Source organism: Enoplosus armatus, chromosome 6 (assembly GCF_043641665.1).
Source record: "Enoplosus armatus isolate fEnoArm2 chromosome 6, fEnoArm2.hap1, whole genome shotgun sequence".
Classification (NCBI taxonomy): domain Eukaryota; kingdom Metazoa; phylum Chordata; class Actinopteri; order Centrarchiformes; family Enoplosidae; genus Enoplosus; species Enoplosus armatus.
In genome coordinates, this window is record NC_092185.1 from 1,332,853 (window position 1) to 1,403,590 (window position 70,738).

General features: G+C 43.9%; 4 protein-coding genes across 6 annotated transcripts in view; 3 read left to right on the top strand and 1 right to left on the bottom strand.

Moving 5' to 3' along the window:
* Nucleotides 1–4,196: 4,196 nt before the first annotated feature.
* On the bottom strand, nt 4,197–21,847 carry snx33 (sorting nexin 33). Of its 2 annotated transcripts, XM_070906823.1 has the most exons (3): nt 19,877–21,847; nt 19,612–19,669; nt 4,197–7,267 (listed from the first exon to the last, which is right to left on the bottom strand). In XM_070906823.1, the coding sequence occupies exons 1-3, from the start codon at nt 21,050–21,052 to the stop codon at nt 7,014–7,016; spliced, it is 1,488 nt and encodes a 495-aa protein (XP_070762924.1). In that variant the 5' UTR covers nt 21,053–21,847; the 3' UTR covers nt 4,197–7,013. The 2 variants fall into 2 exon arrangements, with proteins under 2 accessions (XP_070762924.1, XP_070762923.1); XM_070906822.1 differs by having other exon boundaries at nt 19,612–21,847.
* On the top strand, nt 21,722–30,785 carry snupn (snurportin 1). Its single transcript, XM_070906825.1, has 9 exons — nt 21,722–22,101; nt 23,925–24,089; nt 24,954–25,140; nt 25,379–25,483; nt 28,008–28,104; nt 28,740–28,837; nt 29,003–29,080; nt 29,572–29,652; nt 29,815–30,785. The coding sequence occupies exons 1-9, from the start codon at nt 22,061–22,063 to the stop codon at nt 30,133–30,135; spliced, it is 1,173 nt and encodes a 390-aa protein (XP_070762926.1). The 5' UTR covers nt 21,722–22,060; the 3' UTR covers nt 30,136–30,785.
* Nucleotides 30,786–35,657: 4,872 nt separating this feature from the next.
* On the top strand, nt 35,658–55,212 carry ptpn9a (protein tyrosine phosphatase non-receptor type 9a). 2 transcript variants are annotated; one of them, XM_070907016.1, is made up of 13 exons: nt 35,658–36,104; nt 42,130–42,273; nt 46,499–46,588; nt 48,433–48,557; nt 48,882–48,987; nt 49,686–49,796; nt 50,234–50,550; nt 50,826–50,913; nt 51,140–51,209; nt 51,665–51,743; nt 51,866–52,016; nt 52,503–52,710; nt 52,987–55,212. In XM_070907016.1, the coding sequence occupies exons 1-13, from the start codon at nt 36,024–36,026 to the stop codon at nt 53,175–53,177; spliced, it is 1,761 nt and encodes a 586-aa protein (XP_070763117.1). In that variant the 5' UTR covers nt 35,658–36,023; the 3' UTR covers nt 53,178–55,212. The 2 variants fall into 2 exon arrangements, with proteins under 2 accessions (XP_070763117.1, XP_070763118.1); XM_070907017.1 differs by lacking the exon at nt 49,686–49,796.
* Nucleotides 55,213–60,345: 5,133 nt separating this feature from the next.
* sin3aa (SIN3 transcription regulator family member Aa) overlaps nt 60,346–70,738 on the top strand; it is a 13,575-nt gene continuing 3,182 nt past the window's right edge. The window contains exons 1-18 of the mRNA XM_070906733.1: nt 60,346–60,411; nt 61,967–62,183; nt 62,477–62,659; nt 63,025–63,131; nt 63,878–64,172; nt 64,316–64,564; nt 64,959–65,111; nt 65,439–65,594; nt 65,694–65,783; nt 66,161–66,279; nt 66,382–66,592; nt 66,961–67,077; nt 67,370–67,608; nt 68,022–68,205; nt 68,370–68,946; nt 69,392–69,561; nt 69,639–69,812; nt 70,489–70,581. Of these exons, the coding sequence (XP_070762834.1) occupies nt 61,998–62,183; nt 62,477–62,659; nt 63,025–63,131; nt 63,878–64,172; nt 64,316–64,564; nt 64,959–65,111; nt 65,439–65,594; nt 65,694–65,783; nt 66,161–66,279; nt 66,382–66,592; nt 66,961–67,077; nt 67,370–67,608; nt 68,022–68,205; nt 68,370–68,946; nt 69,392–69,561; nt 69,639–69,812; nt 70,489–70,581 (3,303 nt within the window). The 5' untranslated portion in view covers nt 60,346–60,411; nt 61,967–61,997. The remainder of the gene's footprint in view (nt 60,412–61,966; nt 62,184–62,476; nt 62,660–63,024; nt 63,132–63,877; nt 64,173–64,315; nt 64,565–64,958; nt 65,112–65,438; nt 65,595–65,693; nt 65,784–66,160; nt 66,280–66,381; nt 66,593–66,960; nt 67,078–67,369; nt 67,609–68,021; nt 68,206–68,369; nt 68,947–69,391; nt 69,562–69,638; nt 69,813–70,488; nt 70,582–70,738) is intronic.

Consider the following 70,738-nt stretch of genomic DNA (forward strand, 5'->3'; position numbering starts at 1 on the left):
CCACGAAGACGTTTATCGGTTTGTTATAATGGAAGTAAATCAAGATTGAAAGTTTTGTTGAGCTTCATTAACACAAAGCCAATTTATCGGCTTTCCTTTGTTTGCGAACAAACATTTTGTTCGAGCAGCTGAGATTTTTAGCCACGCAGCCCATTCATTTCCTCTAGCGCCACCATGAGGTTGACGTGGTCCTGAGTGAAATGTCTCATCAATCGGTCGCCATGAAGTTTAGCACAAACGTTTATGCTGACGTTCACATTTAGTTCAAAGCACAACTGCAGTGTTATTCACTGTTAACTGTTTCTAATCATTCTTTCCTTTTCTTTAACAGGAACTGGGTTAGTTAAAAATCAAAGTGTTTCAAAAATAATTTCCATATGTGTTAAAAACCCCTCTCAGCTCCACAGTGGTCGTGTTTTCACTAGCTGACATGTCAAACACTGAGTGAATGTAGGCAACACGAGTTCCACTGACTACATCTGTTTAGTGCTTTGATTCAGGATGAAGAATGAATGTTCAAGTTAAGAAGAAACATGACTCATCATTTTGTGAGAGCCTTGGTTCCCGCGCACACGTGTCAGTTTATAACAGTTTATAAATGAATGTTCGCATTTCCTGGAGCAGTTTCAAATTAGCTTGTTAGTGTTTTACAGGAGTTTCTTGTTTGATACTGAGATCCACAGTAGCTGTACGACCCCCGAGGGCCCCAATTTATGCTTGAGGGGTCACAACATGATTAAAGGGATAAAATGAAGCTTTACTTTGTATAAAATCGAACAATTTTTGTTTTGTTTTTTTCTTGTGAAATATTTTTACATCTTCAGGCCTTCAAAAATCCTTCAAATGGAACGGACATCAAATAGAAAAAACTGTTCACAACTCATGTCCTCACTGAAAGGCCACTGGGTTTAAAGGTCACAAGTAGATATTGCTTCATTCAACAGGGTCAAAAGCTAAAAAAAGGTGGGAACCACTGCAGTAAGGAGGTATCTGGATAATCCCATGTGTTTCTGCATAAAACTGAATGAGAAAACACTGATCATGACTCCTCCGGAAAGGTCAAAATAAGACTTTTCCATGATTGCGCATATCGGTAATCACCCCCAAAGACTTGCAGTGCCAGGATTCCTCAACCAAACTAACTCAATGGAGCCACAAATCTGGTTTGAATGTTGGCTTTTGGCCCTGCTGTGACGTTGGCCCCTGCAGCAAGCAGCAGCAGCAGGAGGAGGAGGGATTACCGAACCCATGTGTGTTGACTCGACCATCTGTTGCCTTTGTTTCCTTCAGATGCTCGGGGAGGAGGACGCTGTAATCCTCTGCAGGTCAAGTCCATGTCACTCCGGTCACTCCGGTCAGTCCGGGAGTGAGACAACAATCCTGTCTGGTCATCCATGAAAGTGACAGCAACCACAAATTCACAATTCAAGCATCCCTTTTATTGCTATACACACAGACCACATACTTCAGGGGAGACTGGGAAATCTGAGATTTAAAACTTGGAATCTTGTCTGCAGTCTAACTGTTGATGCAGACAGCTGTAATGCTGCTGGGACCTAAACACATTCGCTGCTGTGCTCTGAAGCTCACACTGATTTTTCATTAAGGGAAACAAATGAGGACTCTGAGTACGTCGTGTCCTCTGAGGCATCCTGTCGAGGGGCTGGAGGTGCAGTTTTCCTCCCCAGACTAAGCAGACATGAAACTGCTCCTTTCCTTCACTCAGCATCTTGTTTTTTCTTTTTTTTTTTTCTTTTATAGACATCTGCTGGCACTTTGGCCCATAACGCTTTTACCATGTGCCCCTGCAGCAGCACTGCAGACCTGAGAGAAATCCACGCTTTCCCCTTTAGACGAGCCAAGTTGCTTTGGAAGTTTAGAGCGTGAAAAGAAGTTAAGAATGTGCTAAGTAATGTAAATGTGTCTTGCAACACGACACTCAAGCATGACCAGACCGGTAGCAACAGGTACATTACAGTCTGATAACTGAAATGATGCTCTGCTTCCAGATATTTTCAGTTTTTTACGGTACACCTTCAATTTTCACACCGCGCTGGAGCCGTTTCAATAACTGCTCCCTTCTCCTGGAAAAGAGGTAGTTAGCTCATCCAGGCTTCAGCTGTGTCTGATGGAAAAAGCCTAAAAGAAGGCAAAGTTAACCGGTTTTCATCTCCCCCACTTCCTCGCTCACACAAATTGGGTTGCTGTGGAGAAGTGCACTGTTAGCATTACTTTGGCAATACCTCAAGGTTTTGGAACTTTTTCCAAGGTGTCATTTTACTGCCATTGAGGCCTTTTTGCCTCACTAATACTCTGTGGTGTACATCATAGAAGTGTGTGGCAGACAAACTTAATCAGTCTGAAAATACCTCCTAAATTTGCTTTCACCACTCTAATTAGTTTGGTGATTTATGCTTCAAATTTAGATTTTCATTCCTCTGTCAGTGTTGGGTTTCTAAGTGAACTTGATGATGTCTCCTCCTGGCGCATATCATGAAGGTGACATCATGCCGCCGCTCCAGTTGCATACCAAAACCTGAGAGAGCCCCAAACATTACCATCAGACCCAGGCTTTGGGTTCAAATAGAAACATCTGGACTTTCTTTTTAAGTTGCAAGTCATCAAGTGCATCTGTAACGTACACGGACACTTTGTTCTTGACAGACACTGGAGCAACTGCGATCCTTTAGATCACTACATGCCAACACAAAGGAACTGTTAATATTAAGGTGCAAGCCGGTACTGTTAAGACAGCTGCTGTCAGGGTGAAGCAGAAGAAAGAGGGAGCTCAATATTCATCAGGTCTATGCCAACACCTCTTTCACTTTAACAACAGAGCTGTTGATTTGAGACACCCAAATGAAATGTTTGCTTCCGAAACATCTGGAACACATTAAAGAGAAACGCCTGGGTTTCACTTTAACATATTGCACTAGGCTATAGTTTGGCATCTGTCGGCTGTCTCCACGAATGAACCCAGCAGGAGAGCCTCACTCATATGAGGAAACTTTCAATGAAATGTTAATATCAGAATGGGTGCAAACTTCAAAAGAGCCCTTTATAGAACAACTGTTTCTCTGAGGGGTTTTCCTCCAGATCCATTCAGCTAAAGAGCAGGTCTCCAAAGTTCAAATAACCACACTAAAACAAGAATAAACATGAAAGAAGACCAAGAGTCTACAGCTATGCTCACAGCTCTGCGAGGCTGTGTTAGGCACAGGGGTGCTTTGAGCTAAAAGCTAATTAGCACTAAGCTGAGAGAATATCGCTAGTTTTGCAGGTACTTAAACATAAGTCATAAACCATTGGAAGTATTGGACAAATTAAATGTTCGGCCCGATGGTGTTAGATGAAACATTAAGGGTTCACAAAGGTTAGTAGAATTCATCCTCTGGGGAACTTCAATATCTGCAGCAAATTTCACTGATGTCCATCCAGAAATTGTCTAGATGTTTCACTCAAAACCAAAACTGTCAACCTCAACGGTGTCGCTGGGGGAAAAGGTCAGGGGGTCACAAACCTTCATCTTGTGGGGCATCTTGTGGGGAACGTAAATGTCTGTATAAAATCCCATAGCAACCCCTCCAGTAGCTGTGGAGATAATTCAGTCTGCACCGACAGCGTTACCATGGCTGAAAACACAGGCACACGTGCTTTCTGGTCAAAGCATGATAGACCTAACAGACCGCCTGCTCCATTTGACGTTAACCATTCGGCTCTCTTCAGACTTCTGGCCAGTTCTGTGCATATTTTTCTGTGTCTCATTTATTTTGGTAAAACGTCACCGTGTCAGTATGTTTACATGTGCGCAGAAATTTGGATACAGCTTCTGGCTGTCCTTGTTTTGGTTATATTCAGGACAAACTGTTGGTGTGTGTCATCACATCCTGCTCACAAATATCGTGACGAGAGTTTGGATAGAAAAAACGGTGAGAATTTGACTTGAAAACAAAGGTGGCTGCATGCTCCAGTGTCCCAGTGTTTCAGCAGTGTTTCCTGGGTTATAATCATGTGTGTTTTCTACACTCGAGGTAGCGGTTATATGGGTTATTGTAAATAAAATATGATGCTCACACGTTCCAACTGTAAAACAGAATATTTGAATAGTCTAGATATAATGTGCACAATGCTGCTATAGTATCAAGTGTTAATGATTACTGATTGACAAATCCACAAAGAGGAAGAAAGACAGGAAGTGATCACCATCATTACTTTTATTAAGATTTTTAGGTCCCCTTCCCTTAAATCAAGTGACAGATTGCTTTCTGAAAATCACCATCTGTTATTTCAGAGACTGAAACTAAAACATAGAGCTCCTGCAACTCACCAGCTCACACATCCATGTTAAGAAACAGTCACTTGTGTGAAATGTCTGGCATTGAACTCATCGTGCAGCTTTGAAACATGAGAGGAAAGTGTCATTACGGAACCTGATTGGGGCTGCGCTTCTTTCAATGGTTTTTCACTCCTTCTTTTGCACCTTGAATGTCTTTTCTTTTGCCCAAAATCTGTCTCTGCCTTTGGTGTCCTTTGCCGTGTCTTTGTGGAATGTTTCTTTACTTTTTCCAAATGCTCTCCTCACATTTTCCTCAGAACAGATTCAATTACAAAACCAGAGAGCACATTCAATTTCACTACAACCAAACAGAGTAAAAAAAGGAAGCCCAGTAGAAAATGACTTCTTTGGTCTTTGAGAAACTGCGATGAGTGAAAATATCGACAGAAATTAAAAAGAAAAAAATGCTGAAGTAAGAAAGGCAAAAGTTTGTTCAAAAACAAACAAACAGCACATTTAGACAGCAAAGGGTTAAAGGCTGCAGCTGTGGACTGAACAGTACCAGTAACAGATACAACACTCAGATCTGAGTCACACACACTCACACACACAGGGAGCATTTGTTTACTGAGGAACCTGCACTCTGAATCAGCACTTCTTTGTTATGTGAGAACCACAAAAAGGTTCTAACTTCAAATCATGAAACTCACAAACACAGATGTCACAAAATAATGTTCCGTTCACTTTTCATACACACCCAAACGCACCACTGAGAGATCGAGCCCTCTTCCATCACAGTGAAGACTCAGTGTCTCACACATGAACACTGCAAACTGCTTGAGGAGGAAGCGTGTGAAGCTCACAAAAACATTCCCTACACTTCTTGAGGTAATGCTTATAATTGCAACGCAGACTCCAAATAAACCCGGAAGGTTAACACGACGCTAAAGATAGTCTCGTCAGACCACAAGTCCTGTTAAACAGGATGAGTAACGCTACTGGAACAACTCTTATTTAGAAAAACACTCAAACAGTAAAGAGTGGGGCCTCATAGCCACTCAAATCTCCTTCTGTGGAAAAATGAGTACGTTAAATATGAACACTTCACTGTGACCACAGCTGGAATGAATATGTATTATTATTATTATTATTATTATTATTATTTAATGAACAGTTTTGGGAAATATGCGTATTGACTTTCTTGCCGAGAGTTAGGTGAGGAGGTTGATGGCACTCTTGTGTCTGCAGGAGGAATTTAAGGCTCTAGCCAGCAGCTGGTTAGCTTAGCTTAGCATAAAGAGTGGCAACAGGGTGAAACAGCTAGCCTGGCTCAGCCCAAAGGTAACACAATCTGCCTACCAGCACCAGCTCACTAATTAGCACGTTGTGTTTCGTTTGCTTAATCCTTATAAAGCAGTGTGAGAACACGCGGTGGTTGTGTTAGAGGGGGGGGGTCTGTGCTGGACTATTTCATGAGTGGGTGCAGTGTCCTAACCCCTGTGAAACCACAAAATTATGTTTTTACACTTTGGCTTTTGTACAGATTCAACAATTGAAATATAACATTTTTAATTATTGAGTTTTAAACAAGCTGGTAGGCTGATTTTTTTTACGTTTGCATAGAGCCAGGCTAGCTGTTTCCCCCCGTTTCCAGTCTTTATGCTAAGCTAAGCGTAGCTTCTGCTAGCAGAAAGAAAGTAAACAAGCATATTTCCCAAAATGTCGAACTACTTCTTCAAGTTATTATACAGTATAGAGATAATCTGAATGATATAATGTGGTATTAGATGTTGTCTTAAAATACTTGATATGAACATTTATATAGGAAGAATTTGGTCTTGTGTCAACTTCAATTTAATACAAATATTCTGCCTCACATCACCTGTCTGACTGCTTTTCACACTAGTTGACCAGATAAACCTGCTGCTACATACAAAACATCATTCATTGTCTCACTGTCTTCCACTGTGGAAAAGGGACTTGATCAGCAGAGTAGTTGCCTCACCCACACACAGACACCCCCCCACACACTATGGCCCACTGTATATCAAAACATGTGCAAACTTGTTTCCAATCACAACTCATTCCAAAAATGCCCCCCCCCTATAAAACACAAGGCATGCTACAGACAAATGGTCCATTTAAACATATTTTCACTCCATCAGAATGCCTCAGATCCTTAAAGGCACTTGCTGCATGAAAAAAGTAAGAAAATGACGTGAAATAAACTGAATGACATGGTGTCAGTGAGTCGTCCGCACGGTGCAAAGACAGACATTTGTGACTTGTACTAAGAGACATTAGAGAAAGAGACATGAATGAATGTCGTGATGTTGGAGAGAAGGGGACAATTTCTAAACAGAACCCGTTTCATGGCGTGTTACACTATAGAAAACTCATCTATAGATTCTCTATGAATTTGAAACCTATATTCTTATTTTAACGTAACAAACACCTTAAATTATGTAAAATAAACAATATGCTGTGACACTGCCTATGTGATGTGTATTTCAGAAATAAAACGGTACAGTAGGTCTTTAAAAAAAACAAACGATGTGACTTTGAATCCATCAGAGTGACAGACTGTCACTACGGCTTCATTTCTCCGCCAGTTTTGTCAAACCGAACCAAACACGACCGACACAAAACGCCCTGAAAAAAGAGTCAAGACTTGGACCTTCCTTTCCTTCTCTTCGGGGTTTTTTGGCATCTTGAACTGGACAGCAGTTCGGTGTCTTTACAGACAGTCGTACATGCGCAGGGTGCGCTCCAGTTGCTGGACAACACGTTGGTAAAAGGCTATCTGCTCCTTGAGGTAGGCCTGCATCATGTCTTTGAAGTCCACCTCTCGCTGCTGATGGAAGTGGCTCATCTCTGCCTGGAGGGCAAACCCAACAGTCCGGCAGCGTTTCCTAATGCCGTCGGCTTCGTCTTGGTCCATCTTCCCTTCGTCACTCATCCGCTGGCTCTCCTTCACCTTAGCAAAGGCACCTGAGTTAAGACAAAAGATATATCATTTCAAAAACAGAAGGCTGGTTCGAGGCCAAACAGAACACCACAAGTTAAAGGGTCAGTTCACCCAAAGGACAAAGAAACAAAACCAGTTTTAGAGATATCCATCTCTGAGCGTTCTGCCTCCACCCAAATACAACAAACATATTTGATCATTTACGCATAGGTGTATCTAGCCATGCAGACAGTTTGGGTTTCATTTCTTAGGGTTTCTTCTCTTAAGATTGAAAAACTAGATTTAAAAATGTAACAGCAGCATGTTTTTATGGAAACATTATGTACTGGTTGCTCTGGATAATCCACAGAACACAACCGTGTCCATATACGGACTATTTCCTGTCAAAATATAGTTATAGTTGTTCCAGAGAAGTGAGAGAAGCTGATTCATGATGCTGACTGCTGTAGAAGTGTTCATTTTTTATGCTTTGAACACCACAAACAGATTTGGGGTGAAGGCACAAAACTTAAAAAGACAGACAAACTGTAAGTAAGAAATTATATCTGTTTGTATTTGGGTGGACTGACCTTTTATGTCACTATCACCTAAATATATACTTGTTTCAGACAATGTAAAATCTGCTACGTCCCTGTAAGATGTCAGCGATGATCAGCTGATTTACAGAGACAAAAAAGGATAACCATGAAACAGAAGTTGTAATAAAAGTTAAATACAGTCAAAAAAGATTAGTTTTGCTCTTTGGGACCCTTTTACTGTACATTGTGATATATATATATATATATATAAAGAGCTACAGTAATGTTGTGCCAATATCTCAGCAGTGAAGACCAACATCGTAACTTTCCCCCCAGAACTTAACTAGTGCAAAGCTGAGCCCTTTATAGGTAGAGCAGGGAACACACCACACAATTACTTTCTGTTTCCCTGCATACCAAGGACAAGTTACAACCACATTCACCCAGACTGCCATGACGTCACTTTCCAAGTGAAGAACACGGCAGCCCGATGGCATGTCGCCACGCCGCATTTCCCATCAGGTTAGTGAGTCCGTCTCAATCTCAAACAAGCTGAGCTCGAAACCTGGAGGCCGATCTTCCTCAGACGTCATGTCGATAAGCCGGCCAGCAGGACTAGTTCAGACGTGCTAGTGTGCAGGTTTTATCCATTAACTCTATCTGTGAGTTCATGCCGCCCTGGATTTTGTATGGAATTCCTGGCAGAAGTCTGGGAAAGCATGAACAGCACTTCCAGTCTGTTCCAGCGAGGAGGCGTGTGGACTACAGTCTGTGGTGCTGACCTACATTCATGTATTCTGTTTTCCACATGAGAGGAGAATGTGCATCACCAGATAGCATGTCAGTGGGACATAAAGGAAAGCCGCTCATGTGTGTGTGTGTGGAGTGAGGAATAATGGGGGGCTGAATCAACATTTTTGGATCGGCTAATGTAAAATCTCATCACAAAGAAAGCCTCGCAGCTAAATCTGCACTCTAACTTCATGCAAAACTATATCATCAAAGCCGCAAAACACAAGCTACCGAAAGAAAAACTGTGACAGAATAAAAGGCCAAGCTGTGTAGGTTTCCAACTATTCTAAAAAGCAATCCCTCTTCCCCACTACAGGCTAGCTGCCTCTTTTCTTTCTTTTTTCCTGGTTCACAAATGCTCTATGATACACTGCCAGTGGTCTGGAAAGGCACCAGATTTGTTTATCTTGCCCAACCAGACCGGCTACCGCTTGTTTTATGGCTGTGGCCAAAGAGAACTGAAGAACTTCACATGTGACAGCTTCATGGGTCTGTGCTGGGTAGATACGAGGACTCTGTAGGGGGTTAAGGAGCGGGGGGGGGGGGGGGGGGGGGAGAGGAGAGGAGAGGAGAGGAGAGGGGGGAGGAGAGGAGAGGAGAGAGGAGGAGGAGGAGGAGAGGAGAGGAGGAGGAGGAGAGAGGAGAGGAGAGGAGGAGAGGAGAGAAGAGGAGAAAGGAGGAGAGGAGGAGGGGGGAGGAGGAGAGGAGACGGGAGAGAGGAGGAGGAGAGGAGAGGAGGAGAGGAGAGGAGAGGGAGAGAGGAGGAGGAGAGGGGGAGGAGAGGAGGAGAAAGGAGGAGAGGAGGAGAGAAGAGGAGAAAGGAGGAGAGGAGAGGAGAGGAGGAGAGGAGGAGAAAGGAGGAGAGGAGGAGAGAAGAGGAGAGGAGAAAGGAGGAGAGGAGGAGAGAAGAGGAGAAAGGAGGAGAGGAGGAGAGGAGGAGAGGAGAGGAGAGAGGAGAGAGGAGGAGAGGAGAGGAGAGAGGAGGAGGGGGGAGGAGGAGAGGAAAAGGACAACGGCTAACAGAGGAGCTAAAAACACATTGAAGGGTTCCTGCAGGTTCAAGTTAAATTGAACTCTTTAATAAAAAGTATGCAGACTTTATGGCCAATAATTATTTCTTCTTATATCAACAGTTTCAATTGTTCCAAGTATATAAAAATAGTTCCTAATGATATAATTCAGTCAGTCATTGCGACCTGGACCCACATGAGTGGCAGAGAAATGATCGGTCCGGCTGCAGCCGTAGTGACGGCGTTAGCCAACAATCCCACCTTGGGTTTTTTTTAGGGAACTGAAATCTGTGTTTTTCTCAGATTGTTCCGGACCTGCAGATGCCGGCCTGGTTTAATCAGTCATACAGGGTCCGAGTGTGAGACAGAGAGACAAAGAGTGAGGACAGTCGAGATTAACTATGACCACAACCCTCTGGGCCACTAAACTCAGGCATCTGCTAAATTCCCCATTCCCACAGGCCTCACAGGGCGCGAGGTCACTGCAGGACGGAGTCAGGAAGTGCAGCACTTCTTCTCTACGCCTGCATCCATCTTGTGTCCCTTTGACACAAACTTTGAGAACGGAAGTCGCTCTTTAGGCTGTTTGTATTTGTTTGGAGCACGGGGAGCTTGTGCGCTTGTAGTTATGCATCAGTGGGGATACAGTTCCCAGTTCCCTATAACTGAGTTCCTTTTCAGCAAAGCCAGCATTATTTTTCTCCACAGACTGCAGATTCTTTTAAGAACATTAGAACACAGCAGTTTTAAGACAAGCGTGTCTAATTTTAACTTGTCCTCCTGTGGGACCATGATTTCCAGTCACGGCTAATAACACCTGATTCATCATGAAGTGGAGCCTCTTTCGTTAGTATGAATCAGCCGACCCCTGTAATGTGTGTGTAATTGATCAACACAACGTGGGCTGATAGGTGTGCTAGTGTCACCTTTTTGACAAGAGATGGGCGTCTTTAGGGAGCCATATGTAGCATGACTTAATTCATCAGAGCAGCTGGTGAGCTGAAGAAACACTCAAAATGATTTTTCATATTCAGAATCCAACTTGCCTCCTACAGTATTACAGTATTACAGGTTGAGCTGTGCTGTGAACAGAGTATCTTTCGTACAAAGTCACTGACTTTCTTTCACTTCCTCTGGCGATGATGATTCTATTTCCAAAACAAAGACATTAGGAAACTGTTATTCGGGATGAACTGAAATGACCCCATCATTACAAACCAACATGTGCTCCTTCAAAACTCCTACTTTCCCTTTAGAAGTTGAAAACTATCTCTTCTTATGAAAAACACTGCTTATTGCTTCACAATCCTCTGGAGGTGTGTGAGCTTGTGTGGGTGTGAGGAGTGAAACAGTGTTGGGCTAATATGTGAAGGCATAGCCGCTAGTATGTAGTGACTTCACTGCTGCCATGCAAACCACAAAACACCCCCGTTTTTCTTTTAAGACTTGGAACTGGGCTAAATTTCTCTCTTGCAAAGTAAAAGGAAAAGATATTTGGCAGGTAGCGGCATGACGTTTTCAAATCCAAGATAATGTGCTCTGGTTTGGTGAACCAAGTGACTGAAGCAGCCATTACTCATGCTCATTATAATGCTAATATACTGTAGGTCTGAACTCTTAAACTGCTCTAATGTCCAAATATTGACAAGACAGACTATCAGAATGACTCAACAGAGCACTGTAAAATAAACTCATCTGTGAATTCGGTTCAAACACAGGAAGGACTAACGTGACTGAGTAAGATTAGTGGATGTTATTCACATCGGACAGTCAAGTAAACAGAGACATTTTTCAACTGAGGACAAATGAGGCTTGTCACCACAAAACACTGACCATTAGTAAAGGGCTCTGAGAGTGTGTGTGTGTGTGTGTGTGTGTGTGTGTGTGTGTGTGGAGGCTGACGTCTGTGTCAAGCACCACAGTGAACTGATGAGATGTTTGTTCTCTGTTGATCTCAAAAAAATGTGAATGAAAACAGAACAGAGAAAAGACTTCTTACTGATGTGACTCTTAGCTGAAGTCTCAAGGCCACCAGGAAGTGGCTCGGAGTCTCTGTGAAACGGGCCATAGTAGAGGTGAGCTGGTGAGCCAACAGCTGACACGCCAACACGCTAACAAGTCCAAAACATGCTAGAGCTCAATCTTCTGTCATTTCATATATTATTCCAGCACTTTTCCTGATGTTTGAGGTTTTTGCCGCGGCATCATTTCCAAATCACTATCGAGATATTTAGGCAGGTGTCATATCGAAGTCATAACTTTGACAGAGGTACGCTAAATAAAAGTGGCTGGAGCAACACAGATAACAAGCTGCGATAGCTTCCTCCATTTTGGACTCTGGACAGATCAAAGTAAATACTGACATTTAATTTTGATGGAGGAGAGGAGGGGAGGGGAGGGGAGAGAAGGAAAGGAAAAAGACAGGACAGAGGAACAACATGTGCAGAGGAGCTGAAAACAGAGAGGAAAGAAGAAAAACTGAGACACAGCTTCAAGAATGCATGACAGGGTCAAAAGGACTCTGCAGTATCTGCCAGTGTTTAAAGTGGGTCTTAAAAGCCCAGAGGATACACAAAGATGAAAAAACCCACTGCTGAGTAAGCTAACAGTAACAGTGTTTACAGCAGCCAATCAGATACGCAGATAAAAACAGGGCTGGAGTTTATGTCCTGAGCTGGAATGAGCACAACCGATTTCAGCCACCTCACGTATCCTTTGTCCGCTGATCCTCGAGGCTCGTTTTTATTCTGGAGAGGAGCCACGGGATACTGAGACAAATATTTCCAATTCTTCGATTTTTTATTACTTCAGGGACGAGGAATGTTCAGAACAGAACCACCCTCTCGAGCCTGCACGGGGAATTAGTTACCAGAAATGTTTAATCTGCGAGCGGGCTTCTTCTTCTGCACGCTCCACATTACTGACCAAGACTGCAGAAATAAGACATGAAGCTTCCAAAGCTCCAAAGCTCAAACTGAAGTTCTTAATTAAAGCCATGCAAAAAGATGTTTGACAGATGTTTCTTTTTTTTTGATATGAGAGAATCTGATATAAAACTATTATATACTTCACTTTCACACAGACGGTGTTATAAATCCGTCCTCATGTCAGACATGTTCCTATCCAGATGTATTTGTTTACTAGAAGGGAAGTATGATTCCTCTCCACTGCTAATAGCCCCACTGATCTGGAAATGGATTTATTTCATCCTTTGTCACCTCAGGTTTCTCATATTTGCGTGAAAAAAGGGTGTAGTCACAGTGAAATCAAAGGTTGGACTGAATATGGATACAAATATCTGGGATTTCCAGCAATCATGTGCAACTAAACGACCAGCTTTATGCTGAGTTTTGAACGTAGGCTTTTCAAACTCATTGAAAGAGTCCGTTATGTCATCACACATCAAATAAAATAAAACACGAACTGTGACATCATTATTACTTTGTGTGAGTCATTATTAAATCCCTCCGGGTCTTCAGCCTCACCGTTCTGTTTCTGATTGTGACATTTAAATGAATTTATAGATTCAGCTCTTTTGTTGTGGAACAGATGTATTATTTCCTCCGTGTGTTTGCCCTCTAACTGTTATCTACTGAGTGCTGCAATGGCTTGGGAGAGGCAGAACAAATGAAAGATAGTTGTCCTTAAATTCATCCCTTCAATGTGGATGTCCAACCTCCTCCGACACGTGCCACCAAATGAAATACTGGACCAGGTGACGAGGGTTTTCCTTTGTCCTAACGTTTATGATCGCTTGCTCACGCAACATCATGACACAAGAAATGAGCAGAGAATGCGAACAATTCTCTCCTCAGAAGGACAGCGTCTCCATGCCAACCACAAGCACCGTGTCGGCGTTACCATGACTGCAGATGTTACATTGGCAGACGCGCAGCATCTCTCTGACAGTTAAAGCTTCATTCGTGTCGGCGGAGGGAGACGATCGGGAGGCGATTGGGAGACTGATGCCTTTCAACTTAACACTAAGAAGATGAAGTTTCAGTTCTGGGCTACTTCAGCTGTACTTTAGCTGCACTGGGGGACTCGATGGGCAGAGCCAGAAAAACAATTAATCTGTGAGCTAACTGGTGAACGTGATGCCAAAGAATGAATTGATCAAAACATGAACAAATACAGATGGCAATGACTTCTATTTTCCATCTATTCATGGCACTGCAAGCACTCGGAGAGTCGGCCTCCGAAACCACTTTGCCTGTTAAGAGTCGACGGGGAGTGAAGCCTTTCCCAGCATGCACTGAGAAAGAGGCTGGGTTCACCCTGTCTGTCACAAGGCTATAGAGACAGACACTCACATCTGCAGGCACCTTCAAGTCTTCCAGTTAACCCAACCTACATTTCTTTGGGCCTGAGGAAACCCATGCAATCCCCCCACAGGAAGCCTCCAGCTGTGAGGCGTTAGTGCTAACCACGAAGCAACCATGTCGTACTTAGCACTGCGTTTAAGCAACATTAATTAATGTTTGGCCACTTGGGGGCAGTGGAACATGCTGGAAACACAACATCTGACATATATCACCTTATAAAACAGCTAACAGCTGCCTATTCACTCCCCCAGCAGACAACGAGGCAACACTAGCATGCATTTGGAGTTGAGGTCTCTTCTTCTTCTTGAGCAAAGCATCTGGCTCTTTCACTGCTCTGTGCTCCACTATTTTCACCAGCTAACTTTGTTCATCATTTGGTGCTGGACAGGCAGCATTCAGAAGGTTTATCACAGCTTTTTGTTAACTAAACATCGTTACCAGCGTCATCTGGAAACAGGGATAATGAGCGAATGAACTGTAGAATTGCGGGTTGTAAAATCAAAATAATGAGCTGCAGGACACTAAAATGCCCCCAATCTTACCAGGAATGAGCGCTTACATGCACTTTATCGGCTAATGCGGCGTGAATTACGTCGCAAGACGTTGAGGCAAACTTTGAGCGAGGTTCAACTTGGCACAACCCCGATGCCAATACAGTCTAATGCCACTTAACCACAAAATGTGTGGATCTTTGAGAGGAGGGGGGAGGCGGCGGCGGCGGTAAAGAGCGAGCTCTCGAGACATCTGTAATCTCCTTCAGTGTGAAACAACAGCTCACTGGGCCAACGCAGACAGGAATGCAGCAGCATGTGGATAGACAGCGTGTGTGAAGACGAGAGCCGAGCCTTTGTCGAGATTTATGAGTACGCAAACAGGAGAGAGAAAACATTTGCTCTCCATAGTCACCACAGTCAGCAGAGGGGACTGTAGCCAACAAAATAACACGATCAACATTCATACGGTGCTGTAACTGGGCCACCGCACGCTCCTGAAACCCAAACCTGGTTTCACAGATTGAGGCTTGTCTTGCTGCTGACGGTGCAGTATTTTCGAGTGTGTTGTAAGCAGCGTATGGAATGTTAATCTGTAACATGTTTGTCAGACGATATCAACACGCCATGAGCTCCCGGTCAGCACTTTAAACATTAAACTTTAAACATTAAACAATAGTGAGAACTGACAAAACACACCAAGACGCTCGGATGCGAGACGACCCTCTGTTACCGCCGCAGATCGAGGGGGCGCACACATTTCCTCAGAACTGGCAGCAAAATAAATGTCATCCAAACTGATGAAGCCTGCATGTGGTTTGTAATGTGTTGCCATATGGAGGACAACTAACCTCTTGTCCAGATTAAAAGTCTGGCTGGCGTCCCAGGGGAGCCGGCTCATTCTCAGCCTGAATAATGGTCTGCTCTGGTGTGGATCACAGACGGCTTGATCCCACTATCAGCAATAGCTGAAGGGGGCAGAGACAAACACCACACTTTCTAGACTTTAGAACAATCTAACTGTCCAAAACAATGAGTCAAGATAAAAGGAGGACAGCTAAAGTCTGGTGCGTTTTATTTTGAAAAATGCACTGCAGTGTACCACAGCACATTTGTCATGGCGTTGGCTTTGGTTTTATGTAATTTATAACGTTGAACTTTTTAAACAGTTTTCTAGATAACTCACAACTTGGGGTTCATTTGAATGTAGAAAAGACTTTAACAGTAACTGCTGCCTTATTTTCCACAACACGTCATTCTCTGGACTCAGGTGATGCAGGTCCAGACCTCATGCAGAGCTGCAAGGCTTCAGATTTCATCTCACATAACATGTGATCAGATTGGACTGATACCCACACAGCAGGGCGGGTCGGTTTCACTCTATTGTGTACCCTTTTTGTTTGTTTCAGATTAGTGCATCATCAGTTGTCAGGTACACAATCTACAGAACATGATATCTGCTTTACTCTCACGAACACGTTACAATTACGGTCGATGTAACCTCATTTCCACAGAACACACATGAAATATTTAGGACCAGATTGATACCAGACCTGCATTGCTCACTTTATGATTATGTATAATCATACAGTGATTAACTCAAGGCAAGTAATAACTCAAAATAAGTACTGCTAATTTAACAGGAAGCAGCACAATAAACGTCAGAGACCAGGATTGACAATAAACAAGTAATTGCAACAGGAGGTGCGGTTGAAGAAGCAGTGCTAACGTTGGCCTCTCACACAAACGCCTCAGAGGCCCTTTATTCTACAGCAATGCAATGTAATTAACCCTTCAGGTCAAGATTTCAATTGTATTCAAACCAGATCAAGGTCTTACTGTGGGATTCGTTTTGGCAGAGGCTCAAAGTACAGCAGAGTCCACGCCTTTGGACCAGACTACATTTACTTTCTCCATTATTGAAACCAGGGCAGCTGCCCAGACTGACAATTCTAAAACGTTGTCTTTAGGGGGAAACAGGAGGGAAGAGGATGAAAAGAAGAGGAAGGCAGATGTGACAGACTGACTAGCAGACTGAGCGGCAGCAGAAACCAAAAGAGAAGAGACTCAGAGATCTGCTGAGAAAAAGCCAAAACAGGACAGAGAGAACGGGAGAACGACATGTACGGAGCACACCCTGACATTTTTCTGACATTACCCAAAACTTTGTCCTCCCTGGATCCATTTTATCAAGGCCACATGCAGTCGCTGCCCAACACCACATCTCAAAGACAGTTAACATTCCTGCAGTTCACATGCTCACCAGGATCACAGTTAAAAACCAGCTCCTATAGACCCCAGCGGAGGGGAAAGGCAGGCAGGAAAGAAGCAATGGGGAGATGAAGAGGAGGAGGAGTGCGCCGGAAAAGGTTGACCTCAGTTCTGTGTGTTGTGAGTGTTGCCACAGCTGTATCTGGTTCAGCAGAACACAAGTCACATCGAGGGGAATACTCAGCGGAGGGAAAAGGTCTCTGCCTGCACAAACACACTGCTGCTCAACCTCCTCGTGTACACAGTGTGTTGTCTCTTGGCTATTCCATTCTACTGCGAATAAGTGAGTTTTAGTACCATTAACAAAACTACACTTTTGTTTCCATACGTTAGGGAGTCTCCGCTGGTTACCTGGCAACCTGACAATGACAAGACTCCAGGAAGTTACTGCATGCGGCCGAACAATAGTCACAGGCGCGTAACAAGTGAGCTTTAGAGGTGATGGTAGCTGTTTCCCCCTGTTTCCAGTATTTATGCTAAGCTAACTGTCGCCTGGCTCCAGTGGTATCAGTCGTCTCATCTCGGGAAAAAAAGTGAATAAGCAAAACTTCTAAAATGTTAAATATTGCTTAAACATAAACTTTACAAGAACTTTACCCAAATAAAATAAATAAATACAAATCTGACCACTTTCTGTACACACACACACACACACACACACACCATATAATCCACCATTCTACAAAATAAAGTGATTCTAAAAATAATTCTAATATCACATCATCCTTTGTTAATGCATCCATGGTGCTTTACTCAGTGGTGCTTCAGGCACTGAATAAATGACATTTCAGATCTTTGACATGTGAAAGTGAAACTATCTGCACGGCCTGACACCACCAGGGTTCAATAATAAAGTTAAGCACTTGTGATTCTGGTGGACTGACCCTTTAAGTGCAATGCAACTAGCTGAATCGTATCATAATGACCTCCGTGATAATGAGCGCCAGCTGTTTGAAGGAGATTATAACATTTACCGACAGCATTATTCCTCACTGGTAGCAGCCCTTTCCTTCCTCCTGATCTAACTCCAATCAGCTGATATGGTTCTTTGTTTGGGAGCTGACACTGAATGTTGACGTCAGCGCAGGCTAATATTTCACCGCGGGGTTTGTCATCAGCCATCACAAACACAACTGTGACAGAGTATTCAAATCATTCAAACCACAGGAAAGTGCTTTATGAGTTCAGGCCTGTACGGTTACTGATTAAACACCGTTACGCTCATACATGAGAGTAAAATAAGCCATTGATGGCAGTGGTGGCACGACAGTTTTCAACAAATGTCAGCAGTGAATTTCCAACATTAGCTGCTTCAAGCATGACGTGTCACTCTGGGTATTTATGTTGTCCCCTTCTTGAAAAGAAATGCCCTGAAGGAGCATCATCCGACTCCGAGGTTTGAGCCTTACAGTAGGTGGTGACTGCAGGACCCAGAGTGACCTGAGCTGAACTTTGTCTCAGCTCATAGAAACGTTTGCATCTGCTGACAAGAACATGTTTGGAGTTGATAAAAGATAAAATGGGTAGCATTGATTCACAGTATACGTTGATGATACAACCGCTGGAAGAAGGATAAAGATGTCAACAAGCTGTCGCCAAATTAAAAGACCACAGGAAGTAAAATAAAGGTTTACAAGGATTACAGCTTTATATCCTGTTTAACGTCGATTCATCGCTCCAGAAGATAGACAGAGGAAGGCCACGGTCACAAAGGTTTAGATAACCAAATAACATATCACGTATTCTGACAGCCCAGTCCGTAGACCACATCCCTGCCTGAGTGACTCGGGTGTCCTCGTCACATGATGGTTGTAATGTTACACAACAACGAAGCTCTGACTATTTGTCTCATCAAACTTTTAACAGAACCCAGAGGAATCTAAGGTGAACCTCCACAACAGAAACATAAATTAAACATAATATGAATGGTAGTTTTGTTGTTTCACTCGTTAGGTAAATAGTTGGATTATTTTCAGCCTCTAATGACAGATGTTGTAGACACACTTCGTATAACATGTTAACAGTAATATGTAATTAGATATTAAAAAGTAAGCTCCTTGACACATACACAGTTTGGGTTGTGTACACTTAAGAGATATTGACTATTACAAGTGTGGTATGGTTTTCTTTTGTAATTATTCTGTTATTAAATCTGTTATTTTGTAATGTACTTTATAACATGATCAGTATTAGGGCTGCAACGAACGATATCTTTCATTATCGATTAATCTGCCGATCATTTTCTCCATTAATCTTTTAGTCTATAAAATGTAAAATATGCCATTTACAATTTCTCCCAGCCCTCGATGGCGTCTTCACTTAGCTTGTCTCGTGTGACCAACAGTCAGAGACCTAAACATGTTCAATTTACTGTGACATCAGCAGCAAATCCTCACGAGCTAAAACCAGAGAATGTTTGGCATTTTTGCTTGAAAATGACTGAAATAATTAATCGATTATCAAATCAAATCACATATGTGTGTGTGTGTGTGTGTGTGTGTGTGTGTGTGTGTGTGTCGAGGGGAGATGCTGGAGGCCAAACCTGAATTAATGTGTCATCCATAACTAAATAAATAGCACAGACTGAGAAACAACACAGAACAACATAGTCTGTTCCCAGTCTCAGACTCTTACAGAGTGAAGCTTCTGAAACACTTCCCCAGTGCAGCTGCTGCAGGAGAAGCTGGTACAGAGTTATTATTGGTGGTTAAATCAGAGTATTTAGGTTCATTAATCATCTGCTACAACCTTAAAGAGCCGTCTCCCTTCATATCCTGTTATGTCGTTCTGTAATTTGAAATAGGGAGCTGACCTTGAACCTTCAGTTAAAATGTGAATGAAGCTGCAGGAATACAAACATCTGTGTTGATTGAGGATGTAATCATCATTAATATTCTTGTTACATTTGTAATTCCCAGAGAAATCTGTCACACACTGAAACTACTCCCGGCCGGTTTTACCTTTCTGTAGATGAATGATGTCGGGGAAGTTGGCGAGCAGGCCTTGGTAGAGCGACAGCTTGTCCAGCATATGGAAGAGGTCATACTTAGGTTGCTCTGCAAACATCTCTCCAATGTTCTCATAGGTGCGGCCTGTATGGGAAATGGCGTTGTTGAAGGTGTCTGAGCTGTGGGGAGGGTCCAGCATGAACGCCTGGCTGATGGACTGGAAGGCATTTCCCAGCCGCTGGAACTCCTTCCTGAACCCACCCAGGTGTTTACGCACCAGCTCCGAGGCAACGTGCGTGAGCTGCATCACGCTGTCATCCATTTTCTTTGCAAAGGACTTGAAGGAGTCGATCCGCTCCTCTACGTCCTGAAGGTCCTGGTGCTCGTTAGGGATCTGGAGGGTCAGCATGAAATGGGCACCCACCATCTCGTCCTTCTCCGCCCGTCTCTTGCCCAGTTTCCACTGCTTGTCATCAGCGCACATCAGAAAGTGCTCAAAGCCTTCATACTGGGAGAGGACTGGGTGACTGGTCATGTGGTTCATCCACAGTATCAGTCGTCTCTTACGCTTCTCGATGAAGTCTTCCTCAAATCGCCCCGTGGCCTGTTTCTCAGGCAGGTGAGGCACGGAGATCACAGTGAACTTGTGCAGTAAGCGGTTGTACAGCCAGTCAAAGTGTTTGTAGCGCCTGTAGACGGGATGCCCCGTGTGGCTCGGCGTGACCCGGTACGAAATGTACGTCTTGATGCCCTTGAACTTCGTCTGTTTTGTGGGGTCTTCAATGGAGCAGGAGAAAGGCTGCGGGCTCTCCTTCCACCGGGGCCCCAAGGGACCCATATCGATGGTGTACGACTCAGCTATCTTTGCCATCATGGGTACATCCCCCAACACAAACGCTTCTACCCCTGAGCGGACAAAGCTGGAGAACCTGTTCAAGTTCCTGCCCACCATGCTGCCTTTCCTGGAGCTGGAGATGCTGTCCTGCCTCTCCATGTGTGGTTTGGCCCGGTAGTGCACGTTGGGGTTGTTGGACAGCGGGCTCTGATTGGCGTGTCCATTGGCCCCAGGGCTCCTAGAGTGGTCGCCATCGTCCACCACTGTCGATCTGTCGTCCCAGTCGTCCCAGTCGTCGTCGTCGTCGTCGTCATAGTAACTCTGCTGCAAAGGCAGAGGGGCGTTTGGGGTTGAGGGGAAAAAGGAGGAGTCATTTCCTAGAGATCCCGCCGGGCTAATGGAGCAGTCAGTCACGTTAGAGTTTGAGCGAGTGCGAATAATTTCCACATAGGATGCAGGGAAGAGACCCCTCTCCCCTCGGCTGTTCTCCCCCTGAAACCAGCCGTCCACCGAGTTCTCGTCAAAGATAACCAGTTCCTCGTTCTCCTGGATGCTGATCTCCTCTTTGTTTTCACTTAGAAAAGTGTAGATTGCTTTGGCTTTCACTGACACTGACATCTTGATACTCCAGTGGGTCCTAAAGCAACAGATTCTGGTGCCTAGATTGTATTGATGCTACTGTCTTGATGCATGCTGAGTAGGAAACATCTGACACCAGCTCACTGTAATATTTAAACGCGTCTCAAGTTACATGGCAGCTGTTGGATGGAGTGTGCAGCAGCACAGGGTGACGTTTGTAAACTGAATGATCTGACACACAAGTCAACAGTTACGTAAAACTATGACTTCTATCCGCCAAAAAGAGGCTAAAATATGCCGCCTGTGACCAGCAGCATCCTCGGCCCATCGAGGCTATGGCTCTATTGTCTTATCATCTATGATGCCTGAAGGTCTCACGACAAAGGCTCTATTTAATCTCCCTCATAACAGACGCTCTGCCTCCTCACACATCGCACACACAACAGGTTCAAAAACAAAACTGGTTTCACCAAAGAGCTCCTCCAAAAGCACCGGGGGGGGGTTTAACCCTCCGAAACTGGACTGCAACCTCGCGCTCTTCACTCCTCGGACACTTGTTTCTCATTACGGAGCCTGAAAATGATCCTTGGTGAAAATATTTCCAAGACAAAGTGGCCTGGCGTGAAGAAGCACGCAGCGATGAGTAATGGTACCCCTGTGCAGTTTGAGCCTGGTCCGCATTCCCTCAGACTCAAACTTGCTGCGTTTTCCTTGTAAACAGGTCCCTGCGCATCTTCCTCGATCCTTTAAACACAACAAAAAGGCAGAACGAGCGACCGAACGAGCTCCTCCCGCAGAGCAGCCACGCACATCACGGATCACGGCGGTTTCTCGGGGTCGGTTCCTGTGCGCGCTGCAACAAAGTAACTCTTTCCATGACGTTAGACTCGGACAATTGAAGGCAACTTCGCCTTTTTTTCATCAGCTCCTTTATATTCTGAGAAGGAGGAGAAACTGGCTCAACACCGCCCCCAACAGGAGGAGCGCGGTACTGCATCCAGCACACATTACAACACCCAAGGGGCATTTCATGCCGTCCGGTTTCAGATGATGATGATGATGATGATGACGATTGAGTACGCAGAAAGGTAATAATCGTAATAATTATTATGATAACTATTATCAATATTATTAGTAGCAGTAGTATTCTTACATACATTTGCATGTTATAGCATTAATCAAACTGTGACTTATTTAGTTAAAGCCACCACTATAATGCCAGTATAAAGTTTTATATATATATATATATATATATATATATATATACTTATATACTATGTTCATATTCGAAACATTTATTTCTACACCATAAGATGTTCAAATTCAACTTCAGATGCAGTTTTTATGCCACCATTTCATATAAAAGCAGTTCAAAGTGCTGCACAGGGTAAATACAATCAGAATCAGAGGAAAAGTTAATATACATCATTTTATAATGTACGTTTGATGCTACTTTATACCTTTAGAGGGAAATATAGCACTTTATACTCCAATATATTTATTCAAGAGTTCCAGTTAAAGTTAGTTAGATTTTTTTTACATACAAACCATATGGTCAGTTTATAATAATGAATATTACAGCTAATAATTGTATGTATTGTTATGGAGGACAGTTTATAAAGTAGTTAAAATGAGCTCCACCTCGACCAACTACATTACAGTACTGCTTATATTAATTCATCAATAATAATGCTTTTATAATGTAATAATGAAACACTTAGAGGGGCCATTCCGCGTAATGAGTACTTTTACTTTCGATACTTCGTTGATCATTTTTGTTGATAATAACGATGTAGTAGTTACAGAGAGTCCGCGTGTCCGCTGCTGGGAGAAACTCCGGGTTAGTTTGCGGTATTTAGTCGGCCAACTAAAAGTCGCCGCTGGTGGAAAGATGACAGCGTGACGTTTCAGCAGCAGCAGCCTCCCCGAGTGTCCATCCAAGGTACGTTGTGTTTCCAGCTGAAGTTACTCTCTGACCAAACCCCCCCGTCCAGGTGTTCCGTCGGGCCTGATAAATATGTGAAGCTACACCTGAAGCAGAAGGTCTCGTAGTAGAATCGGTGTTGTTAACGGCTGGCTGCTCCACGGTATGCTAGCAGGCTGAGCACGATGCTAACATTAGCTGCTAAGATAGCTGCCTGGCTAGATGTAGCAGTCCGTGATACAAGTGTCCCCGGGCTTTTTCATGGACCCCCCCCCCCTCCCTCCCCCCGCCAGATGAGGGTTTATCCCCCGTTTGAGAAGTCGTCTGTCGTCTGTGTGGGTTACAGTGATGAGGCTGAAACGTCCTGTCAAACAGTCAACTTGACGTTTAGTCGTAAAAGCAGATCTGTGTTCAACTTGTGTAGCACTGAAACGGACTAACCGAGTGAAAGCCTCTTTACTTCCTCTGAGAGCAGCCGGGACATTATGTGTTTACATGGTTACTATGGAACCGTCGAGATGTAGTCAACGACCCCCCCACAGACCCCAGCGATCAAGAGAAAATACATTTCCAACTATCATCAAGTCATCATTTCAGTCATTCATCAAGCGGAAGTGCCAAACGCTCTGAGTGTCTCATTCACTCACACATTCACACACCGATGGCGACCGAGCTGCCATGCAAGGTGCTGAGCAACTTTAGGGTTCAGTGTCTTGCTCAAGCCGGGAATCAAACCCCCAACCCTGCCCTGCTCTGCCTCCCGTGGGACAGCAGTTAACCACTGCACCACCATGCTGCAGTTGAGATAAATCCCTGTGTGAACCAAAGCACACAGTCTGAGTCACACACAAACAGCCACATGAACATGTGTGCCATTATACAGATGTTAACTAGCAAAATGTCTGTAGGAAGTGATGGATGCAGCTTTGCCGTAGAATGTCCTTACAATATGGAGTGGTCAATAACCTCTGGCATATTGATTTACAGAGTCCCCATGGATGACCTGACCAAAGCCCTCTCGGCCAGCTTTGCTGTGTCCAAGGAACCCAACAGTACGGCCGCCCCCCACCCTCGACTGGCCCAGTACAAGAGCAAGTTCAGCGTGCTGGAGCAGAGCGAGCGACGGCGGCGCTTCCTTGACCTGCAGAAAAGGTAAATGTCCGTACATTTCATATTTGACTCTGGAGTTTGGTCTGGAGTCTATAGATAACACTGGGGAACAATTTGAAAAAAAATTTCTGTTGAGTTAGATTTTTATGCTGATTAAAACTAAAATTGGCATGCTGATTCCAAAATTGCAGTCAGTTTTTTTCTAGCACGTCAAGTGTTTTCTCCACAGCTTACCCTCCAGATAAGCAAAATTCCACTGATTAGCTGTAGTAAGACTTGCCAGCTGATTACGATTGGACTCATCTACAGCTACGTGGCAACTTGTTTGTGCAGTCACAATTGAGACAGTGCGGTGAGAGGTGTGTGCAGCTCCCAATAGGTCAGTACTATCACACACATATCTGTTAAGTACAGTATTTTTCATATTTTTTAAGAAATCGGGGATCCTATAGTTCAAAAACTTGACGTGATAGAGAAGAACTGAGATCAGTTTTGGATTCTGCACCCAAAAATTAGTTAAAAACAGCTGTCAGACCTAACTCAACAATTCGATTCTGAAGATAATGTTTTTTACCAGTGAGGGCTCCTTACTTCTAAGTGGTGAAAGGTAACCTGGAGACCTTCTTCCATTCTCCTCTGCTTTGGTCTGTTTCCAGCTGCATGCTTACGACTGCAGTGACAGTTGTCAGCTACATCTCAGCCACGATAATGCTCAGTTCTAGAAAGCCCTTAAAGGTGGCGTCCTTCCAGCCTGACAGAACTGATCTGAAGAATGCAGATTCACTGACGTCAGTTCAGGCTGCGATTTAAATGCGTGTTTCTTGTGATTACTACGTCTTGTGTACGGGTACGTAGATGCTTTCACAGTATCTCAATGAGCCTTTTCTTTTTCATCACTGATCGCAGTAAAAGGTTAAACTACGTCAACCATGCGCGGCGTCTGGCTGATGGGGACTGGACGGGGGCAGACAGCGATGGAGAGGAGGACATGGAGAAGCCAGAGGAGGGGGAACGGGAGCAAGATGGCAACACAGAGGAAGAGGAGGGGATGGAGATTGAGAGGAGGAAGCTGCCAAAACATTATGCAAACCAGGTCAGTGCTTGATGTGTTGTTATTCTCACTCATGTGTGAAGGACGGCACATTACGCCGTGTGATTTTCAGCTGCATTCTTCATCTTGGCCAACAGAGGGCGCCTGAGCTTTTGGAATGACGGCCCAACAAGCTTGTTGCCTGCCAACAGATTTGACATCATCATTTTTGGACTTGTGAATACAGTGTTGATGAAGATGAACTGCTGGGTTTGTTAACAGAGTTCCCCTTCCTCCTCAGCTCATGCTGTCAGAGTGGCTGGTGGATGTGCCATCAGAACTGGACACTGATTGGCTGATGGTGGTCTGTCCCGTGGGCAAAAGATCTCTCATTGTCGCCTCCAAGGTAAGAACCTGTTATCCCTCTTCTGTTGTTTCACACGATCTGTCGCTGCAGCCTCTGAGTTTTAGAATTCAGGGAGGAAGGAGGTTAATATTTCAAGGCACCTCATAGATAATTCACCACATATGAACTGCCAATCAAATACAGTTGATTCTTAATTCAACTCAATATTATTTACATAGCTCCAAATCATAACAGAAGTGATCTCAGGGCACTCGACCGTACTCTTTATAATACTGGCTGTAATATGAAAATATCTTATCGGCTTTTGAACTAGTTTCCGTCTCTGCTGTTTTTGATGTGTCACCTTCCGTCTCACCATTTTCCAAATTTGATCAACATGAACAACAGCAGTCAGGATCTAATTGATCTAATTTGAATGCACCGTCACGGCTGTATTGAATCAATATTTTGAGAGGATTATTGTAATTTCACTTTATTGCCTGTAAATTCAACCCTTCATTTCCTGGTATCAGGGAAATGGGCTGAGTCGTGCCTGTGAGTAAGAAGAGCCACCTCGTCTGACAATGTGGGTTAGTTACAGTGAGGAAGAAATGTCCTGAACCAAGCCTGAAGTCATTTCATTAGATTACTGAATTTGTGTGTGTGAGGTACAAAATGAGCACCATATGAATCATAGAATTAGCATAATCCTGAGTCTGAGTTGCTATGTGAAGTAGTTTTATCAACATATATAGCCACTGGCGTATCATTGTTTTAAACACTTGAGAACATAAGTATGCTTGTGTTTGTCCGTTTGACCGAAGAAGTGTTGAAAATTGAAAAACAAGAAGTGCTGACTGTATGTCGTACTGAGCCACATCTTGTCTCGTCATTCGTTTGGAAATAAGAGAAGTTATCGTCTTGCTGATGTAAATATGAATTATGTCATTAGATTGTAAAACAGGAACAAAAAGAAAGATCATCAGCTTTTTAACATAAGCCCATAACAACAACAACATTAGGGCTGCGACGAACGATCATTTTCATAATCGATTCATCTGCCGATTATTTTCGGGATTAATCGTTTACTAAATGACATTCACTAAAATCACGTGAAGTCTTCAGTTGTCACGCAATTTACTCTCACATATGACAAATAAAAGCAAATCATTACATCTCAAAACATTTGACTTTTATCATTTTATTTTCGTGGCCCCCGAACGACCCCACTAACAAATAATGTGAATACGCTCCACCGTGCAAAAAGGATTTGTTTGGTTTTCTTATCAACAGAAAATGAAAACATAAATCCAGATTTGGGTGACCGCTTGGATCCAGGATGAGTCTCCAGGGTCTGTGCTGAATTATGAGAAACCTGTCAGTCAAACTGAACCCCCCCCCCCCCCCAAACAATCCTCTCTTAATGTCCTCTACAGTATTTAAAGAAAGAAAAAAGTGAAATTAGCCATCGATAACGTCTTGTTAACTTGAAGTCATAACTTTGGGGCTTTCCCGATTTACTTTCTTACAACATCGCATGTGTTTTTCTGTAAAACTGCTGCCTCATTTGGCTCCTATCAGTTTGTGGTTTGTGAGTAATGAAAAGGCTTATCAGCATCAGATGCACATTACAGGTAACTCTGGTACAACATGCCCGTCCTGTCATACTGGCCCTAGACGGCAGTTTTCCTCTCCCGGCACTCACAAACCTTTGTTGTCCTGCTGTCACTGACACTCCACACCCTGTGGTGCAACCATCTGTCACATCATGATGACAGTCATCTGGTTCCTCATTCATTATTCCAGACCTTGACCTCATTGACGACAAACCAGAGAAACGCCGCAGCACAGCGCGCTCTCCAAAGGCTCTTTGAAAGCCTGAAACATCAGATGGTTTCTGTTGCTTGAGGAAAACTGAATGAGACACGTTTCATCTGATTGCGAGCATTCACCTTTAATTTGAGTTACCTAGTGTGACATTTTTAGCTTTCTGAGTTCCTGCGCAGCTCTCTGTGGGACAGGAAGAAGGGCACCAAGACTCTCTAAACCTCCTCCGATCTGTGACCCCCAGCAGTTACAATGCTCAACTTGTCTTGTTACACTTCTCTGTCTTATATCATCATTTCAGCTCAAGCGCCGATATGATTTTATTGTAACTGTTTTAAATTCTGTTGTTTTTAAAGTCATGACTGAAGTAAATTATCATTTAATAACTCACAAAATGAGTCATTAGTTTTTGTTGTATAACTGTGAAGACTTTTGCATTGCAGTTTGATCAGTTTATGTGTGATTTGTGCCATATCTTAATATATATCAGCCCTGACTGAACACACGTTTTGCATCAGTATATCTGTATTGAAAATCTCCTATTATTTTTAGGTTAAGCTAAATTGCTACTCGAGGCAGCTTTCATGTGTCACGTAGTTTAACAATGCTACATATACATGAATGCCTTCATAAGAATGTAGAAGATGAGGCCATTTTATGATCAACATAAACACATGGCTCAAGAGATGTAACCAGTTGGAGTGACTCTGGGGAGCAGCTGCCGTCGGTAACCGCCGTCTCTTTTGTTTTCCTGAAGGGTTCCACTGCAGCGTACACTAAAAGCGGCTACTGTGTGAACCGTTTCCCCTCCCTGCTGCCCGGTGGGAACCGACACAACTCAGCCATGGGAAAAGGTAGGTGGGCCTGCTGTATGTGGAGCGCAGTGGTTTATTATAGTGGACCACTCAGGCCATTTAGCAACAGGAGGAAGTGTTTCGCCAACAGAAGGTTGTCCCTTTTGCTTCCGTTTCAGGTTAAGTTCTAGCCAAGATGTAGAGCAACGACATTCAAAGATTTTTAATGTCATAATCACAGACAAAGCTTTTTAACCTGCTGGCGGGGCGGGCAGTAGAAACTCAGCAGGAAGCCAAGCTTTTTTCAAACTCACAGAACTTTCTTTCTTTTCTTTCTTAGACATCCCAACTTTTTTACAGAGGAACCAAATATGACTGTTTCCATTTGATGGAACGGTGATTTTAGAGATGTTTACAATCCTAAAGCTACTTAAGGGGAAATAAAAGGGTAAAAACTGGATGTTAAGGGGGTCAAGTAGAGCAGAGATCCAACTAAAGCACCTAGTGAAGACTTGATGGACGCCTTTGTTGGTGGTGTCTTGTATTGGGTGGAGGTCCCATCAAACCCCTCGTAGTTGCAGTGTGTTGAGGTCATTTTGTACTATGAGGTTTAAAAATAATAGCCGATATAATACGTGACTATGAAAAGAGTTTTATACCAGTGTATGCTGTATATTTGTTTGTGCCCCATGCAGACTACACCATCCTGGACTGCATTTACAGTGAGGTGGACAGAACGTACTACATCCTGGATGTCATGTGCTGGAGAGGCCACCCGGTGTACGACTGCCCGGTGAGACTGGCTTCTGATCCTCCAGCGATCCAGGAATGCTTGTCTAATTGCTTAAGTAGCAAAGTCTGGGCCACAGATGTGCCTTTTAGCCACGTTGCCCATCTCATTGGCTCGAGATTGGAAAAGGAGTTTTCTTGTTGACAGTGCTTGTCCTCTCATCAACAGACAGAGTTCCGTTTCTACTGGCTCCAGTCCAAAGTCCAGGAGACGGACGGCCTATCAGAAATCGCCAAACGCAACCCTGTGAGTAACCGCACCAGGAACAGAGCCTCTTCACTTCACGCCCCATTTTTCCTTCCTAGTTTCCAGTACTTGTCATTTGAGACAATCTTAGGTTTTCTGTTTGTTGTGCTTTATGCCTTGCTGCACCTTGTTTCCACATATGGGATAAATAAAGTCCTGAACTTAAACTCAAACCTCCTCGGGGGGAAATGAGACAACGGAAAATTAAAGGCAAACTCCCATTACAGTTTTCTGTACTAATTGGGCTCTAAAGTGATTATTGCACACAAATCCTGAAGATTATGGTGCTTCTAGAAGCCTGAGTGAACTTTGAGTTCAAGTTCCACCTCTTAATCTTCAGTGTTTGTGTGGTACAGCCCAGTAGGAGCTAAATCAGGCTTAGTCCTCGTAGAGTAAACTCTCCATTGGAAAGCAATTTCTCACTTTTGACAAGAAGACAAAGTGTGTTTGGAACTAACAACGTGGTGCTCTGGTTTTGTTTGGTCCAACAGTTCCGGTTTGTGAGCCTCCAAAGCACCGACTGCACAGCAGAGCTGATTCAGAACGCTCTAGCAGCTGAGTACAGCTTCAGCGTAAGAAGACTTGTCCTTCAACCGTGTTAGAGTCAGATAGATGATGAAACTGCTCAGGGGAATGATGTATTGTATATAAGTACAATATATAACAAACAGAAATACATTTAGTTTGCTTCTCATCAGGCTGTGATTATTTTAAATCTGAATTTCTGACTACAGGTGGATGGTCTCCTCTTCTACCACCGGCAGACCCACTACACTCCCGGTAGCACCCCTCTGGTGGGCTGGCTTCGCCCCTACATGGTCACCGACATCCTGGGCATAGAGGTTCCCGTAGGACCCATCACCACCAAGCCCGAGTACGCCAGCCACCAGCTGCAGCAGATCCTGGAACACAAGAAGACATCAAGTGAAGTCCGTCCGGCCAACAGAAGCGGAGGCTACGAGTTAGAGTACCTGTCCACCCCAAACCAGGACAGCGGGGGCACTGTGAACTTTTTGAATCAAAAACCAATAAGGGAAGCACACATGGAGCTCTGAGTGGGAGGCTTAACGAGATGCAAATTGCTAACTCAGTGTTTCTGAGTGGTGGCGGCCCACATATGGCTCTTTAGAATGTCTGCTGAATGGTTTTGCAAATCTGACCAATTGGAAAGCATGGCTAATTCTAATCCGGCACCGCTCAGGACGCCCTCAGAGTGCAGATTAGTAGAGCTATGTTATATATGTGTGTTTTTATATGGCTAAAAACTCGTCTGCCATTTACATCTTTAGTTCTACCTGCTGCAGAACCTTGAGAATAATTGCACAGCATTTAGCCACTATAATTAGTCAGTCACGGTCTCTTATGCATATCCCTTTCATAACACCACACCTATCATAAAAGATGATCTGCTGCAAAGTGCAGCACAATAGATGTTGTGGTCAAGTGTTAATTTACTGCTCTGCACTTAAAACTGTCATTCGTGCTTACTAATATACAACGTTTGTGAGCAACAGCAGTGGAGAGTTTGTAGGATGCACTCAGTGTTTTGGAGGTGAGGTGTTGCTGACTGGTCTCTGACCTGTGAATTACCATCATGCTGAACAGCAGCAGTGACATGAACTTTTTAACAATTTGCTGTTAAATTTATAATTGCTTACAAGATGTTTTAAAGTGTATGTTTCTAAATAAATGTTTTTTTTATCGGCCTACTCTCTCTGTGCACTGTGTTCCCACTGACTGTTGGATTCATGCCGGTTTTATTTTTAAAGGTCTATTTCTGAAGCTGTTCAATCCTCCAGGAGAGACATTTAATGTAGGATTTCTTTTTTTAAATGAGAAGAAGAGCAAGTCCTGAACAGAAACTTTAGACATTTCATTTGATTCTGGTTGCTCTTCACCACTTTTTTGGATGCAATTATAAGCATTCATATATATAAAATATATATATGTACATTTATGTGTGTGTGTGTATATATATAACCTTTAAAGTTTTATACAATTTCCATAATTTTATATAATTTACGTGGAAGTTAAAAAGATGTAATCCTCAGACCTGACTGTACATGCACTGTCAACATAACTGCAAGTGGCTGATGTCCAAGTATACGGGAAGACGTGACTCACGCTGATTCCAGCGCTCACCAGCAGAATTCACGCGCATCTTTTCCCCTCTGCACTGAGCTGACTGTCATTTGCGTAACTGAAGAGCTGGAAACAGGAAAAGACGTGAGAGCGTCTGGCAGGGCTGTGAACTGTGCCTCAGCGACCTGTACCAACACGTCCTTTGACAAAGAACACCTAAGATCGTCGCCTCAGGTTACCATATCGTGGGTGTATGAAGTAGTGCACACTATCTGAGGGGAGGGGAAGGCAGACCTGAAGGCCTGACTTTCTTATTCCTTTTGTTTCCCTAGTGAGAACAAACTTTGTCATTCTTTTTTCCATCTGTGGTTCTGAGTGAAACGTCTCCACAACTATAGGATGGATTGCCATGATTTCTGCTTTATGAGCAAATGTCGGCTGTACCTTTATGTAATGCTAGATGACGAATGACAGCATCGTAACCCAGCATACCTGCACTGCTCACCTTCGGCAGCTCGTCGTCATTGTCAACCGCCTGCTTGGCTGTTGACTCTTAGTCTCTTTAAAATTCATTTAAGAGCGTTTTAACACATCATTTTTTTTCAGAACGCACTGCCCTCAATGGAGTTTACACTTTTAAGCAGCCGAAACAGGACTTTGTGTTTGGGGTACACAGAGTACACACTTCTGTGTAGAAACATCAACATAAATGTAAATAAGGGAGTTATCTTCACCACTAGACCAGCATGCACTGCATCTAAAAGACATGCTGTGTCTTGTGTTTCGTGCCACTACTCACTTTTTCTTCTTCTTTTGTTTTCTCCTTTTCTTGCTCTTGCAGCGGTATCGCTATTGCTCTCACCACCTACGCGGAACATCACCAGGTGAAGATAACGCGTTCACAACCTTCTGTGGGGATTGTTATAACTCATTCTGGGAAACATGAGCTCACTGAAGTGGAGGAAGGTGCACAATGCAGCTGAAGGAAACTCATTATACCACAATTACAATATCTCATCACGCGATAACACCTGGAAAGCATCAAACATCACAGACCGACCAATCTGTAACAGTAATAGTAGATCAAAGTATTTAGTGGCAGCAGGTTCTGATCATCTTTGGTTCTTTGCTTTTTAGTGAGATTCTACGTAAATGTAGACAAGAAAATGATAATGGTAGATTTTATGACAGTGTTGATGTGGTTTGTGATAAATCACATGATACTCCAGAAAACACAACATGAGAAATGTTTTCACAAGATCTCAGGTCTCCTCTCTCAAGTCTTTGTGGCATTTCAGCACAAGATGTTAGTTCATCGAGTACAATCGGATGATTTTTCTTTCACATTCAGTCACCTCTAAACCGAGGGCCCTGTCAAAGAGAGCAAAGTCAGGCATGTGGTTACTGCAAGAATTCAGCTATTAGTCAGCACTGATGACTTTCCAGGAATCGACAGTCCACAGTTACACTTTTCAGAGCGCTCTCAGTCATACATGTACATGCACACACACACACACACACACACACACACACACACACACACACACACACACACACTTGGTTACTTTAGGCCTCTCTGATCTCTATGAAAACCCAGTCACAAGACTTCTAAGGAGGGAAGCAGATTTGTGTTTCTGCTGCAACTCTCCAGCGCCTGTCAGACACATGATGGTAAAGTGTGAGTCCACACACTGCTGTAGTCAGGATTTCTTACAAATTGAGGTCACATCCTCTGTAGAAGGGCTCCACTCTAGCCACCACGTTTCTGAATATTTAAATAGTGATTCATGAAGCACTTTCATGTGTGTACAGTAAACATAAGCTACAGCCGATTAGCAGCTTAGCACAAAGACTGGTAGGTAACAAAATCTGCCTCCCAGCATCTCTAAAGCTCTAAAGCTCACTAAAGTCTGACCTGTAACACCACAGCGTGCTGTTACACTTCCGCTTTATTCATTACTGAGCTTTAATGGCGCTTGTAGGCAGGTAAGCCTTGGACAGAGCCAGGCTAGCTGTTTCCCCCTGGTTACAGTCTTTGTGCTAAGCTAAGATAAGCTAACTGGCTGTTGACCTACACCTTTAGCCGCTCAGATGTATTTTCAGTAAATATCATATTATCTAAATGCAGGTTCAAAGCCTTCTTCACACTATAATACTTTATTCCCTTATTACATTTCAATTTAACTTTAGAGAAGAATCTAATTTAACACCTTTGGTCTTCAGCATGTGTAAAGTCTGTAATGTGTTTCTAACTGTAGAATGTAAATTCCTCTGAAGGTCATTAAAGCCCTCAAATTCTCAGACACAATACTGTGGCCCTGGGTCCACAATGTCTTTATTTTGTATAAAACCCAGTTAAATGTGATTTTCATGCAGCCTTTACATAAATATTAGTCACTTTCCAGGCATCAGCGGGCCTGAAGAGGCTCATGCTGAACCAGAGGCGTCTGCACACACACGAGACAATATCTTGTAGAAAACGGATTTTTATTTTTGGGAAACTATGAATAACTTTATGAGTTTACTGAGTGCTACAGTGATTCACATCAGGCCTTCATCTCTTTCATGTTAAAGACTTTTCTTGACAGGGTTGACATTATGTGGGCGGGGCTACAGCGTTTACCAATCACATTTTCCCAAATGACCTGCTGTCAGCTGGTTTCACAGGAAGTCTATTGTTGTCCACTCCCTTTTCCCTTTGGTTTTCAGGCCAGACTTTCTCACGCCTCATTATTTACAGTTCGCCTATTGTGGGTCTTGTTTTTTGTGGAGAAAGAATATAAACAGCATGTGAATGTACCTTTAATTTCCGACCTTTTCTTACAAAAACCCGAGAAATGAATAGCTGTTTGAAAAGGCTTTTCCTTCTCCATCCACAGGTATAACAAGATATCTGTGATGGGAAGGATAACACAGCATTGAGAAAGAAAAGACTTCTGTTTAGCATCACGTTACTTTTACAGACTCACACATGAAGGAATCAGAGGCCATCAATAGTCTTGCAGGAAATGCAATCTCCTGACTGCATTTGAACTAACCTTCCTGCTGAAGTATATTCCTGTGGAGACCTGCAGTGTGTCTGTGGGTCATATTACAGAGACTTTATCGTACTGACGAGGATTTTCTGGTTCCTATGATGTCGTGCAATATCTGTAAAGTGTACTGGATTATAATGAAGCCTGGGGGATGCATGAGTTGAGAGTTCCACTAATTAAATTGCTATTCTTGCAACCAACTATTATCTCCTATGACTATGGTTATTTCCTCTCACTTTATTTCATGCATTAGTAATGTGCAGTGATAGTTTGGAGGGTGCTGTTGTGATGTACACCTACAGCTAATACAAAGATGTGCACAAAAACAGTATGTTTTAAATACAGACTACAGTGGAGGACGAGTAATATATTAAAGACACATGTTAAGATGTAACAAATACTAATAATAATTGGTCCAATATGTTTTTTCCACGTAGAACGTCAATAAAATACTTTCAGATTCTTCGAAGCATGCTTGCAATAGAACACGTGAACATGTTTAGTTTCCTAAAGTTCCCCTGCAGTCCAGTCTCATGTGTGCACTGGAGGCTTCAGGTTTCTGCATCACACGCGTGTAAGTTGCATGTTTCACCATGAAGGACTTCCAGCTGTGAGGCCACGGTGTTTGGAAATACACTTATTTGCCTTCTGGCGGAGGGTTAGATGAGAAGATTGATGCCTCCTTTACGTTTGTCTGTTAAATATGAAACTACAGCAGCAGCCGCCGGTTAGCTTAGCTTAGCATAAAGACTGGAAACAGGGAGAATCGTATCCTGTCCAAAGGTAACAGAATCCGCCTGCCTGTAGAAAAACTGTAAGTAAAACTACAAGCGGAGTTGCGTGTCACACACCTTCCTGTCGTCTCCGCTGAGCCGAGAAACACTCACACACACACATAACCCACTTCAAACTGCTGTTTGCATCCTTCAGTTTTACTCCAGGTCGTCCATTCGTGACCTTTAGAAGCGCTTGTGAGCAGATTTCGTTGCCTTTGGACGGAGCCGGGCTAGCTGTTTCTCGTCTTTATGCTAAGCTAACGGCTACTGGCTGTTATTTTTATATTGAACGTTGAGGGATGGAGGACAGAGTGGTGTCAATCTGCTCATCTAAGCAAGCAAATAAGCTTTTATTATATTATGTTTCCCACAGATGTGGAACTTTTGCTTCAAGGTGAGCTTTCCTCCTCAGCACGTGCTCTGCTGTACCTCAGAGCCCCCCCCCCCCCCCCGTCCTCGTGCCTCCAGATGCAAAGTGACACTCAAAATGGTGATCTTCCTGTTTGATTTCCTATTTTTATGAATGAAGGCGGGGGTCGTGAGCCTTTGTCATTTTCTGGTCTTGGCCACCAGGGGGGAGTGTGTGTGTGTGTGTGTGTGTGTGTGTGTGTGTGTGTGTGTCTCTCTCTCACAACATAAAGGCGACGTTCACGGCTAAAAACTTGCAATTCGTGGCATGGAGGAGTCGCCGGCGGCCGCAGCCCTCCGCTCCGTGTCAGGCCCGGTGAATGAGCAGCAGATCCCGGTCTGAAGACAGACACCATCGAGCCCCAGCGAAGCCTCGTCGAGCGGCTCGACTGTTGCCCTCTTTTTTTTATTTCCCTGCCCTGTCTTCTCTTTCTTCTCCTCGGTGAAATCTGACACAACATCCGCGGCTCTGCCTGCAGTTCGGATGCGGACTCGGGCTGGTCGCCCCGCAGCCACAAGAGACACGTTCAGCTCAGACTGCAGCGCTTCAGATGCCTTCAACTTTGAGCGAGAGGGACAACCCCTAGAGCCCCGCTGCTACACGAGGGACAGACACACAGACGTCTCCGTCGTCTTCACTTTATGAGAAGGACGCGTCTCGGCGGACGGAGACCAGAGCCGACGGGGGCCATGGCAGCTACTTTAACGGCGGAGGAAGAGCAGGTAGGCCCTCGGAGTCTTTCTGCTCCCACTTATCCCCGTGTGTTGCTCCGCTCCAGCCTCGGCCCGACCTGGAGGCATTTCGGCCCTGAGCGCTGCGTGTGCGCGCCGAGGCGAGCGGCGGCGGCGCGGCGCGGCGCGGCGCGGTGGATCTGTTGCGAAATGCTGCTGAATGTGGAGCGGAAATATTGTATCGATCTGTGGCGCTTTATTACTTTGGTTGCAGCGCTGTCGGTTACTCTCCTGCTAAAGTGTGGCGACACAGGCCGAGCTCGCCCTCAGCAGCCTCCACACATGTAAAATATTCATCTCGAGCTGCTCATTCGTGGGCACTGACCGTGATGTTGCACCGGGAGAGGCTCCGGGGGAGAGCTGCCTGTTCCAGGAATCTGTGGGCTACAGCAGGAACTCGGTTTATACTGCCCTGCTGGTAATGTGGCCATGAACAACCGGGTAAACTGTAACACCTAATTATATTATCAGCATTACATCAGCAGGTTGGAACATATATCAGGGACAGGAAATGCGTTTTCCTTCATTTGTAGGTCTGAAATACTGATGTGAGCCTAAAAAGCTGTAAACTTAGTTTGACTTTAAACACTGAAAGTAGCCAAAATAAAACTTGTACTAAATAGATTTAGTTCACTTTTAAAGGTAGCTGAGTCAGCACGTCGCTGAGCCCGATATGTTCTCCATAATATGTTGGAGGAAGTGGGGGATTTGATAATGTTCCAGTCTGCAGATGAGTTTTATATCATACAATATTCACATTGGACAAATGTATATCAGTGAGGGTGGACCATAAAGTTGAACATTATAACCTCCATGAAGGGAGGATCTGCTGTAGGACTGGACTTATGTTGGTTTATAGTTCAAATATAACCAGTCGAAGCCAAAGTGGCTTAAATAGTGCCAAACCATCAGGAATCCCACTGAGGGACTGTAGTCGCTGCGGGGGAATAACACTCAGTTTGGACCAGCTAGCGTTTGAAGCTTTGTGTGATTTGTTTGGAGTCTTCTTCTTTGGTGCTGGTCATGCTCGTGCCTTCTCTTCCCGCTGACTCCTCTCATCATCTGGCCAGCAGAAAGCCTTATCTGGCTACTCCATTTCCTGTGTGAGCCAGGGCCCCCGCTAGGGTACCGGACGCCCTCATTACATCCACAGCCTTGTGGGGGGTGTTTGGGTGGATTGTGTGTGTGTGTGTGTGTGTGTGTGTGTGTGTGTGTGTGTGTGTGTGTGTGTGTGTGTGTCTCGGGAGCATACACGAGTGTAGTGGAACTTCATTCTAAAGGCAGCTGTTAAAAGCATTTCCACTAGACTCGGGGGAAGGGGGGGTTTATGAGTTACAGAGTGCATGTGTGTGTGTGTGTGTGTGTGTGTCTATCATGTGCTTTAGAGAAAATCTGTGTGTTGTGTGTGTGTGTGTGTGTGTGTGTGTTCAGTCTACTCCCAGGAAGCAGTGGAGTGAGAGAAATTGGGGAATAGGGAGAGAGTGACGTTATTGACTTCCTGTTTTGGTATCGACTCGTGCCAAATGGGACTCGCTGAAGTGAAGCGAAGCCGCTTGGCAGCAGCAGCCCTACATTTGTAAATAGATTAGCATGGCATCTGTGCTCATTCTGGAAAGACAATGTCAAGGGCAGCCATGGATCCTCTTAAAACATCATAATAAAGAAATGCATTAGGATCAAGGTGAACTCATGACACGGTTTCCTTCAGACGTTAACACAGTCACGGCGTACAGTGTGACTCACACAGGAGACATTATGTCAATACTGAGACATTAATGACCAATTCTTGTAACCAAGGATCACGATGGTAGTAAGTAAAACTATTGTGTGCCAGTGAGACGGCATGTACAGTACCATCGACCTGCCTAAATGATCCACACCTTTATTTATCTACTCACGATGAGCTCCATGAGGACGGTCTGCGGGGTTATATTAGTGGCTGATAAATAAATCATCTATGACACTAGAGGAAGTTTTTGTAGACTAATCTCAGTGACAAACGATGCAGAGCTGACACGACGAGTCACTTAAATGATGAGTCAATCAACAGAAACCTAATTGGCAATGATGCTAATTGATCACTCATTTACTGTAAGTCATTGTTTAAGCAGTCATGCTGAAAATTCACTGGTCATCATCTCAAACATGAAGAACTGCTGGTTTTTGATAGTTGAGTTTTGTACTATTGGTCAGACAAAACAGGACTTGTGATTAGAGTAGCCAATGAGTGAATAAGGGATTGATTTGGGACACACATTTTTCTGTGATGCCATGGTTGTCCTCTGGGGCAGGGCCTCTCACCTTTTTGGACCCGTGGACTTAGTTTCAGGACTGTTTGGCAAAGAACCAACTACAACTTCATCCACTAACTCAGAGCACAGCAGGTTCCTGCCACAGTGAACCTAATCAATCAGTTATCGACAGTCAGTGTCAACAGCACCCATGAACAAACCCCTGACAACAAACAGGATTATGTCATGTCAGCTGTTTAATGGAGGGCCAGAAACCACTTGTTTAAAATGTCCCACTCAGTATTTCAGAACAACAAACTGAGGACATAAAGAATAAAGACCTGTGACCAGATACAGACTCATTCTGTACTCAGGCTGTTTAGATTCATGTCATGAGCCAGGATGAAGTGTTTTCAGATGAGTTATCAAGAACTTCGAGGAAAATCTCTCCTTCCAAATCAGAACTGGAGCAAGTCAAGCAAATATTTATGCATCCTCCAGGAATTGAATAAGTCACTCCTCCGCAGTGAGTCTTCCTCTGCAGTCTGGTGTGCTATCATGAAAACAAACTGGTTCATCCTCAAATTCCACTCTGGCGGATATGGCCCCTAGTGCAGAAAAACCAAACAAGACTGGCTTCTCCAGGAACAGAGGGTCACTGCCTGGAGTTGGCAGGCTCGCCTTAAAAGGCTAAGAGAGAAAGAGCAGCTGTCAGACCATTGAGTGTACCTGACAGCAATCTGACAGGAAGTTGTCTTTGGCCAACAGCGAAGGATTAACGCTTCACACTGCAACAACAAAGAGCGGACGGCCCACATTACATTTAACTTGTGGACTTTATGTTGAAAGATTATTCATCTGGTAAAGTCCAAAACATTTTTATGAACATAAACAACTCTGAAAGAGTGACGGAGATTAGGACACTGACTGTCTTATTCCCAGAAGAAAACCTTGTTAACCTTTTCACCAAATACGCTTTCTGAAAGATTTGATGTCCTGTTGACGTCACGTATTAGACTTACTGAGGTCTTACTAAGACAAATCGGAGCTCCACGTGCATACGGTGATGGTCTTGCAGCAGTCCGGCTTGAGCCCACTTTCAGAGTCAGGAAGCCCTGAGTCATCATCGTCTTTGTGATTTCCATCAGATAGAATGACAGAACAATAGTGAGTACACCCAGTAACCCAATGAAACTCGTTTAAATCAGTGAAAAGTGAAACGTCTTCACTTCTCGGTGGTCTTCTTCAGTGAATGGAGCTGAGGAAGCTGCTGAACACGTGGTCTATGGTGAGGGATGTGGCATGTTCCATGTTCACAGACAGACGATGTCACGACGCTGAAGAAGACCATGAGATGTGGTTGAAAACTCTGGAAGCTAGCAAGTGGACCTTTTTTTGATCTTAGATAAGTCAGAACTGAACTCCCTTTCCCAAAGTTAGTTCAAACTGGACTGAAGTATTGGAGCGTTTTCTAATTGGAACTATTCTGTCATAGTAATGAAGAATAATAATAATAATAATGAGTAGTTCATAGTTCAGGTCTGAAAGTTCAGTTTATATATATATTTATATACATATATATATATTAGGCTTCCTCTGCAGTATATATATTAGGCTCTGCTTGAAATGATCGGAGATCATTCTCGACGGCTCTGAAAAGCTCAGCCCTCCACCTTCCCCCCCCCCATGAGAATCGGATATGAAAGGACGTCAGCTCTGTCAGGTGCAGTCATCCCTCATCCCTCTTGCATGTTAAGGCCTCTGAACAGAGCAGAAGCTGCAGGCCCTCCTGTCTGTGAAAGCGCTGGCTTTCCTGTGGAGAGACAGTGGCATCCTGTCTTCGGGCTCGGGGCTCGTCACTGATCGTTTTGTATTCCTGGAGAGCCGCGGACTCCCAGAACTTGACTTCCTGTCTCCCATGCATGCCCCACCGCTGCTGCGCCTCACCAGAGAAGCGGAACCCTGTGTTTAAAGTTAAAGCTTTCATTGCCTCCTCTGTTGCCTTTTGACGATTCACTGGGTGCTGACTCGCTAACTCTGCGGGTGCTGAGGGTGGTGGGGGTGGGTTCCTGAGGGAGTGTATAATAAGAGCAGAGGGGAGGACAGGAAGCCCCTGAAAGGACTGCTGGCTAAATGCATAAGTTATTTGCAAGATGGGTGGAAGGCCTTTATGGTAAATACATTTTCCACATTACAAGTGCAGTTGTTTTTAGATTTGAACCAGTTTCTCAACATTGTGTTTGGTTACAAAAACATTTTGTAAGACAGAAAACGTTTCTCTAATTATGTATCATTACTTTAAAGTGGCTGTAATACATTTTTTATATTAACAATGGATCGCATGACGTCTTATGTGAACGGCGTCGCTTATAATTATCACCCAACACTCGGCTGTACGGCGCTTCATAGAGACCTCCAGTTCATTGTTTTGGTTTTACAGCCCACAACTTTTCTGTTTTGGTTCACTTTCACCTCTCAGACAGTTGGACACCAGCTGGTGAACGTAGGGGGACATTTAGTGGCTAAAGAGACAGATTTGGTAAGTTGGTGGAGACCAAAACAGAGTATATATTGGACTTCTATCGACCAGGGGGCCTGAAACAGACTCCAAATGAATGCTGATGTTGTAAATATGTTGTAAACTGTTCACTAACACTGATGTCTTATCAACTTACAAGGTGATAATATGTCAGTTGTGTTTCCGCTGGCCCCCAAGTGGCCAAATAATCAGTTATTACAGGTTTAAATATATTTTACGCTTGATTTTGTGAATACCCGATGCAAGCTTAAAATAAATAAAAATCAAATACACTTCAAGACATAGTTTGAAGCTAAATCCTAAAGATCTCCGTTCAGATTGTGTCTGATTGATGCCACGTAATCAAACATCAGTTGTTTTTAGCTCTGGGGTTGTTTCCTGTGGCGGCTGCCAGATTTCACAAGAAACTAATTAGCGTCTTCATGCTGAAACATGTTAGATGCACATGTGTAAACTTCACCACCACAGAGTTTAATGGCCAATTAATCATCTCTTTCCTGATGAAGAGGCACAGAAACCGGATAACAAATCAAACCTAAAACCCCGTCAATTTCATTGCCAATGAAGGACTGCTTCATTAGTTGATATCTCGGCACTCGACAGCCAGACACGACTGGCTTCACTGCAAAGTACAATTAACAGTCTGAGTACGTTGCCCTGTCATTACTGCAGCTTCATGTCTTAAACACCAGTTCAGCAGGATTCCATCTCTTTCCCCTCTCATGCTCTTGCGCTCACTTTATAAAAACTATGTGAACATTGTTCTAAACTGGAACTAAACAAAATTCCACGTTCGTCTACATTCTGCTGTTTACATGTGTCGCTCCTCCGCCTCACTTTTAGCTCAGCCATGCATTGCTGTTTCTATTTCTATGTCCTTTCATGGCTTCCACAAAGTGCCAAAACATTCCCAAAGATAGCTGAGGTTAACACAGAACTGAGGAATAACTAACAATCGTTTTGGTTGCCTGCACAAATTACAGTTCACACATTATATTTCGTACCTCTCTGTGTAAATACAGCAGCCTCTGTAAACACACTGGCAGTGAGCAGGACTGCGACAGTCCCTCCGACTGTAACACAGCATATATACCAGGCCATAACATGGTGTCAAATATTCAGTGAGGCCGTAGATAGCACTTCCTCTGAGGATGTATCAACTTTAAAGCCCAGTTTCACTTCCTTCCTGTTTGACCCTTCGAATATAGGAGTACAAAGTTTTTTACCACATCTGTGTCTGTTTCAGGCTACAAGGCAGTTTCTGGAGGAAATCAACAAGTGGACCAGTCAGCATGGAGTGTCACCGTTGTCCAGGGAATTGGCCGTCAAGTTCCTCATGGCTCGCAAGTTTGACGTCCTCCGAGCCATCGAGCTATTCCACAGCTACAGAGTAAGGAGAGACGGGAGAATCATTTATATTAGAACCGACTTGCTGCTGCTTATATATACACAACAGCAGGACAGTTGTGACGTAGCACCCTCTGGTATCCAAACTGGAAGTCCACATCTGTTAAACGGTGGCTATGAACAGCTGAACAACTTGTCCATTTAAATACAGTCCAGTAGACGTGTTGGTGTTGGATGTTTCTCCTAATATTTACTATTAATGTCAGTATGTTAATTAGCTAACCAAGTGGGCAGCCCACACTATTATCACTTTATAAACAGCTGAACAGAGCGCCAGGTCACAAAATGTAGTTGCATTAACGTTTAATAAGGTAAGGTAATAGGTAATATTAAGGTCATAGTTTAGCTACAAGGACTTTTTCAGTTTCATTGAAGTTTTCATCCCTCTGAAACAAACCAGTGGGCTCATCTTCAAGAGCGCTTTTTTAAATTTTAAATGATTTCCTCCGAGTCGGCACTGGATGTTGGAGCCTTCATAGAAACAATTCAAATTACTGCTCGTGACGGCTGGATATCGTTGCAAAACTTATCATTTTGCACGACAATGGCTTAGGTACATATATTTGTGCCAAACTACTCAAGGCACCAGTATTAAATAAAGAGCTTTGCCTCGATATGAGAGTCTTAAGTTAGAAACGTTATCAGATCATAGAATAAGTAAACAAGCCTTATCATTCAGTGTCAGCTCTAAATACTTTTCAGTACCTGATGAAGACATTTTGGTTGAACTCTTCCAGTATTAAGGATTGATACTCAGCCCCCTCGTACTAAAGTTATGAGTGTTACACATGAGATTATTCAGCCTGTCTCACACAAACAGGTGTTTTTATCAAAGACTGTGTCTCTTCCTCTGAGACCATGACATATTCTGTGACCTCTGTCAGCAGGATCCATCAAAGCTATAACTGCTCTAACATCGTAGGCCAGTTAGAAAGCTGTGAAGAAGAGGAAGAGGAAAATGTCATTATGTGCAGGGCTGACTCATCTCAAGCTATAACTCAGGTTGTTTTGGTGAAAACATAGTTTCCAGTTTTCTATAACCTCAATTTAGAAACTCATCTAACTCATCAGTCTAAACATCTTCTGTTTCAACGTTATCGAAGGAATCTACGCCCACATTGGAACAATCCTCTCATGCTCATTGTGCTGAATATCACCCTTTATTCCCACAGAACCACTATTAGTGTTATATCAGCCTCTTGTTTGGATGATTATGACACAAAGTCTGACACGTAACATAACGTAGTTTACTACCTTACTACTTCCTCATGTGGAGCATCCTCACCACACCCACAGCACAGTAACACAAGGCCCCAGCCAAGCGAGACATCACCGAAACAGATGCACCAAAACCTGAGGCCAGACACACACACACACACACACACACACACACACACACACACACACACACACACACACACACACACACACACACACACACACACACACTCTGAATTGTACACCTGGGGGATATTTCGAGAAGCAGCATGCAGGCGTATTCAGCTTTCCAGAGAGCTTGAAGCTTATCACAAAGTAAGTGTTTGGTTGGTTTGGTTTGGAGGTTTTGAGTTATGAGGTTAGAGTAAATGAGGAACATGATAGGTAGGTTATGTTTAGCCAGCATGCAAAACAATATTAAACACAATGATAGAGTTGAATATTTCTGATGTCTGCGTGATAAGTCAAATGAAAGAGTTTTTTAGGATCTTTTGGAGCGTTTGGGGAGCGTTGGAGGCTCACAACAGCTATGCGTCTCTACTGAACATTGTTTATCTTCTCCTTTTTCTTTCCTGTTTGTTTGCTATGCTCTTAACCACTTCCCTGGGGAGGTAAATTGAAACAGGCCCCAGTTTAAAACATGCATAGGAGTATATCTATAGCAGCTAGCTGTATATCTCTAAGTATCTGCTGTAGAGACGTTGGGGGGGCCACCTGACTGTGTGCCACAGCTGAGAACAAAATGGAACGGAGCAGAGAAAAGATGTCTGTTCACAACATATCACTGAAACAGCAGCTGGTGACCTTGGCGGTATTATTACCATCAAACCGGAAAATGACGATCAAGATGAAACCTCGAGGGCAGGATCAGTGGATCAGACTGCAGGTCTCATTTACTTTATGATCTGAAAATAACATCTAATAAGAACATAATCAAGACCTGCTCCTCCGAGCCACCTCATGACTACCAGGGAGTTGAGGATAATGTCTCATTTTGTCCCTAATTGGTCTATACTGCTGTAAATTTAATTCTAGATTTCCAAATTTTAACAAGCAAAATGGGATTTATCTGCTCAGATCTGCTCCGGTTTATCCACTGCAGCAAACGGAAAGTTCCCAGACGTCTTGCACACACTCTAATGACCTGAATAGCTTCAAGACGTGGCAGGATTTTACCCCCTGCCTTTCAGTAAAGTCACTTCAATCACCAAGGTGGGTTCTCATTACTGCAATGAATAGTTGGCCTGCATAAACGCGACTCATTTCTGAATGCCTTGAATGTGACTTTGAGGCGGATTAGTCTCCCCTGCCACGCCACAGTTCATTTAACTGGCTTTAATGCTGCGTCAGCACCAGGACGGAGGCTGGGTACAAGTCATTTGTCAGAACAAACTAAGGAGGCAAGTTTCCAGTGAAGTGTTTGTTTGGCCGTCAAACTATTTAGTTGTAGTGATGCCAGTGAGTCATGTATACATATTTATACAAAGTCACATAATAACTACCACTCATTAATTTTAATATTCTATAGAACTGATTTTAATCCCAAACGCTGTTTCTTTATAACGGAAATCCATGTTTAGTGCCGAGAACATGGTGCAACATGTAAACAGTGAATTAAAGATCTTCAAATATACTTACTTCACTATACTTTATTAACACAATATGACTCTTTATTGATTTCTGAGTTTTCTGTGATTCGTCACAAACTGTAGATTTCATTTCATCTCAGGGAAACATGTCATTGATCTGCTGGCTATTTTTCTATTGATTATGCTACTGTTGTCACACTACAAGTTCCATCTTCAGAAAGTCAAAGTCACTCTCTGGTTCTCTGCAGGAAGCTGCCTGAGAGCATAATAACAAGCAAACAGGAAACACAAAAGGAGATCAGCAGTGTTCATGTTGTGCAGCTGATATATTTAAAGGAATGGTTCAACATTTCTGGAAATATGCTTATTTGCCGCGCAGAGTTAGAGGAGATTAAACCCACTCTCACGTCTGTCGGTTCAATATGAAGCCTGCAGCCGGTTAGCTTAGCTTAGCAAAAAGACTGGAAACGGAGAGAAACAGCTAGCCTGGGTCCGTCCAAAGGTAAGAAAATCCAGCTGGCAGCACCTCTAAAACTCACTGACATGAGATATCTTGTTTGTTTTAATCCATACAAAAACTGAATGGTGTAAAAATGACACGTAATGTCTGTTTCGTGCCCTCAGTAACTTCTTGGAGTCTTGTTGTCACCAGACAACCAGCAGAGATTCCAGGACCAAGACAAAGTCCAGCAACAAGATGTAACGTGTTAGTGAGTGCGCTTTAGAGGCGCTGGTAGCTGGATTTCTCTGGTTTAACTTGGTCAAACATTTACTTTCGTTTCAGTGTCATCAATCATTCTGGAGACATTAAGGCTCAATCTCAGTTGCCAGGTACACGTCTTACAGGAAAACATTAGGTCTATCTGCAGCTCTGATATTACATTACTTGGAATATGGCTGCCCTCCAACATAATATATCCATTCTGATTTTTGTAAACTGCTTATGTCTGTACATGTTTTGTCTCCCATTACCACACAATTGATTTAAAAAAATCTTAAAAGAACAAGGAATGATTGAGCTGCAGTAACTCTGAACTCAATCACTAGATGTGGTTTCCAACAAGTTTCCAAAAGCCTCTATGAAAACCAGCCCCTCTGTGAAATTATGGGGATGGGGGGGGGGGGGGGGGGGGTTATTTTGGGTTTGATGACTTCTCCTCCAGGTAGGTGGGGTTCATCTCATATCATCACTGAACAGTAAATGGAAATGACACCTCACATTCTTGGCCCTTAGAATGAGTTCAAGAAACTCCCACACAACCTCCGTGGGGGGGGTGGAAACCTTGCAGAGAGGGATCCTCCTGGCAGGAAAGCCAGGCGGGTAATTCTCTATTGTTCACAGAAAGGAATTCACCTCAAAGTGACGGCCTGACTTCACCTGCTGTGATCTGTTTTCTTCAGGAAACACGTCTTAAAGAAGGAATCGTCAGACTTCAGCCTCAGGAAGAACCTCTGCGCTCGGAGCTGCTCAGTGGAAAGTTCACTGTGTTGGTAAGAGTCTACTATAAATCTTCCAGTCCCTAAAATGGAAAAATCCAGTCTGATGTCACATTACGGAAGAATTAAGGATAAGGCAGGCGTTATTCTATAATGTCCTTATTATAAACAAATCAAATGAAAAGACCTCTTAAATCCTTCTGACACGTTGTCTGTGAATCCAGAGCCTGATGTAGTTTATTCCTCTGTCCCATTAACCTCCATTGTTTTGTCTAAAAACTATTGAAAACAAATGGGACAGATTGTTGCACTGACATGTTCTTTCATTATTATGATAAATGGGTACTAAATATATAAACACTAGAACACTAAATGTGTATTCATCCGCTGCTGAAAATAGTTCCCAACAAACGCAGTATTTACACGTTGACGTTTGCTGAAAAACTTCAGTGCTGGGTTAAAACTGAAACTGTTTACTTGTGACCTGTTTTAAAAGACGGACATCTTCACCAGAAACCAGTGGGCTTGAGTCAGAGTGCCACAGACGGGAAGTCAGGAAGCATTGAGACAGACATTGTTGGTTTTGGTATTTTCACAGCATTGTTGTGAAGAAACATGTAGAATAACAACATGCTCGTCCTTTAACATCTCAGCTTACAATCCCATATTCAGCTGTTGCTTATCACATTTTTTGTATAATTATTGTTGTAAAATGTTGCTTCTCTCCTACAGTTCAGTCTTTTCCGATAGAATAATGGAAGCTGCAGTTAAACTTGCTTCAGTTCAGAATTACTCAGGCGGTGACAACATGTTAGCATCGTTGGGCTGTCTTGTCTTTCTCCTTTCCCCATGTTACCTTTCTTCTGGACTTGGTCCACGAAGTACCTTAGTTTGAGGATCAATCAATCAATCAATCAATAACTGACACTTCAGAGTATCCCAACTTGCTAATAAGGTTTAGGGTACAAATTCTGAAAGCAAGCTCTCATAATGAGGAAGTAAGAGTCCTTTCGGGGTGCTAGTTGTTGATTGACTGATGTGCCAAGTGGATTTCCTGAGCCGGATAAAGTTAGCCTTTTGTCAGCCAAATCACAGCCATAAAAGATGCCCCCCTCCCAGCGCACACACTCACAAACACACTCCCACTCTGCATTCCCCCTCTTCCTTCCCCATTGACGTGCCACAGTGGCATTGATGCTGCACATCCTCTTGTCTGACGTCGGAGATCTCCAGCCTCAGCAGCGGGCTTCATATCCTGTGTGAGGTATTTTTAGCCCCCGTGCCCGAGAACACAGGCTGATTTGCTTACAAAGGACGGTGCTGTGGTATCTTTGGTCAGCGGCTTCTTTCAAGTGAAGAGTGTCTCGTTCTTCTGACACCAGCAGCCTGAACACTGATCAGGTTTGACGTGAAAAATATGTTCTGTGTCAGGAAGAAAAAAAGAGCTGTAAGGCCTGCAGCATCATTATTGACAAGAGCTGTTCCTGCTGCTGAATTGTTGACAGCCCCTTTTGGCAGCGAGCCAGTAACCAGCATACGAACTTAAGTGCCCCCCTGTGGTCATTGTTCATCCTTCACTTTTGCAGAGCTTCCATGCGGCTGCCTCGTTGTCGCACTTTAAACCAGCTCAAGCAGTTAACTCCTTCAAGTGGCTAAAAGCACCACGAGATATCTGTGACGTTTTCCTCACAGACATCTAATGATGAATTCAACAATAGTTCCTGGAGACGCAGAAGATAAATGAAACCTTCAGAATACAAAGAGGGCTCAGGTTTAGCCGCCTTGGAAGAAGGGAATCAACAGTTCAGTACAGGGAGCTAAGAGCTGGCAGTGAAAGGGGGTGAACTCGTCACACTAGGCTGAATGCTGATATAACCTGTTAGCTTTGTGTATTCCAGAGTGTGCGGGACCCTTCAGGGGCCTCCATTGCCTTGTACACGGCCAAACTTCATCACCCAAACAAGACAGGCAACCATGTGGTGCTTCAGGCCCTCTTCTACCTCCTGGACCGGGCCGTGGAAAGGTGAGCACTGTGGTTTTAGGTAGACAGCCTGAATGTCAAAGAAGTTATAATAAAATAGATGCATTTTGTTCGAAAGTGAAACATATACAGTCCTGCTTTAGCCGTGGAATCTGGTGCAGCCTTTCACTTAAACCATAAACGCATCATCCAGTTGATTTGTTTGCTCCACATGTAAAACCAAAGCTTGCACTGTCCAACCATACTGCTGTAAGCTATACGTGTGATTGTCACTGTGTTGGAAAAAAGACTTGCTCTTGCCTGGATAAGTTAGTTGTTACCTGATCTGTTTGTCACTTAGAAGTGTTGACTTCTGTTTGCCCACAGTTTTGAGACCCAGAGGAATGGCTTGGTGTTCATCTACGACATGGCAGGATCCAACTACACAAACTTTGAGCTGGACCTGAGCAAGAAGATCCTCAACCTGCTCAAGGTTGGAATTTCAGTGCTGCATTTTACGTTTTATACATGTAGATGTGGAATTTTCTTCCATTGTTGAAAATGACTCACTCCTCTCCAGGTCCAGGTTAATACATAACTGTTATGTCCTTAAATTAAAACAGGGTTGGTGTCGTCAAGGCATGTAGTGACCATCCAAAGGGCGAAATGAATGGATCGCTGAATCAGCTGACAAGCATAAGAATGATTGAATCCATGCACCATGGCTGTGTAATACTCAGAGTGGTGCTTACTGTGGCAGATACCTGCGAGAATGCTTACATCTATGTGATTTATGCTGTAAGGATCTGGTCGTATGTCATGTGGAGTCAATTACACAGACACTTATGTGGCCCCCATCAGCATCAGTGGCATGTATTTCGTGCCCACATATTGATTGTAGCAGCTGAGTTGTGCTCATCAAATTCAGTTCACATATGCAGAAGTAGAGTTCCACAATATGGAAGTGGAAAAGGCACATTTATGTGTGTTTGGATTGTCTTCAAGAAATAGTGATGTGAAAGAGGATGAGCTTCTGTGGGTGCATAGACTAGATAAACTACCTTTCCTACTTTATTTCAAACCCAACAAACTAACTAATGACTGTCCACATCATGACTTTCAAAGAAGAATGAATATAAATGTGATATAAATCGTGGTTTGTTATAAGTTGTGCTGTCCTCTCTCCACCAGGGGGCGTTCCCTGCCAGGCTGAAGAAGGTGTTGATTGTCGGGGCCCCTGTTTGGTTTCGAGTGCCCTACAATCTGCTCAGCCTGCTTCTCAAGGAGAAACTTAGGGAGAGGGTAAATTGAGGAGCTCGCTGCTCATTTTCTAATACGTGCTCAATGTTTATGATGATGAAGATGAGTTTGTGTTTAGTTTATCTGGAGTGGCATACAATGAGTGAGCAGGCAATTCAGAGTCATTGATTGTTGCAAGTGATCATTTGATTAGGGGGTTCTCTCTGACCGCTGCTGCCTCTTAGATTCCTGGGATGTTAATGCTTCAGTCACTGGAGTCGATCACCCTACCACATTACTGTCCCTGAAGAATTTCATTAGTATGGATTTCTTTAGAGGCTGAGTCGCCTGATGGTCTACTGTAAACCGTGTTTCAGGATTATTCATGGAATCAAGAATAAAAGGCTGAACATCAATTGAAAGTCTTGATTACTGGTCGTCAGCAGCTTCAGCCCTCCACTAACAGAAGCCTGAATTGTGCCGTTCTCTTCCGACTCCAGGTTCAGATGGTGAAAATGGCCGAGCTGCGCCAACACCTCCCCATTGACTGCCTCCCCCAGCACCTCGGCGGCCTGCTGCCTCTGGAAGCGTACAGCTGGAACCAGCAGCTACTGGCGGGCCAGAACGGCCGGGTGGACCCAGTGGACGAGCTGGTGGGCATCCCCCTGGAAGATTCTTCCATTCACGTCTCCGGACCCGAGTCCATGCGCCCGCAGGAGCTGCTGACTCACCTCGGCAGGCTGCAGCGCTCGGGCATCCATCTGGAGTACGAGGAGCTCCGCAACGAACCGTCGCCTGGAACCTTCCACTGTGCACAGTGAGTTTGTCTGCTGAAGACTTCGGAGCGAACACCTGGAGCACGGGGTCATCACTCGAGACAGTTCCCCTTTTCACTTTCTGTAAAAGCAATGAATCAGTTAACCTTTCCTCAGGGGACAGTTCCAGTTACACCGAAAAACAAGTGTCCTAGTTGTCTATGTGTATATATATATACATATATATGTGTGTGTATATATATATTGTTAAGTGTTGGTGGAAGCTGGCTACAGCAGTGAGTATCTTTTAGTAATATTTTGTATTATATGTTTACAGATCAGCCTACAATCAGGAGAGGAATCGCTATGGCGACGTGCTGTGCCTTGATCAAACCAGAGTTCGTTTGAAAGCCAGAAGGAACGAGGTTGGTGCTTTTTTAAATCTGCGTATTGCAGGTCTCATTCGTATCAAAGGAAAGAGGCTGCCAGTTCCATTCATGGTCACTCTCAGATGCCAAGCTTCAACATTTTGAAAGGCTGCCACACTGCGAATGAGTGTAACCAAAGTGTTTTCATTCTGTTGTGTTTAATAACATAATACTCCATCAGACGTGTTACTTCCATCTTTGAAACAAAGCGTTGTTCCCACAGAGATCAGACTACATCAATGCCAGCTTCATGGACGGCTACAAACAGAGGAATGCATACATTGGTACTCAAGGTACAACTGTCACATATATGTGTACTTAATGCTCTCTGGATGGCTGAAGTATTTGAAGAGATGCTTAAATATTCATTAGTGTTTATAGATGGATTTATGGATATTTTTGCCAAGAAAATCAGGAATTTCACGAACAGAAAGTCAAATTTTTCCACTTTAATTGGCCAGTTTGTTGTGGGCTTTAGACTAAAGAGGTATGTAGGGGGGTGGGTTTGAGTGTCCTGAGAAAAGCATTGAAAACTGACATATCAGCAAGATTTAACTTGGGGGGGGGGGGCACTGAAATGGCCTGGATCCACAATGAGGCCAATGTTGTGATTAAACAATCATTAACAGTAAATGAAGAGGGGAGAACAGGGAAGAGTCATGTTAATGCTTCACGCTGCTTCACGCTGCTTCACGCTGATCACTGAAGTCATTGTCATGTGCTTTGAATCTCCTGTTGATCTGTGTAGGCCCACTGGAGAAGACCTACAGTGATTTCTGGAGAATGGTCTGGGAACAGAACGTGCTCGTTATCGTCATGACAACCAGGTAATTTCAATTCATACTTGTTTGTCGGGTCAAAAAAGGTTCCAGTTTCTCCTTTTTAAAGGTTGGTCAGAATTCAAAGTGTGACTTAAATGTATTGAATCAAGTTTGTCTCTGTGCTGCAGGACAGATGAGGGCAGTCGGAGGAAGTGTGGACAGTATTGGCCTCTGGAGGAAGGGGGGCAGGAGGTCTACGGCCATATGGCAGTGGTTAACCAAAGGGTTGACCACCACACCCACTACAACCACACCACCCTCGAACTGCACAACACCGAGGTACAGCCTGGACACTGCAGGAATATGTATTGCAACAGGATTGTTCATACTGGGGAGTTTTTTCATGAAGCAACAATATTCAGTTTGTCAACGAACAACTTGGAGGAAATAAAAAAGCGTAGCAGCTAAAGATAAGAGTTCATCTCGGTCTCTTTATCAGCTCTGATGGATTCAGGATAAACTATGTAGCCCAATGCCCAGATTAAAGATGGGAGACGGTGTTAAGACGTTACATGTAGAGAAGCTGCTAGGTGTTTTTTTGTTCTTAGCACAGAGCCAAGCTAGCTGTCTTTACTTTATGCTAAGCTAAGCTAAACGCCTGCTGGTTCAAGCTGTGTGTATAGCGTACAGAGAGTGGTATTGATCTTCTCTGTAAGTGTTCCTTTAATGATGCGGTCAAGCCTTGTTTTAAGAGCAGAACTCAATTTTCAAAGTTACGACTAATGCTCAACAAGCATGTCACTAAAAACTTTTTTATCCTTTCAGACATGCGAACAGAGACAAGTGAGTCATTTCCAGTACCTCAGCTGGCCTGACTACGGCGTTCCCACCTCAGCCGTCACTCTCATTGACTTCCTGGGAGCTGTGAAGAGACAGCAGAGGAAAATGGTGAAGGCTTTGGGACTTCAGTGGACAGGCCACCCACTGGGACCCCCGCAGGTGGTCCACTGCAGTGCAGGGATTGGGAGAACAGGTGAGATCCTGAGATTGTATTTTTCCAAAAGCTTGACGTCCGATTATTGCCTCATCATGTCTTCATCAGATTGTTTTCAGGCAAAATCAATGTTTTATAAAACGCACATATTTCTGGGACCGACACCCAGTTTTGAAATGACATTATGAGGCTCAGGTCATCACAGAGTAGATGAGACCATAAAGCTTTAAACCAAATTTGGACTCAAAAAGTAATAAGAATTGTGCTCCATTGTCAATAAAAAGTGTCCCTGCTAACAAGCCCTGATGTCGGCAGGTACCTTCTGTGCCCTGGACATCTGTCTGTCCCAGCTACAGGACGTAGGCTCACTGAATGTTTGCCAGACGGTGCGGCGCATGAGAACACAGAGGGCCTTCAGCATTCAAACCCCGGACCAGTACTACTTCTGCTACAATGCCATTTTGGAGCACGCCCAAAGGCAGGGCCTGCTCCCAGCCAATCAGTGAGCCTCGGCCCCGACTTCCCGAACCAATCCACGAGCCCTGAGACTTCTGCAGTCGATCTGTTAACCCCAAGCCGTGTTGTGTGACCAATTAGTGAGCCCAGGAAAGTTAACTTCCTCACAGAAGCTGTCTTTTGAAACTAGGCCATTCTTCATTGGCAAGCCAGACCAAGACAAGACAGTGAAAAGGCTTGAGTGTTGACATCATGATGTTTCAATGTGATAACATTCTCGCTTCCAACAATGTGACATTTTGTTTTTGCTGAACATATCTCAGAGTATACGTGGTGGCGTGAACACACTGCTCTTGTGTTGTGCAGTTTTGTGCTCTGTGGTCCGGCACAGTGGCTGAAGTGATGGAGATAATGTTCATTAACCTTTTGCTTATTTATTTGCCATTTTAAGGGGACCTTAAAGGAGTAGTTCACCCCAAAATAAAAATGAAATCATTATCCACTCTTCCCGTATCAGTTAAAACTTGTATGACTGCAGAACAGTGAAGTTTGTTTGCAGCCAAATGAATTCCCCACAGGTGTAGTTACTGTACGCAGACAACATCTTGGTCAGATGCATGAAGAAACACTGTAGTTCCACGCCAAGTGCTTCACTTTTATGCTTTTTATGTACAAATTGTATTTGTTGGCATTTCAAGTGACACGGGTGAGACGAAAGTTACTGACACAATTTTCATTTTGGGGTGAAATGATCCTTTAACTAAGAACACCATTTCCATTCCAAACAGGGAGCCGGACCTCCACTGTCATGCAACCAGAAAAGGTTTTAGTGAGGTAATAGTTCTTACACCTCCTGTGCCCAGGATATATTGCATTCGCTGTAGTGCATTTTTAGCACACGTCATGTAGATGGTACGAGCGAGTTCTCAGAGGGTCATACTGAACACAAGGAGGTGAAACTGCCCAACTTGTTGCCAAAAAACAATTGAGTCAAAACGTCTTTTGCCAAGAAGTTGCTGTATCCCTGTGCATGATGCATTCTCTCAGCCTCAGAAAGTGGCAGTAAAGCACATCAACATTTATCAGGCCGTTACATCCTCTCTGTGATCACTCAGTACATTTCTGTCCATGCGAGTTTTACATATTGAGATTGCCTGACTTGCAGTACAGACGGTGACCAGCGTCTGGCCGCCTTTGCTCACTAGCAGTGCCCTCTTGCTTTAGTGATTGTGGGAATGTATTGCTAAGCGCCCACACACACGCACACGTTTTAGAGCAGTCTGCAGTGACTGTGCCACTGAAGCGAACATCTGTGGAAGTCATCAGTTAAGACCTCATGAGGAGTGCAATACTTTTTCTTTTCTTTTTTTTTTTTTACACAAATCATGTCTTAGCACTTTTAAATAACTATTCCCAGTGTGCTCTGAGATTCGTCATCATGACAAACAAAAGTCAATATTAATTCTGTAGGTCTACATGTGATGCTGGGATAACTTGATTGTTCTTGTTAAAGTTAGTAATGCTGAAACATTTAGTGACATTTTGAACTTACCGTAAACCTCTGCATAGAGCTTTATTGGGACAAATCAAGAGGGTTTTACAGGGAAACCAGAAATTAATGACAGAATAGCTGTATAAGCATGCACAAATCTGTGCCTACACCCTATAAAGTCTAGAAGTATATTTTCATTATTATTGTGTAACTTTAAGTTCTACAGACTGTGGTTGTAATCAGTGATTTCATCTGGTCCCAGTATCTTGCCATTATTATAGAGCACATGTTCAAAAACTGAGCGTCTGTGTCATACGTTGGATTATGTTGTTGCCGGGTGAAAAAAAAAATGTGTTCTTTACTACAGAATTCATATTGAATTTGCTTGTAGTGAAGCATTTTTACGTCTGCCATCTTCATGCACTCTGATTTTAGAATTATTTTTCCTTTCAATGATGGACGCAAAATGTGCCCTATTTTATTTTTCTATTGTATTCAACAACTGTTTTCATACGATTACCCAGGATATACAGTTATCTACATTAATTTTATATTTGTTCTATTATAACCTATTACTTTATCATTCGTATGACTATTGAATCAAGCTATACTGTATTAAATACAAACTATGTCAACATATTTGTTTGTAAAGGTGTGTGTTTTTTGGCATACTAAGCTGATTTAGTAGAACTGCCCTGCAGTTTTATTGGGAATGTAATATTTCTCCTTTTCCAATCAAGACTTTGTTGATTATGGTATTTTCAATTTGGTAATTACAGCTTGACTGTATCATACATTCATTAGGACTTCTCTAATATTAGAGCTTATAAAACTCGTAAACGTGTAAGGAACAGAGAATAAACAGACAACATGCACATGGAGAGAAAGGAAGCGACGTTACATTTTAACGTCACTAAAACAAAATCAAAAGGGGGAAATCAATAATGTTTCTGTTTAAAAAAAATAAATATCAGCCAGTACATTAACAGATATTTTTAGGTCTCAATAATCCACATGAGCCCGACTCTGTAGAGTGTAGATGAGACACAGCCTACACTGAATCTACCCTAAACCAAATTCAACCAGTCATTTCAGCTGACAACTCTCTTAAAGTACAGAGCTGGTGGCTGCAGTATTTCTCCCAAACTGCTGCATACGCTCAACAAATACAGTGAATTTAGTTCAACTGTGGGCTTTACCACCACACCAAAGTGAGCAGTGTAAGCAACAGCAGATACCCACAAAATGATGTGTACTCCCACTACATTAAACATTGCAGCCGTGAAGCATGCTGGGAGCTGAATTCAGCAGCGAGGGGGTATTTCTCTCTCAACAATGCTTATTTCTGGGTGTGGTATGATGTCCTCGGGGCAAGTGATTGCTCTATATTGCAGCAGTAAAGCTTACAGACGCTTTCTGACCTGTAGACGGTTTTCTCTCCGTAGCAACATTCAAATATGAAATTGTTAATTAAAACCCTGTTTTTATCTGACAGAATCCTCTCAGTCAAGTGTCCACTCGTCTCAACAGACCACCTTCGAAAGTATCAGTGTTCAAACATATTTCTATTTATTGTTAAACGACATGCAAATATCACACGAGTCGCTGCATCGCAGGCCCTGAATCTGAGACCCTGAGACCCAAGACCTCTAATCATCCTCCTCAACGCATCAAACAAAGATGTTGACACCAAGAGAACAAACTTTGAATCAAGAATCCTGTTTCTTGTTGCCACTGCTCAGCCTCTGACTGCATCAATCTAGGAAGTAAAAAGCCTGAAGAGTTCACATTTGAACCACATGAGACTTCATCTAGTAGTTTTTAACTGGGGTGGAGATGAATGCACAAACTAATAAAAATCATGAATAGCTCATGAATTCTTCACCTGGAGAATCTGTAATTAGACAGAAATGTAAAAAGTTGCATTTCTATGACATTGGACAAATGGACTGAGTACAAGTCTCCCTCCATCAAGCAACAGTTTTTGGATCTGCAGGAAGATGTTCGAGGATTGGGGGTTCGGTTCTCCAACAGAACGAAACACTCTGGAGATCATAAAGCCAGCCTCCCATACATGAATGAAACTGCTCCATCAAGTATGAAATTAAGAGTTAGTTTACTGACCCTCTTAAGGAAACAGTCTCGTTCTTTCTTTTTTTCTTTTAAGTCTCAAACCACTAAAAACAGGCACCTTTCCTAAGTTCACCTTTGTGTTTCCTTAAGAAAGGAAATAAAAGATTTAAAACACAGTTTACAAATGTGTTATCAAGTTATCTTATATGGATTTTTACCGATCATCTAAATACATGCATCACGTGTATCTTGACTTAAAGATCCCCTCCAGACATACATGTAAATTGCTCTACTTTGAATAGAATTTCTATCTGATCACAAAGAAAGTTCAATTATCTTGTTAAAACGTTTGAAATGACATCTACTCCTTCTCCCTCTCCCAGTAAAGACGCAGTGTGGGCCGCCTCGGCTCCTTTAGGAACATCATATTCTGGCGTAACGTGTGTTATGAGGGGTAACTCACATGAAGAGGTTAATTTAATATATAGATATATATACACAAATATGAGTAAGACCAAAGTCTGGTAAACTATTCTGTATTTACAACAAGACAGGTTTCATTCTATTAGAAATAATAATGCAACACAATCATATTTATGAAAGTGTACAGACGGTTGTCACAGTCTTATGAGTTGACAGGCAGATTTTAAAAACGCAGCAAACAGCAGAGGAAGAAGTTCTCTGATCTTTCATCTATAAATAAAAGCAGTCATGACACAATGTACAAATACTTTCCTCAGTCCTCTAAAGTCCTCGTTTAAACTTTGTTTAAAAAGTATTATCAGCGAAATAAAGAATCCAAAGTAAAAGTACTTATATACAGTACAAATACAGACTGGCCCCTTTCAAAGGGTTATATTGTTTTACATATTTACTTGGATTATTACTGATCCATTAACACGTTATCATTCTAATGATAATACACATTTAAATTGGAACAATAAATGATGTTTTATTTGACCAGCTGTTGTCTGTCACGTAGCTCTGAGGTGTAGCTCTGAGGTGTAGCTCTGAGGTGTAGCTGTGAAACACATGTGACGGAGCACAGAGAGCAGCAGAGGAGGGGGGGAACATCTCTCCCCCGGACTTCAGATGATGCTCCTCTCAAATGGAGTCCCTGCTGCTGCCTCGCTTTTAGCGGGTGATATTCAAAATAAAGTGACGTAGTTTGTAGTGTGAGCCAATGCCGAGGGAGGGGGGCGTCGCCAACTATTCTGTTACAAACACGAATCCGGAGTAAGGAGTCTTTTTCCTGGGTATGTAACAGCTGCTTAAACTCAATATTTCTTACAGTATTGTTGCTATAACAAGTGAACGACGTGTATCTGCTGTCGGGGGGGTGGGGGGTGGGGGGCGTGTAGAGGCCAGTCGCGCCTTTTGTGTCTTTAAATGAATTGAAGGGGTGTTTTTTGGTGGTCGTAAACGGCTTCAGAAAAGCCAGAAAACATAAGGTGGTAATGGCCAAATCTGCAGGACGTCATTTTGTGGGCTAGTAAACAGTGTCCCTGCGGGCTGTGCGGGCTGTGCGGGGATCATCGCAGGCATCCCGCTGTCTGGGAGCCGAAACATTTCGTCTGCAGCGTTGTGTGAGCATGTAACGCGGAGGGATCGGTGGGGGGGGGGGGGGGGAGTTGTTGTGGTGAGACAGGTTAGACATTTTACTCCCGACTATTGGAGTAAACAAAGAATATGATTTGTTCGGAGCGCGGCGTCCTCTCTGCGGGGAAATGGGGCTGCTGTTTGGCTTGCGTTTATTCTGGAGGGCGCGCAGAATGGCGAGGCTCCGCCGTGCCGAGCTGTTTTCATTAAGCGACGCCGTAGTTCCCGTTTCGTTTGACTTTGGCATTGTTTAGTAAGGGCAACTGGATCAGCTCTTGCCGCCTCGCAGAGATGCAGTGCTGGCCGCCTAGGCCCCGGCTTCACCGTGCCCCGCCAGCTTTCATGCAAAGCGTCAACTAGCAGATGATGCAGTTTAGTGCCGTGAACCTTTTGTTTGGAGAGTGCAGCCCGTGAACACGCAGAGAGCCCCGGCTGGCCGACCCTCCTGACCGTGCAGCTCGCTGTTGTGGGGCTCTCCGCAGCCCGCACTGCGTTGTCTTTGCATGCTTCTGCACAAAACTTGAAAAAAAACAAACATACTTGTTAAGCTGCCGAAAAATACTCTTATGATATGCATTAAAACAAGGCGTGGTGTTGGTTAAATGGTGATTTAGCTCTCTTTTTATTAAGACGCACGCAATTATGTGGGGCAAAGCGGTCGGGGTAGTGGAGCACTGTGTGTGCGCTGCAGCCTACGGTCGCTGCTGAATCCTCCGCCTGGGCTGGAAGGAGGAATCCCGGGCTGGTGTTGCAGCTCCGCCTGTCGTGGGCGATGGTTTATTTTGGAAGTTCCACCTTTTTGGGATTTGTAATGACGGTTGCATGCAATGATTGGCTGCAATGTCCACAAAGAGGAGGGACACAAGTGCAAAAGCAAACTCCCTCCTACAAAGTCACGTGTTTACCAAACTCCAGGAAGTAGCTGGATCTGAACATATCCTATAGACAGATAGACAGGTCACTCAAATTCTAAATATATCCAATAATAGTGCCTGGTAATTTGCTGTCGCCGCCAAGTCTAGTCTTTACGGTGCATTATGTTGTATTGTGTTTCATCAACTGACACACAGAAAACCAAGGGCTGTGTATATGAGTACTGTTTGTTTTGGGAGGTTTTGTGCAAAATATTATGAAGCTGCTATCGACAGTCTGCTGTGTGCACTGTACTTGATGGAAACTTGGAGGGAACAGGGCCCACAAATAGGTCATGAATATATATATATATATATATATATATATATATATATATATATATATATATAGGCTCTATAAGTCAAAAAGAAAATCACAGTTGTTGTTATGGTTTTGAACGTACAAGTGGACAGTATTTAGTAATTATTCATTATTGACTGAACAGAGTTTTAAATATATATAATGAATGCACATGTATGTTACCAGTTTGTCTTTGTTTAACGGGAAAAGAAGAGCCTGATGCTTCACTGTCAGAGGAAAGATGATTACAGTCCAATTTGTTATAATAAATGGAGAGTGTGTGTGTGTGTGTGTGTGTGTGTGTGTGTGTGTGTGTGTGTGTGTGTGTGTGTGTACTGGGGGACAAGGCACAAGGTGAAGGTGTATGTTTCCTGTCAAGTTTTATATTTACATATAGTCAAAATGACAACACAGTAACATTGCCAGGGGCCTTGAAGCTCAGTCACACAGTGGTCTAGTGTGGCACTGCCCACACATCCAGTAGTATAAGCGGGACTCTCCTCGCTGCTGGCGGTGTCGCGCTTCAAGTCAAAATGGGCGTGCTTGGTAACTGTGCGATAAATCCTTGATTGACAGTTCAAATTCACAACCCGCGTCAGTCGCCCCGCCCTTCTGTGGAGCCTCTGAACGAACGGACCAATGGCGCCTGCCTGGGGGCGGGACTATATCTGCAAACCCCGCCTCCCTCCACAGCTAACCGAACGGAGATTGTTTTCCTCTGTCGGGGAGATTTCTACTTTGCAGTCCCCAGCTTGAATTGTTTATTTTAAAAATCACACGCCACTGATAAGTTGCTTTTTACCACATACATCACTTTGGTATCTCTCCCAGCCAGAGGTGTAGCGGTTAACCCACAAATAACGGATTATCAAAGCATCATTTGGGATCTTCAGCTATTTAGGAGAGGGGTGAGTTCAGCTGAATTCATTCAGCAAGCTAACACAGCTAGCTACCTACCTACCGTTAGCTGACGTTTTAAGTGAACCGCACGGGGAATCGAGGTTTCTTTGCATGTCACTCACTCGTAACTAGACCCGATATAAGTACTCCAGTAAATCGATAGCTAATGCTCGCTTCAGATAGCCTGTTTCAGCAACAGCGAACCAGATCGCTAATAGTTAACGTTAGCTGCATGTGCTTCCCTGCTAGCCCCGGATGGTGCTCGGTGTCGGGCTACTCGTGTTGTTTACATTACCTAGCAGCTAACTGGCAGCTCACAGCCCCTGTCGACAAAATAAGTTGTCGGCGTAGTTTTTTGGAAAACCCGCTTTTATATACTTTCGACATGGGTGGGCAGTCAAACAACTAGCAGCTCAGCTACTTTTCGCGCTTACCTGCTTGAAACGGAGTGTTATTTGCTGCACTCCTGCGCCACACTCTAAATGGCGGGCGTGGGGAAAGCGTCGTGCTGTAACTCGAGGTCGGTGCTTGTATTGCCAGGCCATAAAGGGGATGGTGAATCCCGGTTGTCGGCTAACGACTGTTAGCATGTAGCTAGCAGACATAACTGTATTTGCCTCTACGTGACTATAACGTTACTCCACCAAGTGAAGTCGAGGCGTCTGTAACTACCGCAGCCTCGCTTTCTTTGGCCGCGGCTGTTTCTGTCGGTGAACGGCTCCGCTGTCGGAGGACCGAGCGTTTACTCAGTGCACGGGCACTTCAGTCTGACAGTCATTGTGTCACTTTCTGCTCCATGTTCGGGTTTTGAAACGTATTTTATTCTCCCCCGCCGGGTTTCTAGCCTCGTCTTTCGATAACGCCATTCATTCACATGCTTGGCAGTTGTTGCTGTCTTGAAGTTGTGAATGGCAGACTGACTCCCACGTTCCCACAGCACCTGTTTGTTGCATCGGTGACGTAAGCCGTCTGTATCTCATTGGCTACAGGGACTGCACGTTTTACATTCAGTACATGTTAACATTTCGATGCATTTGAGATGTGCTTCCCATTATAAGTCATCGCTTTAACACCATCAGACAGGCACGGTGGGGAAATGGGGGCTCTGTGCAGTATATATTTGGGGCCGATCAGCTTGGTGGTCTTGGAGAGGCTCAGGACCTCAGCGAGTTCAAACAAAAGTGAGACCAGACACACACACAGTCTTGATCTTCTGTAGTTCTAGAAAAATAACATCCCAAAAGTATAACACAAGTGAAAGCTGAGATGTGATATCACAAGTTGGAAAATCAATACGGTCCCAAGTAGTTGACTAAACCCCCAGGCTCTTCTGTGCCGCTGAAAGCACTGGATGTCAGAGACCATGTAATAATTTACCTCCACAGCCAAACACCCGGAGTGGCTAGCTGGCACTGTGTGTATCCATAAATTCACAGTTACAAAAATGATTGCCATATATTCCTCAACAAATGATTGAATGGAATCAAGAGGCTGAATGAATGGATTCTGATACCTTGACAGTCTGCCAGTGTAAAATAAGGTCTATATGCTCTTTGTTCCCAGGTCTCTCAGCTCTTACAAGTATGAGTTCATAATGAAGCGCCGACTGGAGGATCAGGAAACGGTTTTTGCGTCCCAGCAGCGGCGCCTCGCTGGCAACGCAGAGGCTTTCCAGCATCGCGTCCTGGCCCCCGCTCCAGCCCCGGCTGTGTATGAGGCCGTGTCTGACAACATGCAGCCCACAGCAGGCGTCCAGTACTCCGTCCCCCAGGGATACCAGGTATACTCTGCCTGTCCACGGCAGATTGGTGTTTCAGAGTTAAAACTAGGTCTAATACAGCAGTTGTTACTCATAACTCAGGCTGTGGTGCCTGATACAAAGACTGAAGCTCTGTTTTTTCTTTCTCTAAGCCGTCAGCATGTCGGGCTTTTTCTGAAGATAAATTGCTGGACATTCATTGTATATAGTGATTATTCTTCCTTTCAAGAAAGGTCATAGTGCAAGCCATCAGGTATCTTTGTACTAGAGTTTACTACTTACCATCATTGTTATGAGTATCTCTGCTTTTCCAGGTTTCCACCGTGGCCCAGAACAGTGGCGGGCACGGGCACACTCCGAGCCCAGCCGTCCATGGCGGGTCCCACCACCACAGCCCGGCAGTCCAGTCCCATGGGCCCTCAGTGATGTCGGGGCACAGCCATACGGCTGCTCCTCAAGCCTCTGCACAGGGCCAGCAGCAGTTCCAGAGGCTCAAGGTTAGTCAGCCCGTTTTATTTTGATAGGTTCACATCCCAAGTAAAACCTGCAACTGTCTATATACAGACATTATTAGAAGTTTTAGGGAAATGTGTGTATTTTTAACCCATTGAATGTTTAGTTGATTGGTTGCTGGTTGTTTGAGCACATTTTCTAGTTAGTTAAATGACCAGTTTAACCCTGGTTGTATCTATCCATGCAGAAGGTTCATCGTGGTCCACAGGACAGCATTTACCAAAAGTGTGCTGAAGTTTAGAACTTTTAACTAGCGTTATAAGACCTGGGTTAAATTCTGATTTGTCTACTGCTTTATCCCCAGTGTCTGTGTCAAGATTTCAAAATGTTATAATTCTCTGTCCCTAAGGTGGAAGATGCTTTGTCCTACTTGGACCAAGTGAAACTGCAGTTTGGCAACCAGCCTCAGGTCTACAATGACTTCCTGGATATAATGAAAGAGTTCAAGTCTCAAAGGTGAGACCACTGTTGGATTTTACAGGAAAAACACTGTCAATTATTAGGTTGCACGGCCAGAGTCGGCCAACGATCTGGTTCAAAATGTGCATAGTTCTTCCTGTTTCAGTCCCACCTTGGACAACTTCCAATTCCATTCAGATTTTTTGCAAGATAAAATATTTAACCAGAACGATTCCCATGTGTCCCCAAAAAACCTTTCTGACTAGTCTTTCATTCCGGGAAAAATCATGAAACATATTTTCCCCCTGGAAAGATAATTTCATATTTCCTTTTTGTGAGGACAGCCAGTCTGAGATCCCTGTCGCAGATGGTAGCTACACGTTGGCATTTGTTCAGAACAATGTAGTTCAAAGAGTACGAGCTGCTCTTGGTTTGGTAAAACTCTTAATGCCCCACAATGTTGGCAGCTTTTGAATGCATCCGAGTCTCATCGCAGGTACAGCAGGATCACAGTTGATGCAAGATAGTTGAAGCCGCATTTGAGTGCTTGCTTTGATGGCTTGTGTTTTCTCCTCATGTACCAGGTGCTGATGAAGGTTGATATGATTCAAAGTGAATGACAGAATATAGATTCGACAGCGACCTATAAATCAGATATGACTGTGGGCATATTTGAACCTTGTTTCCTTATCTTTTTAAAGCGTTATCGCCCCTTCTATATTTTATTTTTACGTAAATTACAGAAGTGATGGAAAGGATGACGGCCAGGGGAGATTTGAATTCACCCGTTTATGTTTTTCCAGTATTGACACCCCTGGGGTCATCAGCAGAGTGTCACAGCTCTTCAAAGGGCACCCCGACCTCATCATGGGTTTCAACACCTTCCTGCCACCTGGCTACAAGATCGAGGTCCAGAACCACGACCTGGTCAACGTGACCACACCTGGTCAGATCCACCACATCACCCCGCATGGCATTTCAGTCCAGAACATCCCCATAACAGGAGCAACTACCCAACACCAGGCCCAGCTCCCGTCTGCTGCAACCACCACCGTTCCGCCCCTTCTGACGCAGCCCACCCCTGCCAAGATGAGCAAGGTGATTGATCAATGGACAAGTTGTACAAACAAAATATATTGTTATTCACATCTCCACAGAGCTCAAGTAAAAAAATCAAATGTTTTGTGGTGCAGCCTCTGGTGAAATACCCCTAAAACCTTCAATGTTGTGGCCTTTCACAGCCTCTTCAGCCCCAGGCGATGACCCCGAGCAGTCAGAGCAATCCGTCCATCCCTGCATACACCTCTCCTCGCTCCCCGCCCATGCAGCTCCACCCGCCACTCAGCGGGACCCCCACTGGGCCACCGATTCAGAACAACCAGCCTGTGGAGTTCAACCACGCCATCAACTACGTCAACAAGATCAAGAACCGCTTCCAGGGTCAGCCAGACATCTACAAAGCCTTCCTGGAGATCCTCCACACGTACCAGGTACCAGTGATACTTTAGCATAAAGCACTATTGTGGCTTATTGAGCTGGTGGTCACAGGTGTTTATTAGGCCTGCTGATGTCAACGCTACCAGCAGCTATGTGTGAGAGGCACAAACTGGGGCTGCAGTCAGCCAGTGTTCTGCTATTTATACTCGCGGCAGCTGACACACTGAACAGACCTCGGAGTCTTGTGTGTTTCGTCACGGTGAGGGAGGAGCCATAGAATTTGGCTGAACTGAACTTTTAAATCCAAGCAGACACATACAAGCCGATTTTGAGTTTGTTGTTTGTTGTAAAAATCACCACCTGTATTAACATCGTATGCCAACAAGAATGTAAGGGATTACGCGTACAGTGCAACAACAACAACAAAAATGTGTATGTCCGTTACAGAAGGAGCAGCGTAATGCTAAGGAGGCTGGTGGGAACTACACACCGGCTCTGACGGAGCAGGAGGTCTACGCTCAGGTAGCTAGGCTCTTCAAGAACCAAGAGGACCTGCTCTCGGAGTTTGGGCAATTTCTCCCTGACGCCAACAGTTCAGTGGTGAGTCGAGTCGTGAAGTAGACCCTTCTCTTCGCTGTAGTGCAGATGTACTTGCATACGTACTTCAAGCATGGAGTCAAAGAGTTACTTTTATTATGTGCTGTCTAGTTTAAACACTGTTTTCATTATATTATGTGAGAGGGTATATTGTCAATGCTTTTTCAACTTTGGGGGCAATTCTCCAGCAGTGTAGGATCACGGTTAAACAGTTTGCATTAAACCTTGTTCTTAACACGGACCGGCTGGAATAATCTCTGTAGTTTAGTGGAGATCCAGACAGCGCATTCATGTACCCTCGCCTTAATCAGTGTTGTGTATTCTCCTTAGCTGTTAAGCAAGACCACAGCTGAGAAGGCAGAGTCTGTACGGAACGACCACGGCGGTACTGCCAAAAAGCTGCAGCTCAACAACAAACAGAGGCCCAATCAGAACGGCTGCCAGATCCGTCGTCATCCAACCCCGGGGACCACGCCCCCCGTCAAGGTACACGCTGCCGAAGATATAGTCGACTCCTTTTTATTTCACGCCTGCAGTTGTTGGCTTGTTTTTGTAATTATTGTATGTCTTCTCATAATGTTACAGAAGAAGCCCAAGTTACTGAATTTGAAAGATTCCTCGGTGGCGGAGGCCAGCAAGCATGGAGTCGGGACAGAATCTCTGTTCTTTGAGAAGGTGAGTTTTTTCATGCTATGTCTTATCTTTTTGTTTATGTGAAAAGCAAACCGTTATTAAATTAAATGATACGAACACAGGAAGAAAACAAATCACTAAGTTATGCAGATAGCATTAAATTAAAGCCAAAGCAGGTTTTAGGGTTAATTATCAAGAGTTCTACTTAACCTCAGACAGAAATGCTGATTTAATATTGTTTTATCAATAATGTGTCCCTTTGAAGTGAAAAAACAACATAATCTAATATAGTTTTAACATGTAAACTGTAAAAATATTGAAATGGTGAAGTATGTAAAAAGAGAACTACAGCTGAGTTATGCTGAAGACGCCATCTTTTGTGCCTCCACTCGGCTCCTTACACTTACTTCTCGCCACAGGTGCGCAAAGCCTTGCGAAGTGCAGAGGCCTACGACAACTTCTTGCGGTGTCTGGTCATCTTCAATCAGGAGGTGATCTCCAGGGCTGAACTAGTGCAGCTGGTGCTGCCCTTTTTAGGGTGAGTACTCTCACCCGTCTCACCTGGCAAATGGCATAAATGTTTTTTTCACAGCACACTGTTTATATCATACACATGTTTTCACTTCATTATGTTATACAGAAAATTCCCAGAACTGTTCAACTGGTTTAAAAACTTCCTGGGGTATCGGGAAATGTCCCACATCGAAACATACCCCAAGGAACGGGCCACCGAGGGCATCGCCATGGAGATTGATTATGCTTCCTGTAAGAGACTAGGCTCCAGTTACAGAGCCCTTCCCAAAAGCTACCAACAGCCCAAATGCACCGGCAGAACTCCACTGTGTAAAGAGGTGAGAGCGGTTCTCAGCAAGAGTCGGGAGAGAAACTAAAAGTCAAGAGAAAATGTCATAAAGTGCATCACATTTGTGTGTAAGTGTTTTGATTAGTGAAACTCCAGCTGTCTTATCTCCATCCCGTCAAAAACATATCCAACTTAGTGATTGAACAAAGATACGCTCATACGTTGAAGATTAGTTACTGTATGGAACATATTTTCTTGGCAAAACGCATCATCAGACAGATGTTACATGTGAATAACAGTGAGAAGAGGAAGCGTGTGCTAAAACTACAGTCAGTGCCATTCATTAACATCATTCATTCATCATTCATCGAGTGTGGACCTTAAAGATGACACGGTGTTTGTTTCTGCTGTGTCCAGGTCTTAAATGACACCTGGGTCTCCTTCCCCTCCTGGTCTGAGGACTCCACGTTTGTCAGCTCCAAGAAGACTCAGTACGAGGAGCATATCTACAGATGTGAGGATGAGCGCTTTGAGGTGAGCAGGAACATTAAACATGTACCACTTGTCTGTTGATGTCGCCACAGGGGTGATATAATTTAATGTTACCGTTTCCTCTTCCTGGATTTCTGTCTCTCTCATCTTTGTCCTAAAACATCCCTGAACAAAGACTTGTTAATTACTGTCGTGGAATCTGTCAGTGGGGAACAGAAGCAGATGAGAATATTTGAAAATCAAGAAACTTTATGAGCTTTTTTAATTGAAAATAAAGGAGAGTGCACACACAGCAAGCAAAGGACATAAACCGGCTGTGTTTTCTTTCCCACAGTTGGATGTAGTACTGGAGACCAACCTGGCCACCATCAGAGTCCTGGAGACGGTACAGCGGAAGTTGTCCCGCATGTCTGCGGAGGAACAGGCCAAGTTCCGCTTGGACAACACGCTGGGCGGCTCGTCGGAGGTCGTCCACCGCAAGGCCATCCAGAGGATATACGGAGACAAGGCGCCCGACATCATCGATGGCCTGAAGAAAAACCCGGCTGTTGCCATCCCCATCGTGTTGAAGAGGTGGGGGTCGAACCAACTGTTGAATGATGTATCTGTTACCTCTCATATTTCACTTTAATTGATCTATGTATTTGGAAATAGAAGCTGTTTTTTAGTTGAGAGTTTGTTAGTGAACCCACTAACAGGGAAGGAAAAGCCAACATGATGTTGGAGTGGGGGATTTAAAATGGCTCCTCAGATCTAATGTGTGCTTTCATAGATAGAGACCACAGTGTCCATCTCTGCGAAAGGGTTTGAAAAGAAGTCGCACCGTTAACAGTATTTTAATTCAGCAGCTGCACGATGTCGCAGCAGATGTCTGTGTCTCGTGATGATGTGAAGTAACACAAGCGACACCTCTGCTGTAGTTTGAAAGTTGCAGATGTTGCTTTAAAATGTCGTGTTTACTTGACTTTGCCTTCTTTTGTAACCAGGTTAAAGACCAAGGAGGAGGAGTGGCGGGAAGCCCAGCGAGGCTTCAACAAGATCTGGAGGGAGCAGAACGAGAAGTATTACCTCAAGTCTCTCGACCATCAAGGCATCAACTTCAAGCAGAATGACACCAAAGTGCTTCGATCCAAGTCCCTGCTGAATGAAATCGAAAGCATTTATGATGAGGTACATTTAACTCAAAATATGGAATAAAACATTAATTAACCAAAAGCCACTGTTAGCGTTTTATCAGTGTTTTTATAGAACATAAACAGGAGACGTCAGCATCACACAAAATCATACCTTCTGGGCATCCAAAGTGCTGACATTGAATTGTTTTTGCTATGCAGCGCCAGGAGCAGGCGTCTGAGGAGAACGCCACTCCACCCACAGGCCACCACCTCACGCTGGCGTACGAGGACAGCCAGATCCTGGAGGACGCAGCAGCGCTCATCATCCACCACGTCAAGCGGCAGACCAGCATCCAGAAGGAGGACAAGTACAAGATCAAACAGGTCATCTACCACTTCATCCCCGACATGCTGTTCTCCCAGCGGGGCGAGCTCTCCGACGTAGAGGAGGAGGAGGAGGAAGAGGAGATGGATCTGGAGGAAGGCGCTTCCAAAAAGCACAACGGCGTCCCCGGCAGCGGGAGCCCCTCCAAGTCCAAGCTGCTGTTCAGCAGCACGGCGGCGCAGAAGCTGCGCGGCTGTGACGACGCCTACAACCTCTTCTACGTCAACAACAACTGGTACATCTTCCTGCGGCTGCACCAGACGTTGTGCTCGCGCCTGCTGCGGCTGTACGGGCAGGCGGAGCGGCAGATCGAAGAAGAGGTCAGAGAACGAGACTGGGAGAGGGAAGTCCTGGGAATGAAGAAGGAGAAGAACGACAATCCGGCCATCCAGCTGAGACTGAAGGAGCCCAGTGAGTAACAACAGACATTAACTGTGTTCTTAATTAACTGTATTGGGTTTGTTTCCTGTTGAGGACAGAACATAAAACCTCTGTTTCCATTGAATTTTGGGCCACATTCCTGCTCTCTAACACACAATTCACATTCCTCTTTTCCCAGAGAAAATCTGAAAAGCATTTTAAAAATGTTTGTAGGGTTGTTGCAAACAATGGACATTGCAAGAAAAGTTTTACTGAAGCTAACAAATATTGAAAAAGTGAGTAAAGATAACTAAAAGTGGATGAGTACAAAATCTTCCCGTATATTGAACTACAGAATCACTCCGAATTGGAAAATTAAACTGCTGCCAAAATGAGCGCCGCTCGCCAAAATGATTGATTTGAAACAGCGCCGGTTTATCTGCCATGTGCTGATCCACTTAGCCGTCTGATTTCTGGTCATATTTCTTCTCTCTAGTGGACATTGAGGTGGAAGATTACTACTCGGCATTCTTGGAGATGGTTAGGAATTTGCTGGATGGAAATATGGAGGCTTCTCAGTACGAGGACTCGCTGAGGGAAATGTTCACCATTCACGCTTACACCGCCTTCACGATGGACAAGCTCATCCAAAGCATCGTCCGGCAGGTAAGCGCCTGTCCGTTCTCTCACCTCCAGTTTTCTTGTTTCAGCACATTCTGACACAATTCCTTCTCTCCATCCAGCTCCAGCACATCGTGAGTGATGAGATCTGTGTCCAAGTAACAGACCTCTACCTCTCAGAGAGCGCTAACGGCGCCAGTGGAGGAACCATGTCCACCCAGTCTTCAAGGAGCTCCACAGAGGCCACCTACCAGCGGAAAGCCGAGCAGCTCATGTCTGATGAGAACTGCTTCAAGGTGAATGACGTGACGTTCCCACAGTCATTGGAAAACTGGGGGGGTTGTGCCATGAAACATAGAAGTTATGTTAGATATGGAAGTTTGTTTGCTGCAGAGAGGAACATCCCACCCTAACCAACTGAGACCGCGAGGGTTTCTCACACGGGTTTTTATTTCAATTCTGTCCATTGTAACAAAGTGTGAGTGAAATACAAGCAGAGCTGTGCGTATTCTAATCACAGACAGCTGAACTCAGTGTCAGGTCTTTTTCTAAAAGGAGGTCTAAAAAGTTTACAGAGCGGCCGGCCTGCTAAACATGAATGTGCCGACTGCAGCTTACCAACTCGTATAACATGACATCAAGTGAAAGGTGCTCTCATAGAGCAGCTTAGGGCCACCTGCCACACTTTCTGACCTACTTTGAAAGCTTCATTTTACAGTCGATAACCTGCCCGGTTGACACATCAAGTTTTCAAAAAAGAAATAACAGATCCAATTTTGTAAATGATGACTTGAAACTAACTCATCGTGCAGTGACGCTTGACATCAGGCAGCTCACTGAAGTGAGAGACGTTCCATAAAACACAGCGTCTTACTGATGTTGATGCCGCAGCTCCCCTCAGGACATCCTGGCTCTCAGAAGTCTCACGCACTGAATTCATTGTGCTTCACACTTGCTGTGTCACTTTCTCAGGTGATGTTTCTGAGGAACAGAGGGCAGGTGCAGCTCACGGTGGAGCTGCTCGACACAGAGGAGGAGAACTCAGACGAGCCCATGGAGGCTGAGGTAAAAGAAACCTTACAGACTGCCGGTTGTAAGGTTCGGCTTGTGAACAAAGACTTAATAATAAATAAATAATAACGTTGTTATTCAGAAGCCACATGTGGTGCAAATTCCCAACCACGTGTTTGGCTTTCAAGTAGTCTTAAATTCCCACACTGAT

Coding starts and splice junctions, on each gene's coding strand:
- snx33 (XM_070906822.1), bottom strand. CDS start 21,052: ATGTCAGTGTCAGTGAAAGCCAAAGCAATCTACACTTTTCTAAGTGAA. Junction 7,268..19,611: donor CATCATTCATCTACAGAAAG/GTAAAACCGGCC, acceptor GTCTTAACTCAG/GTGCCTTTGCTAAGGTGAAG.
- snupn (XM_070906825.1), top strand. CDS start 22,061: ATGATGATGATGATGATGATGACGATTGAGTACGCAGAAAG. Junction 22,102..23,924: donor ACGATTGAGTACGCAGAAAG/GTAATAATCGTA, acceptor ATTGATTTACAG/AGTCCCCATGGATGACCTGA. Junction 25,141..25,378: donor CAAAACATTATGCAAACCAG/GTCAGTGCTTGA, acceptor CTTCCTCCTCAG/CTCATGCTGTCAGAGTGGCT.
- ptpn9a (XM_070907016.1), top strand. CDS start 36,024: ATGAGAAGGACGCGTCTCGGCGGACGGAGACCAGAGCCGACGGGGGCC. Junction 48,988..49,685: donor AGATCCTCAACCTGCTCAAG/GTTGGAATTTCA, acceptor TCTCTCCACCAG/GGGGCGTTCCCTGCCAGGCT. Junction 51,210..51,664: donor TGCATACATTGGTACTCAAG/GTACAACTGTCA, acceptor TGATCTGTGTAG/GCCCACTGGAGAAGACCTAC.